Consider the following 72,089-nt stretch of genomic DNA (forward strand, 5'->3'; position numbering starts at 1 on the left):
CAGGGTCCTGTCCCAATGAATGACCATGAATGTGAACATATTGAAACAAGTAGGTATTTTAAAATAAATACTAACGGGTTGTTTCTATCTCCCAGCGCAATACCATCAGCACCAAAACAAGTTTGTGAACATACTCATAGTCCATGAGAAGACTCTCCATGTACACCCAGGCCAATAACCACAGAAGGAACTCTGTGTAACTGCAGGTTCCCAGAGGTTCTAGCTCAGGATATCTGGTGCAAGGATTCTGATGCACAGGCAGGCTGAGGAACTCCAGGGCTATGCGTCGTAGTCTTCATATCGAATTGGCTTCCGAACACCAGCTGTGATTCGTCTGAATGAAGCATCTTGAATTGCAGAGCTGTAGTTTCTATTATTTTTACTTCAGGTATTCTGTCACATCTGAGACTCTCATGAAAATTGTTAAAAAGAATCTCTCTTTGAATGTAAAATGGTGTCAATGTTGTGGAAAATAGTATGGCAGTCCTACAAAAAATTAAAAATAGAATTACCATATGATCCAGCAATTCCACATCTGAGTGTACATCCAAAAGAATTGAAGGCGGGGTCTCGAAGAGATATTTGTTCACCCATTTTCATAGCAGCACTATTCACAGTAGCCAAAAGATGAAAGCAACCCAAGTGTCCATTGATGCATGAATGGATAAATAAAGTGTGGCATATACATAAAACATTATTCAGCCTTAAAAAGGAAGGAATTCTGATACATGCTACAATATAGATGAACCTTGAGGACATCGTGCTAAGTGAAATTAGCCAGTCACAAAAAGACAAATACTGCATGATTCCATTTGTACGAGGTACCTAGAGTAGTCAAATTCATAGAGCCAGAAAGTAGTATGGCAGTTTCCAGAGCCTGAAGGAAGAGGGTCATAGGGAGTTATTGTCTAACGGGTATAGAGTTTCAGTTTTGCCAAAGAAAAGAGTTCTGGAGGCGATTGTTACACAACAATATGAAGTGCTTAATGCCACTGAACTGTACCCTTAAAATGGTTAAGAAGATCAATTTCATGTTATGTATATTTCATTGCAGTTAAAAAATTCTTTTAAAGATCCTCCTTGCCCAAAATTTTTAAAAAATAAGAGAGAAAGAAAAAAAGAATCCCAGTTTCTTGGGCTTTGGTTCCTAATTCCAAGATGCTATGTTGCTATATATACAGACTACAAAGTCAAAATAAACTTTGTAAGCCTAGAGACTGTATGTAGTGTTGTCAGATCTTGCTCAAATACTATGACATTCAATTGAGTAGCGACTATACTCAAGGCAGTGTATTAGGTACTTTTCAAGGGGAAGGGTGCTGGGTACCAGACTATATAGGACAGAATCTCAGGCATGGGAAAATTTAAAGTGTACTTGAAGGGATAAAATACATACACTAGTAACTATATGTGAGGTTGAATGTTATATGAGGGAGAAAATTACATGTCATGAGAGATCACAGAAGGAGGAGTTCACAGTCAATTGGGAGGATAAGAGATGGCTTCATGGAGAAGGTAACATCTGATTCGAGCCTTGAAGGCTGGGGAGGATTTGGCAGGCAGAGATGTGAGGTGGTCATTCCAAATAGAAGGAGAAGTAAATGCAAAAGCATGAGCAGCATTCCAAAAATAGGAAACTGTCGGTTTTGGCTGGAGCATGAGAAAGACATAACAGGCTTTTGGAGATAGGCAGACAAGGTGGGTTAGATCCGCTTTTGGCCTAATTTGAGACAATAGGAAACCTTCAAATGGCTTTGAATTCGAATAATCACACACACACAAAAACAGAGCTATTTTGAAGATTTTTAAGATGTAAGCTGTAGCGGTTATCTTAAAATGGATTTGAGAATGCAGGTGGAATATCAGCCAGGAAACTCTTACAAAGGCACCTGAAAATTAATGACCACCTGGAATACAAAAGTGGCTGTAGAAATCAAAATAAGAGAAGAGGATGAGCTATCATAAGACACATCAGAGAGAACGTGGAAGGGTGGAGAGAGCACTGGACTGGGAGTCAGGACTAAGGTTGTAATCTTGGTGTTACTAACCCCTTCTTTGTATAAGCTTGAAAGGTCATTTGACATCTCAGAGCTTTAGTATTTTCATCTGTAAAATTTAAGAGTTAGATAGGATAATTTTAATGGTTATTTCCAGCACCAAAATTCCAGGATTCTAAATTGAAGTTGTGATTTGGGGGAGTCATCTCAAGAGGAGTGGTGGTTACAGCCCAGATGTCAATAAAATCACCAAGGAGGAGAAAGTCAAGGGGAAGATATGAACCATTGTGAAAGACTCTTATCTCCCTCTCCTGCGTGGGGAAAGCAAGCCTACATCTTAGCACAATTGTGCTGACAAAGACAAATGACAGATGAAAATACAAGAAGGAAACAAACAGAGCAGGCATTTGGATTAGGGAGTTCCAAGTACCCCCATCTCTAACGCTCAGATTACACTTTTTCTCCCACAGGAAGTTAATGAAGCTGAGTCTGACCTGATCAGATTTATTTGTACCTCTCCAGAAGGTCTGTCTGTCTCTCGTGATGCTCTCTGTGTCTACATCACATTTGTGAGGAAAACTGGCCTGGCAGTTGGTCTGGCAGGAGAGCAGCACCAGTGAAAGTAGCAGCTGAGCTAGCAGGGGTGTGCATCTTTGTTTTATGGTCCTGTTCCTCCTGGCTTGAACCATGGCGCTACCATCACTCTGGCAGGCCCGGCAGCAGGTGCAGGACCATTGTTTGTGTTGCCCAGCTCTGCAACAGTAAGAGCTGGGCCAGGGAAATAGCAGCTGCTCCGCTGGGCAAGGCAATGGTGAGGGATTGTTTTGAGATAGCTTTGCAGTTGACACCAGACACAAATCATTATTGTTTATGAAGATGCTTCCTCCTGTCATTTAGCATTCTACTGTTGGACAAGAAGATTAAAGGACCAAATGAACATAGTTTTTGGTTTGGTGCTGTTCTTACTCATAGCCAGAATTTCAAGAAAGTGCAATCCCAAACCAGCTAATCTGTGTCATGCATTGTTGCTTTTAAGCTCCCCCATTAACGGACTGTACTCATCCAACTACTGAAGAAGGCCCAACTGTCCAAGACTTCCTTCTTTGATTCAACAAACTATCTATATACAGCCATTTCACCTCAATGGCAGTAACGCTCTATTTTATAATAGTTATTTTCTATTATTATTAAAATATTGATATGGACCCTATTCCTTCTCTCAATTGAATAAGAACTAGTACCTATTCCAGTGTATCAAAAAATGTCATTCTTATTAGAACGCAATAAACAGTTTGTTTATTTCTGCTATTCCTGACATTTCTTTTGGAATATTAGTCTTAGGACATTGTGGAATTTTGAGTTTGGGTTAAAGAGGATCTACTATACAACAAATTCCATAAGAGCAAGGAAATATTTTCTATTTTGTTCATTAACACCTAGAAGTGGGCCTGCTACATAGTATATGCCCAATAATTATTTGTTGGATGAATAGAATAGATGGATCATGATGGTAGCTAGGCCTTCACAGAAACCTCATTATAGGTCAAAACCTTTAGAAATTTGTTAATATCTCTAAACTAAATATTCTATTTAAGACATATTGTCTCTTAGAGAACCAAAGTTCTCTGTTAGCATCTACAGTAAAAACTTGTTTCAAAGGAAAGCACCTAATAGATTTCAATAGCTGTGTGTTGATGTTGACAACGATGTAGAAAAACCAAGGGGAACCTAGAGAGCTCATGATAATATTCACATCTAGGGACAAGTTTGCTGGTGGCCTTGCATAAACACAGTTGAGAATGGAGCCTGGCATACATTTGTATATTTCATGTCTAAAGATAACAATGTTTAGATACATTCGTCGATAAAATAATGAACACCAGAAGAGGTCTAATGTTCGTGTGTCCTAGTATTACTTAGCCACTTATATTCTAAACTAAGTTGCATAAGAGAAAAAACTATTGATGAGGTGATTCATTCTGCCAAAAATGGTTTTTATTGTATTGTTTTAACATTTACTTAATTTAATATTAGCTTATTGATTTAAGTGCTGTTTCTTACCACCATCTAGAAGTTCAGATCCAGAAGGAGTATTTTCATTAGTATGTATTTAGCAACTGATCAAAAATACTTTTTTCCAATTACACTGTTAGGTGGATTAATATTAAATGAATATAGCACCTTGAAGAAAAGCCTTAATCACATGTTAAATGGCATTTATACAATCCAGAAGATATTGCAGTGGATGAAATTTCTTCAATACAATAATTTTTACTGGGATATACAACCACCTGAAATCGTTAATAGAAGTACACAGATCTCCAGAAAAAAGATAACAGGTACATGGTACATTAGCATGCCAGTCTATGTATGCACAGACATTTCAGGCAGGATAAAGAGGATCATAGTCTTAGAGGCTAAAATATATGTTCTTTATTATTGTGGAGAATCAACGCATAAGCCTTGCAGATATACCATGACACAGTCAGCAAGGCAACCCAAGGAGGAAACCCATGGAATACTAGCATCATTGAAGATCACTGAGGAATCAAATTTGACTTAGAGGAAAGTATAAGGAGAACAAGCAGAGTCCTGTCAGTACAGCTGCTCCAGGAAGAGGAGGGACAATATGGAAATGAACAAAGCCAGAACACCTGGTGGAGTGTCCATGCATCTGAAAGCTAGATCTGAGGGAAAATGTGAGATGAATGCAAACATGTGGGGTAATCAAAGACAAAGAAACACTGAAGGGCTTCTTGTACCACAAATATCTTCTGTTCAGCTGGACAGCTCTTGATAAATCAGTGTGTGATTTCATCCATATAAAACTATGTAAATCTTAGGGAGGGAGAAAGAGGTGAAGATTATCTGGTAAATACTAAGATTTCCAAGAGTGAGGAGTAATTATTTTGCAACAGGCAATGGAAACCAAGCCTGGTATTTCTTAAGCAAGTTCTGGATCGTCAAGCTGTCCTTTGAAATTTTTCTTATTTCTCTGTGTGTGTGAAATTGCTGCATTTATATTTAAGTGGTACACTTGGCATATTGCTTTTCCATTTCCACTTAAAAATAGGGGAGGCCTTTATAAATATCAAGATAATGTACCCCAGCCTAAATGATTGACTACTAATTACATCAGAAAAAATGGAGATCCAGATAGATTGAAGAACAATATAAAAATAAATAAGTAAATAGAACACATAGGTGAATATTTTTGTCATCTTGAGATACAAAATTACTTCCTGTCCAAGGTTGATTAATGTCCCACAAAAATTCATGTCTACCTGGAACGTGTGAATGTGACACATCTGGGTCTTTGCAGATATAATCAAGTTAAGTCAAGGTCATACCAGATTAAGATGGGCCTTGAACTTGATATGACTGATGTCTTTATAAGAGGAGGAAAATTTGAACACACAGACACAGACATACAGGGGAGGAGATTATGTGAAGATGGAGGCAGAGATTAGAGTCATGCGTCTAGAAGCCCAAGAATGTCAAGACAACCACCAGAAGCTAGGAGAGAAGCATGGAAACAGATTAGATTTACCCTCAGAGACTTCAGAAGGAACCCACCCTACCAACACCTTGTCTCTGGACTTCTGGCCTCCAAATCTGTGAGCGGATAAATTTCTGTTATTATTATTATTATTATTTTGAGGAAGATTAGCCCTGAGCTAACATCTGCTGCCAATCCTCCTCTTTTTGCTGAGGAAGATAGGCCCTGAGCTAACATCTGTGCCCATCTTTCTCTATATGTGGGACGCCTGCCACACATGGCCTGATAAGTGGTGCATAGGTGCACGCCTGAGATCCAAACTGGCGAACCCTGGGCTGCTGAATCAGAGGATGTGAACTTAACCACTATGCCACTGGGCCAGCCCCAACATTTCTGTTATTTTTATGCCACCCACTTTGTGGCAATTTGTTATAGCAACCACAGGAAAATAATTTATTTCCTAAATATCAAAGAATAGGAAAAAACATGCATAAAAGATTGGTTATTTCACTTAATAAAATATTTAAACATCTGCATGTAAAGAAAGAAACATAAAACCAAATTAAAAAATCAAAAGCTGAGGGAAATATTTGAAACATTTATGTGAGATACAAGGTTAGTATCCTTATTGTAAAAGAGTACATAAAATAAATAAGAATAATCAAGCAACTATTAGAAAATGGTGCTAAAAATCCGAGTCGACAATTAATGAAAGAAGAAACAAAATTGTCCAAGAAATTTCTGAAAATGCATTCCATATTCCTAGTAGCTGAATACGAAAGAAAATGAGAAACTATTTTTACCTACCAATTTTGCAAATAATAATAATAGCAAAATGTGCAGGGCATTCTCTAGTACTTTACAGATTGCTACCTTATTTAATATTTACAGCAAGACTATAAGGTAATAGGGTTATTTTTAAGCAATATTATTGCCTTCATTTTATGAGTAAGGAAACTGAGATAATATATAAATATCATTAATATAAGGTAATATTGTTATCTTCATGTTATAAAGGAGGAAACTGAGCCACAAACATAGCAAAAATGTACTGAAATCTCCATTCACATAAACTACAGATTAGAGGGTAATTTGGCAAATTATGTTTTAAAGACAATCACCTCTTTCAATGCAAGAATTCCACTTTTGGGAACTTGTCCTTAAAAAAAATAAAACTGGAAAGGAACAAAGTGTCAACCAGGTATTATCTCTGTGAAATTAAGAGGCACGTTATACTTGATATTCTTTATATTTTTCTGTGTTTTCCAAATTTTTTATTTAGGCTGTGAATAGTATCCCCTAGTTTGGCCATGCACAACTTAACAGCTCTTATGATTTTTAAAGAGCAGATGAGAATTTCTGGCTGGCTGTAGATAATTGACAATTTTCCTTGTGTTACTGAGATATCAGACATGGCAGATGGGAAATTTGAGGGAGATGGGGCAGAGGTAAGCTTTATGATATAACATTTTGTCTTCCCTTTAAAAAGTCATAGCCATGTAAAAATTATTTGCTATTATTTCTGTCTATCCTAGGTAAGTATCTGATAAATTTTTTAATCAGTTTTTAGGTGGAAAAAATGAGGCATACATTATTTACCTTACCTAGTACTCAAACTTTGATCTTAGAGTCAAATCCATGGCCTGTTCCCAGAAAGCATGTCCACTAATGGAATGCATTATCATACATATCATACATATCTTTTTCCAACTTATTTCCCTATCTTTATTTTCTGTTTGATTTTTTCCCCTAATTTACTTCGAATTTATTTCTTCATTTTTTGTCACCGTATTGCATGCATCTTTTTAGACCATCTTAAATCTTTTCTTTGGGATAAGGCAGAGTATGAATAAAAATGTGTCATATGATTTTTTTTTAAAACTTCAATCCAGCACTCATTAGCAAAGCTATGGAGAAAAAAAAGAGAAGCCATTTCTTTTGAAACACCTAGAATTTAAAAATGAGGAATAAATAAAAATATAAATTAGTTGGGGCTGGCCCCGTGGCCGAGTGGTTAAGTTCACGCGCTCCGCTGCAGGCAGCCCAGTGTTTCGTTGGTTCGAATCCTGGCGTGGACAGGGCACTGCTCATCAGACCACGCTGGGGCAGCGTCCCACATGCCACAACTAGAAGGACTCACAACAAAGAATATACAACTATGTACCGGGGGGCTTTGGGGAGAAAAAGGGGAAAAAATAAAATCTTAATAAAAAATATATATATATATATATAAATTAGTTAATAAAATAAAATAAAACAAAAACTAGTATAAATGACTTTTGGATAAATGTAAAGTGCATGTTTTAAGTTAAGTGAACACCAAGTACCAATGAAGGGTGAATTGTGTCATATTTCGTGTGCCATTGTGTTGCAAGCTCTCTTAAAGTCTGCGTCCCTAGGGTTGCTCCTTTCTTTTAACGGCTACACTTTGAAGACAGGTGACGGTATGCTGAATCTCCATAGCTAACTGTTTGATTTATTATTGATTTGGGAATATCCTGTATGAAGTCAAAAAAGGAACAAACGAAACAATGATATTGGGAAAGCAAAAAATCTGAGGGTAAGAGTTCAGAAGAAATTAAATATGCCTTGACAGCTACTAAAAACAAATAAAAAATAAAAAGCACAAATGCACTTGGAAAAGTTCAAAAAGTAGAGTTTCATATGTCTGAAGAGGAAATAAATCATTTTATTCAATATGGCCTACATCAGGTGGCCCAGGGTATCATATATAATTTTATACTTACCAAAAGGAAACATCAATACCTTGGCTGGAATCCAAAAGCTCCCAAAGAGGGCAACCAAGACGATAAAAGGATAAGAGGATTGAGTCTGTGAGAAGAGATTAGAGAAAATTAATGTGTACAACAAAGAGAAAAAGAAGAAGGATTGGGAATTTTCCTTGAATACTTGAGAAAAATTGGAACCCCAAACAGGAGCAAGAAGCTAACAGGGACTGACTGATCCATTAGGCTCAGTAGGCATAGTGTCCAGCACCCAAGATACTTTTAGGGGCCCACAAAAGTGTTTTAATTTCTTTTAAAAATCAAAAGAAAAGTGTATATCACAATAATGAACGTATAAGAATGGATCAAGCCTGGATTGTATTCATCTTTACACCAACACATTCATAAAACATAATTTTTGATATGCTTTTAATGGAGGAAGGAGTCCACAAAAAGGAAAGTCCCCACGGGGCATGGAAGTCAGAATGTGGCGCTGGAGCTAACCCAGCAAATTTTAGAGGAAAATTAGATTAAACTAATCTCCAGAGACGGTTGTTAAGAATTAAGCGCAGAGGATTTGGGGGGACTGGCAGAGATACGCCCTGAATTGAGAGTAGGAGCAAAAAGAAGCTCACTTTCTTCAGCTATGAAAATCCAATGTCTTGATGTCTTTCCATGTAAAACTCTCAATTAACACTCACAATAATGTTCTGAGGCAGGATTTGCTAGCCCTCTTTTACAGATGAGAAGGTTGGAACTGAAAAGAAGATGTAAGTCACCCATGCTACACAGTTAGAGATGGAGCTTTAGCCAGATGGGAATCTGTGACTCCGAGCACAGATTTTTCTGTCCAAGTTAACATGGTGTCACAACACACAGCTAGGAAATCAAACAGGTCTCATTTCCACTCCACATACCACCCTTACCCCGACTCCTCATTACTCCACCAAGGCCTTTCTTAGGTTCACAACCCAATTCTCATTTAGTTTTGTCAGTTTCATCTTAAACATGCAGTTACACATGTAACACCAACATTTGCAAGTCCAAATTCTCTTTCCTGTGGTCTATTACCAGAAAAGAGACTCTTTGAATAAGTTACTTCACTGGATGAATCTGCTTCCTTAAAAGATTTGGATCCCATTGATGTGAACTTATGAGATATAGAATTTTCTGACGCTTTTCTTCTAAAAATGTATGTGTTCTTGGGGAGTAGAGTGGAGGAGTGATGATGGCTGATCAAAGGTCATTTTCAAACAGGATATCTATTTAAAACCAGGTCTTCTAGACAGACCAAAATATATGTGGCAATTTATAGTTTGAAATTAGAATTTCCTTGGATTTATTGTAGGAGAGAAATCTCCAGGGAGTTGATAGATATGTTTGTGGATTGTCACATTCTTTGACATTTCTTACTGTGTAGTTATAGGTTATAGGAATTGCTGAATCAGGGAAAGTGACTGTTTTATTAAAAGAAATGAAGAAATTTTTATTCTATAGAATTCCTCATAGGGAGAACATTGTATATTTTTTAAAAAAGAAAAAACATTTGAATGAACTTTTTAGTATGGAAGATGAGATCCTAATGGGTCAATAAATTGCCTTATAAAGCAACTGGGTCTCGTTACCTGGAGGGCCCTTTGCCTGAATGCCATGCTGTGTTTGAGTGTGCCATGTTTGGCATGAAAGATAGGTAGAGTTGAATGGCTCTGCACAAAAGATGGGGGAGTAATTTGAAATTTCCAGGGAAGATGTAGAAGGAGAGCATAAAATCTAGCCAGGATGGTTAAAAAAAGAGAAGGGTGGGGAACGTCTAGGAAGAGAGCTTAGAAGAAGATTTTACATTAACTTTTAAGTTGGTTGCTATGGAGTTGGCAAAGCAACCTTCCTTTATCTCCCCTCAAAGTCTTCCATAAAGTCTCGATATCTCAATACTGCTTTGGGGAGGGTGGGTTCTTTTCAAGGAACTCCAAAATGTGCCGAGTTATGAGTCAGGGTTGGCCTGAGGAAAACCCAGGGACCGCAGGCCTGGAGGCAGGAGCTGGAGTGCGAAGGGCAGAAACATCTGGGTCCCGTTTAAGTTTTACTCCAAAGTCGATACCACATACTGAGAAAAGCTAAAGCATCTCCATCCCTGCCCAGCACTGAATATAGAAGGCAATCAGTAATTCTGACTGGGAAATTGTTTAAAAGGTCAAGATATCTTTTTCTCTAAAATTCTAAGAAAGGAAATCCAAAATATACTGGAGAGATTCCTTTTCCATTAGTATGTTTATTTTTAATCATCAGTGTTATAATCATGTGAATCCTGTTGGTATCACTTCCTTTCTATATATCCAAAGATTTTAACTGCAGTAAGTTTAATTCAATGATTCAAATGACTGTTGTCAATGAATACTGATTTCCCCAGTGACCCTTATTGTCATTACTGTAACAATGAAGATGAGAAGTATCATTTTATTATCAATCTTTTGGGGGAACAACTACTCTCAATTAAATGTTGATATGACTGGCACAGGTGATACGACAATTCTCCTCTAAGTGACTAAGTTACGTTCCATGTTATGGTACACAGATGTTTTCCACACTTGCTTCTGCTATTTAGCAGTGTACTTTCTATACCAAGTGGTTCACAAAATTAAAGTTGTTTGTTTAGTCTTTTATATTTTCCTTAGGAACTCAGCAGACTGTGTAGGGAGCATTGGTAAGACCACTCTGCAGCAGGTTTATGCAGGCAGGGTAAACAATTCATAGGGACATAGAATCTTGGTAATCCATGTGTCCCCAGCCCCTTCTTCCTCCTCTTATAGCTGGTCTTTATGAGAATTACTTTAGGTTTTCACTTCCTTTATTTTACAAAGTGGCCGAGGAGATAGTTGTGTTTAGCATGTAATCCCTGGAGTTTTGTTGGCTTTCCTGCAATGACCTGGAACCACTTGGTCACATCTAATTAATATGTTGTTGGCAGAACACACTAAACAGAAGTTGAAACCAAGTGATTAGAGATTTAGACTCAGGGTTGAATTACATGTGCTACTTCCAAGAGTTACTGCAAGCGGAATAGAACTACTTCAAATCTACAAGGTCCAAGGATATTAAAAAACATGCACACACAAAACTCATTAGTGGATTTTTAAAGAATCACAGAATACGTTGGCAGCAAGTATTTTCAAATAGAATTTCTTTTAATCTTGCCAAGTAACAAATATCTGATGTTTCATAAATTTGATGCCTCTTCCCTTAAAAACCAATAGAGATGTGAGTTGAAATATTTTTCCCAATAATTTTGACCCAAAAGTTTTGATAAGAGAAGCAAACTTTAGGGCCAATATTCTTCAAATCGACTGTCGACATTATTGAAGCTCACTGTGTAAGCTGGGCTTTTTCACTTATCCAAGGTAAACATACTATAGCCCAATATCTTTGCAAATTTTACACTGTATTTGCCAACCGCAAAATCTCTGCAAACATTGGGCAGGCTCACCTCTTGCTACCTGGTAACAATGTTTATAAATGTATTTATTCAGAAAGATGGCCAAGCACACTTTTAAAAATATTTCTTGAAAGGGATTTCAGAAATGTTTTTTGCAACCTGAAATCTCCATTCTTTGTTCTGCATAGATGCTGCCAATGGCCAGGTTTATGTAAGAATAATGAAGAGAGGGTCTGAGTCACGGAGCCATATAATTTTTTATTGTCAAAGTTCATTTCTTCAGAATACTTCCATAAGACACAGCAATGTAACTGAGCCAGAAGTGTTTTTTAAAATATCATCAACCTGCTAAATTCATATATGATTTTCATAGTGTCAACTTGATCATTTTGTTTTAATCTTCCAGATTCTTCTCTGCCCACTACCTGAAGGACTTTAAATTCTTTCCATTTACTTAAGGCTCATTTGAAGCAATTTTGCTCTTGACTCTGTGGTGCTGGCTCCTTCTGACTCTAATCTCTTCATAGTGGAGCTGATTTGGACTCTGTTCTGAGACAATCCCATGTGATTTCACCGATGACTGAAGTTCAGTTCCTCCACTTGCCTTATCTTGGGTTAGCTATTTGGCCAATCCTCTGTGATTTCTGAGAACTGCTCCTCAACCACGTTCTTGTGAGCAACGCTTCAATGCAGGCCTCTTCCCAAGACAGTGTGGGTGCCCCCCTCTCCCGCCAACATGATGGGCCACACGACTGTGGAGCTCAGTCCTTGTTCCTCCTCCCTGAGGTGAGCCCTGGTGACTGATTGAGGAGGATCCAGTTTAATGTTCTGCTGTGAGCTAAGTATAGATGCTTCCTTCACTTTGGATAATAACCTTCCCTAATCCAGAATAGTCATTTGATTCATTCTTTATTTTTACTGGTGTTGGAACAAAAAACTCCTCTGGTATGCAGCTCAAAGCTTTATAAGTGGTGAAAAGGATATATTTGGCACATGGAATTCTGAAGTATTAAAAGAGAAGTACAGCCTGCAGAAAGCCAGGCGTGCCAGAGAGTAGAAGGTGCCAGATCATGCAGGATCTTCGAGGCCATGTTTTGTCTTCAGGCTAACCAACAAATGGGAAACCGTGAGGAGTTTTAGACAGGAGGGAAATGAGATTTTAATTCGTGTGTGTGTGTGTGTGTGTGTGTGTGTATGAGAGGAAGATTGGCCCTAAGCTAACATCTGTTGCCGATCTTCCTCTTTTTGCTTGAGGAAGACTGTCCCTGAGCTAACATCTGTGCCAATCTTCCTCTATTTTGTATGTGGGATGCCACGGCAGCATGGCATGATGAGCAATGTGTAGGTCCATGCCTGGGATCTGAACCAGTGAATCCAGGGCCGCCAAAACAGAGGGGACAAACTTAATCACTATACCATTGGGCCAGCCTTGAGACTTTAATTTTTAAAAGATTACTATGAACAGTAGATTGAGGAGACACTGGAGTATATGAGTGTGTATCAGTAAAAAGAGTATTACAGGAGTCCAGATGAGAGATAATGGCAAGGTGGGTTGGTGGAGCTAGCTGGAAGATGATGGAACTAAGAGATATTTAGAATGAAAATTGATAGAACTTGGTAATGAATCATATAAGGTCAGAGAGAGGGGTAGATAAGGTTGAAGAAGGATTCATACACTTATAGCTTCTGTCTTGTATGACTGGCGGGGTGGTGTGCCATTCACTGAGGTGGGAAACATTGGAAGAGGGCCAGATTTGAGAGGAAAGTTATGAGTGCAATTTTATAAGAAGAGTCATTGAAAAGTCCATGAGGAAATATCCAGCAGGAAGTTTGATCATGTGTGCCTGGAACTCAGAAGAGCGTTCTCAGGTAGTGATATAAATTTGTGAGTCTTCTGCATATAGATGGTAATTGAATCAATATGAAGGAGTCATCAAATGAAAAGAGGAAAGATGAGAGCACTGAACTTAGGGAAATTCAATAATTAATAGCCTCTGGAAGAGACTGCAAAGAAAGACAGAGGACGGAACAGCTAACAAGATAGGAGGAAAACCTAGAGGATATTGGGATTTCCAAGGGAAATCAGTGTTTCCATTAGGAGGGAGGGCTGGTGCTTGAATGCTGCTGAGAAGTTAAGAAAAGGAAGCATCCTTCTAGTTGATTCATGTAAACCCACTGCCAACTAAAATCCTTAAATGTTTTTTTCAGATGTAAACAAACAACGCCAAGATCTCAATGGCTGAATAGAATCAGGCTTTATTCTCGCTCGCATCCCATTCCGATGAGGTTTGAGTTGCTTACTTCAAAGAGGTGAGCAAGGAATCATGCTGCTTGCATCTTGTGACTCCACCATCTTGTCATTTCATGGCCTCCCTGGCATCGTCCTGCTAGCAGACAGGTAGAGGAGAATGTGGAGAAAGGCACACCTGCACTTTAACCAGCTCATCCCAGAAGTGACACGTGTTACTTCCACTCATGTCCCACTAAGAATCCGGCAATGCCAAACTTAACTACAAGGAGGCTGGGAAATAGAGCAAAGGCATTACAGTCTCCAGATATCCCTGCCCTGCCACCTGCAGATTTCTTTCAGAATTAAATTAGAAAGAAATACATAGAAGAATAAAATTGCTCTTCTGTAGTAGTAGTCTGTAAGTAAATATCTGAGGGATCCTGAGAAGTCCTTGAGAAAGCCTCTATAAAGAACATGCTATAGCCTAAACGTTGGTGTCTCCCCACCTAAATTCGTATGTTGAAATCTAATGCCCAGCCCGATGGCATTAGGAGGTGGGGCCTTTGGGAGGTGATTAGGTCTTAAGGACAGAGCCCTCATTAATGGGATTAGTGCCCATATAAAAGAGGCTCAAGAAAGCTCCCTTACCCCTTCTTCCACCATGTGAGGACACAGCAAAAGGTGCTGCCTATAAATCAGAAAGCAGAGCCCTCACAAGTAACCAAATTTGCCGGCGTCTTGATCTTGGACTTGCCAGCCTCCAGGACTGTGAGTAATAAAGTTCTGTTGTTTATAAGCTACACAAGTCTCTGGTATTTTGTTATGATAGCCCAAATAAACTAAGACAGAATGAATGCATTTATTGTCCAAATTTGTTACAAATACTAAGTTGGAAGAAAGAATGTGGCCACAGAAGGAGGAGACGTTCACGTGGAGGGGAAAAGAGTGGAAGAGCATAGAAATTTGTTGTGTGTGCCTCCAGCCTCAACCAGGAGACAGGAGCACTCAGTCCTCTAGGCAGTGTAGCTGGACGTAAATGGGTACAGCCTTGTGGCAGACAGCGGACGGACAAGAAGTAAGACCCAGGGGTTCCTAGGTCTTTGTAACTTTGGTGTATCAAGAAATTATGGTTTCCTGGGTACAGAGTTTCAGTTGAGGATATTGAAAAAGTTCTGGAGATGGACAGAGGCGATGGTTGTGAAAAAATCTGAAGGTACTTAATGCCACTAAACTGTACACTTAAAAGTGATTAAAATGCTAAATATTATATATATTTTACCAAAATAAAAAAAAAAGAAAAGAAAGAAATTATGACCCTGGAGCTCAGATGTTAAGTCCTCATGGGAAGGGTGACATGCTCCCTACCTGCTTCTCCCTTTCCCCAGCTCCAATCTACGTGGGGGCAGTGAACTAAAAGTTCTGGGTTCCTCCAATCTGGCAGCATCTTCATTCACTTCTTATAATCTTCTATGACCATAGGGTGCGCCTCTGTGAGGACCAGAGAAAAGCCAGGGAGCCACGTCCTACTTTTCCTTCCTGGATCCTTCATCTGACGTGTCCTTTGCACTACTTGCTAGTTGAAGTGATAACAGATAAACTAAAAGTAGTCTTGGCTAAGTCCAAGCTGTCATTCTTCCTGGTTCTCAGACCTCGACCCCCCTTTGTAGTCTGGCATAGCCCAGGGCTCTCCTAGCTTTAAGCCAAAGATAATTAATCTATTTACTCTCTTTGCTCTTATCATGTATATTTTGACTTTATATGACTCATATAAAGAATTTATATATCACCAAAATGAGAAGACTGCTCCACCTTTATAGTTCTCATTATAAATTAATAACTTGGCAATCTGATTTAAACATCATTCTGGTCGGTGAGAAACCTGAACTTTCAGTGGTGCCGGCCATCTGGCGTTTCTGGGCACAGAACTGGTGATCAGGATGAGGCCTTGGTGTGGTTAAGGGGCTGCCCTGCATCTGGCTGACCTCCCCAGAGGCCATCCTTGTTCTTTAACCACAATACTTTCCAGACACCATTTCTCTGTTTTGTCCCCCTGACACTGTTGTCAAAGGCTTGGTTGAAGTTTGGATATACTGTGTTTCCTAAATTTCTGCCAACACTTAGAGTAGCTCAACACTTCCTTGCAATCTTTTTATTCTTCTTTGGCTTCAACTGTCTTTCTCTAATCTATTTTCTACATGTTCACATTTCCCAACAGTCTTGCAGTTGGGTGAGGCCAAATGACTAGTTTCATCCAATGAAATGTAAACAGAAGTGACATATGAGACCTCTGTGCTGAGACATTTAAAAGCTGTTGTGCCACTGCCATGCCCTCTCTTTTGCTGCCAGAGAACATTGAGGTCTAGTCCCTAAATAACTGTGGGGGCAGAGCTTTCTTCTGACCTTCTTTGGACGTGTAATGCTATTGTGTTGTTTTGTTTCCACAACTTAGCCCAGACTACCCTGACTGATAATCCCATTGCTCAGGAAGTTTCTCTTCCAAGGCAACAGTTGTCACACACTGTACAACACACACACCTGGAAGAGTCTGCATTTTGTTTTATGAGTGGTAGTATACAATGTAAAGGTTTAGCCAAGCGTAGATTCTGGAGTCAGAATGATGGTATTTGAATCTGAGCAACACCATTTATTAGCTGTGTGATCTCGGGCAAGTTCATAACTTCTCTGAGCTTTGTAAAATGAGGAGGAGAATAGTAACCACCTCTGAAGGTAGTTGTGAGGATCAAATGAGTTAAAATCCTTAAAGTGGTGCCTGGCACATAGTAAGTATTCTGTAGGTGTTTGTTATAATCATTATATGTAATAGGACCCTCATGAATATGACTATGATTAAAGTGTGAAGCATTTTGATAATCTGATATATGTGAGTGGTGTTGTTGCAAATCAACCTATGTTTTAAAAATCTGATCATGAATGCTTAATTTTATTTACCCCACAGAAGAAAATATTAACCTTAATCATGAAGCAGCTTATAAATAATTTCAAAGGAGACAGACTCCCTGTTCTTTATGGATAAGGAGCAGCTGTGCCACATCTGTTGTCCTGTTTTGAAGTATATATGTATTTAGTAACTACACACAATAAACAGTTTTCTCTGGCTCTTGTCTTTGCTAGATAACGTTATGGGCAGTCTACTGAGCTTGTGCATGGACATACATTTCAAGTAAATATGATTCCAGTATGACTTTAAAAGTTGATTTGATTTATAATTAATTTATTTTTTCAAAAGATACATACCCAATAACCAGCATCTTATTAGTAAGAGTTTAATTTTTCAACTCCATATTTCCCTTATGAGAGGACTAATGAGGAAACATACAGCCTCATTATATTTTAATCTTTGGATGTTATATTCTATTTGAATCAAAGGTATGGTCCTAATTTTAGGTTTGTTCAGTTGCCTCTGCAGAAGTTATTTGCTGTACAAAAAGTATATATCAGAACCACAAATTAAAAGAAAATTTCTGCTTCTACAATGCTTACAGAATGTTACATTTCTTTCTTCCAAAATATCTTTTTGTTCACTAAATTACAGTCCGAATGTAATCATCATGATTATGGATACGTTTTTACTTCCGGGGTAAAGTGGGATGGTCATGACTGGTATGAGGGCTTAGATTTTAAGAACGGAAACAAATTCAGGAAAACTGTTTTTAAAATAAAAATGTACAATTAATTTCCCATGGAGAAAGGGCTAGGAATTCATGTAATTTAGCTCCAATAAAAGCCCCCCTAAAAAAGCCCCAGCTCAGTTTCTACCATTTAACACTAAAATGCTCTTTTTCATAAAGTAAACGTCCACCGAAAGTATTTCCCCAGATAGGATCCTCAGAGTGGGTCCTCTGTCCTTCTTTCCACCTGTGGCCTGGCCTGGGGAGAGCAGGGCTCCACGAGGAATCGACCTTCACATTTGACGTGGAAATCTTGTGGAGCATGAACGTGAAAAACCTCTCCCATGGGCCTAGTGACCAGTATTGTATGTTCTGCAAACAGAAAGCAGTGGGAGGAAAGGGAACAGGACAATCCAGATGCCGATGAGTGGCAGCAGAATTTCTGGTTGGTTTTCTCCCAAGATTAGTATTCATAAACTAGCTCATTTCTATATGTCTGTTGTGCTTGGAAATGTGAGGAGGATACTAGCTAGCTGCTGTCCACAAATCTTGGCGCTTGAACCTCAAAAAACTCTCCAACTTTGCTTTTGCAAACCCACTAAAAGCTAACTTACCATAAAAATCAACTTTTGCCCTCTCTGTGTCTTCTGTGCTCAAAATGTCTCCAAAAGCAGATCTCCAAAATTATGGGTATTTAAAAAATTCATCCTCTTTTTCTTTTTCTTTCCTTTTCTTAAAGTTTCAGAGCTCATCTTTAACAAGTATTTTGTGATTTGTTGTTGTTGTTTTTCTTGCTTGTTCCGAGATCTGAACATTGAAAGACAGCAACTCAACCAAAGGCTATACTCAAGAAATTTTCTGTATAGTCAAACCATTTGCAAAATTTAGTAAGCAAAGATGAGAAACTATGACATGGTGTATTACGTCCATGATTCTTTCATTTTGTATCTCTTTGATAGGACTCCAGAGTACATGTTGATGTCAGAGGTTGGTTTCTCTAGATAGGTCTTTAAATCAGAATTATCCACATCCCTAAATGTGTGTGTTGGGAGTTGGGAAAGACAAAATACATTCATTGAGTGCCTGCTATGTTCAGTCACTATGGGTTTATCCATATCATCTTATTTAATCCTCACTATTAATTACTCAGATAGATATTAATAGTCCCCTTTCCCAGATAAGGAATCTGACACTTGGAAACTTGAAGTAATTTTCTGGAATTTGGGCTCACTTTGGTGTGAATCAAAAGCCCAAGCACTTTTTCACTGAGCCGTGCTCTGAGCCTTTTACCTTTTCAAACACATCCATTTATTCTCTTTTTTAGAGACAGCAGCTACATGGAATTATCAGAATATTTATAATCCAAGTATAATACAACAAGCTAACTACTTTAATTGGAGTGGAGAGTACCAAAAAGTGCAAAGGAATCTTGTGGGGGAAGAAATGTCAAAACCCTGCAAAAGTGTTTTTTGGTCTTAGAGGGCATAGAGTGTAGTCTGGAAAGCAGGTTCTAGAGTCAGACAGCCCTGGGATAACACCCTTGCTCTGCCATTTACTTCTTAGCCTGCAAATTTGGGCAAAATACTTCATCCATTGGATCTTCAGTTATATCAGTGCAACAAGAGCAATAAAACAAAGTTACACGAAGTGACAAGGGTTGATGTTCAGAATATATAATGACTGGTATGGCACAGGGCACCCAATGATCAGAGCCAGCTGAAGTCACCAGTAGAGCCCTACAAGTGTGAATAGGGACCACTTTCTCACTTTGCCTTTCGTCCCCACTGGTGGCAGTGTGGACAGTCAGAGGTACAGTCAATGTTGAGGTAGATAACATTCCAGGACTGCGATGACTGCATCCTAGTGAGTTCAAGAGAAGACATGGTTGAAGATGTATCGTTCTACTTTTACACTATAAAATTCCAAATGGTAAGTTTAACATAGCCCTAAAATGAATTATCATTCGCATTTTCTTGTATACTCTGGGTAAGACTTGCATTTGACATGCTGCTTGGGGTGACTCTTACTCAGTTGGACGCAAGATGAAGAATCCTCACAGGCCCATGTGAGGTACGGTGATTTATCAATGAAGATTTAATAATGGTAGAGAAAAGGAGCATTCACATTTGTTTACTGCACAACCTGTGCACATCAAGACTCTTCATCCTGTGTCTGACTGAGTGAGAGTCGCTGCAAATTAACATGTCAGCCCCATTCTTCTGTTCTGATCTCATATGATTCTGTGAAAGAATGCTGCTCCAGACAGCTGCATCAGATCACCAAAGCAGCCCCCTGGAACCAGGCTGGCCACCAGGCCCTGGAATGATTCTCTGGTGAGTTGCAGAGCTCCGTAGGGCATTTGACCAACTTCACACAAGGGATAAAGGGTCATAGAGTGCCCTAAATGGGAGAAACAGGAGCCTGGGTTCACATGGGCTCTATTAGGGCTCACAGTAGCCCTCTTGGGTGGCATTATTATCCTTTGTTGGTCCCAAGCCCCAGAGGAGGCCTTAAAAATGATCAAAGAAGACTTTCTCAAAGTATGGGATCCCCTTGAGCTTGAGGCCTGATGAAGGAGCCTTGCATGCTTGAGTTTAAGGGCAGTAATGCCTGTAGAGTTGGTTTTCATGTCATCCCTGAAAATAAAAGGTGAAGAACTTAGCACACTGCCTACAAGCCAGTAAGAACTCAATACATGTTGCCTTTCATCATCATCATCATCACATCAGTATTATTGTATTTTCCATGGGAAATGTTAATAGGTATTCCAAGAATAAAAGAAGTGAGGTACCAAAACAAATGGCTTTAAAGAACAATTCATGTTTTAGGCTAAGAATGATGAATTGAATCTAAGCAGTTATCTCCATTTCTTCCCACTAAAACAAAAGTAAGACTATTTTTTTTAAAGCATAAACCAATCAGAAAAAGAGAATGGGTGAGAAGTCAACAAAAACAAAATTTTGGAAGCTATAAAGCAGATGGATGAGTGGTTAAAGACCTGGGAGACTTGAGAAAGCTGAACCCTAAATCAAGAGTAGGCAAATCTGAGAAGTAACCCAATTTCTACTATATTTAGAAGTTAGGGGCAACTACCTCTGAAACTAAAAGTGAAGATGGGACTGAAAACACAAAGATTGGTTGAAAATTATATTCCCAGACGTCCTCATCACTCCATGCAGTAAAGGACTGACTATTCAACAGCCCAACCGACACCCGCTCCCCCTCAACAGGAAGCTAGAAAACAATTTCTGGAGAGTTCGTCTTTGGACTAGAGAACATATGCCATGATAAAGTAAAAGTTTACACGCTAAATAGTGAGACCCAGTCCCCACTACCACCACTATCACTACCCCAGGTTTTCTGTTTAATTCTTAGAACTCTGGCAACTAGGCTTTACCTTTCTAGTGAGGGTTTTATAAGAATCTTTTCTAGAAGCTATGACCAGCCCAAGAGAAATACTCTAAAAATACTGACTGTGCCACAGTTTTCTCATTGTTTCCTAATAGCCATTCTTCCCATCTTCCACAGTAATATAATTTTTAATTAGATGTATAGCTATGTGTATATTATAAAAGATTACACATTTCCCAATCTTCGCCATGAGATGTGGCCATTATTTCTGTCCAATGAGATGTAAGCAGATATTATGTGTACAGTTTACAGAGATGGGATATATATCCTTTCTTCCTTCCTCCCCTTTTCTTATTGACTGGAATGTAAACATGGTGCGGAGCCTACTTGGACTGTGCAGCGCAATATCGTAGAGACAGTGGAGCAGCAAGATAGAGGGTGTGTAGGTCCTGGACACTCTGGAGTGTTACACTAAGCCCAGACTTGCATTAGATATAAATAAGCTTCTTCCTTGTTTAAGCTCCTCTTCTTTCAATTGTCTGTTACACACAGCTGAACATATATATTTAGCAATATAAGCATGGAAGATGTTTCCCTAATGATCCTACTATGAAGTGCACAGATGAAGAGCCCTGCCCAGGACATGGAGTTACCTAACAGCTTTTTAGTGCCTCACTGTTAAAGTTGAGAGGTCAACCAAGATCACCGCAAAGCTGAGGGATCCTTGAGCTAGCATGAAAGACAGAGACAGAAACCACAACCATAGGGATAACAATAAGAAAGAAACTTGGAGAAAACAGAAACCATGCTAGAAAAAATCCAGAAATTATCATTAACTCTTCAAATAGATAATACAGTAGTCCCCCCTTATCCATGGGGGATATGTTTCAAGACCCCCAGTGGATGCCTGAAACCATAGATAGTACCTAACCCTACATATACTGTTCTGTCCTATGCATACACACCTGTGATAAAGTTTAATATATAAATGAGGCATGGTGAGAGATGAACAATAATTAACAAAGTTGGCTTTGGGACCATTATTAAGTAAAATAAGCGTTACTTGAACACAAGCACTGTGGTACTGCAACAGTCGATCTGATAACTGAGCTGGCTGCTCTTCACTAAGAGATGGGCAGTGTATACAGCGTGGATACGCTGGACAAAGGGATGACTCGAGGCCCAGGCAGAACAGAGTGGGACCTTGAGAGATTTCATCATGCTGCTCAGAATGGCCTGCGATTTAAAACTTATGAATTATTTCTGGAATTTTCCAATTTAATATTTTCAGATTGCAGTTGACCCCAAGTAACTGAAACTGCAGAAAGAAAAACTGCAGATAAGAGCGGCGGGGGGGGGGGGGGGGGGGCCTACTGTGTAAATATATTGGGTCCATGAAACAAGAGATGGATGCCAATTAAAAACAGAAGAGACAATTACGACTTTTGAAATTAAAAATATGATTGCAGAAACAAAAAAATTCAGTGAAGAGTTGGAGGATAAATGGAAAAAATATTCCAGAAAGTAAAGCAAAAGGCAAAGAGATGATAAGAGACAAAGATCTTTTAAAAAATAATCAACCAAAGAATTCCAGCATCCAGATAATAGGGATTACAGAAAGAGAGAACAGAAAAACTAAGGGTGTAAAACCTTTTAAGAAATAATTCAAGAAAATTTCCCTAAACTGAAGTACGTAAGTTGCCAGAATCAAAGAGCCCACTGTGTACTCAACAGAATGAATAAAAGTAGACCCACATCACAGAGAAATTGCAGAATGCTAGGGAAGAGAACGGGTCCTCAGAGAATCCAATTAGGGAAAAAACCTAACAAAAGGGAGTTTCAGGAATCAGAAAATTACCAGACTTCTCAACAGCAACACTAGAAACTGGAAGCAACAGTGCCCTGCCTCTAAAATTGTGATGGAGAATAATTCCCAATATAAAATTCTATATCATCATATGTCTGACAAGTGGTTAATTTCCAAAATATGTAAAGAACTCATACAACTCAACAGCAAAAACATGAACCACCTGATCAAAAGATGGGCAGAAGATACGAACAGACATTTTTCCAAAGATATACACATGGCCAACAGGCACATGAAAAGATGTTCAACATCAATAATTACTAGGGAAACACAAATCAAAACTACAATGAGATATAACCTCACACCTGTCAGAATGGTTATAATTAACAAGTGGTATAGCAACTGATGGAGAGGATGTGGAGAAAAGGGAACCCTCATACACTGCTGGTGGGAATGCAAACTAGTGTAGCCACTATGAAAAACAGTATGGAAATTTCTCAAAGAACTAAAACTGCCATATGATCCAGCTATCTCACTACTGGGTATTTATCCAAAGAATATGAAAGCAACAATTCAAAAAGTTTTATGCACCCCTGTGTTCATTGCACCATTATTCACAATAGCCAAGACCTGGAAGCAACCCGAGTGCCCACTAGCAGACGAATGGATAAAGATGTGTGTGTGTGTGTGTGTGTGTATATATATATATATATATATATATATATATATATATATATAGGGATATTACTCAGACATTAAAAAAAGACAAAATTGTGCCATTTGTGACAACACAGATGGACCTTGAAGGTATTGTGCTAAGTGAAATAAGTCAGACAGAGAAAGACAAATACTGTATGATTTCACTCAAATGTGGAAGATAAACCAACAAACACATGGGTGAGGAGAATAGATTAGTGGTTACCAGAGGAGAAAGGGGGTAGGGGGAGGATGAAAGGGGTAAAGGAGCACATGCATATGGTGACAGATAAAACTAGACTATTAGTGGTGAACATGATGCAATCTATACAGAAACTGAAATATAATAATGTACGCCTGAAAAATACACTACGTTAAAAGGCAAAAAAAAAAAAAAAATGCTACACCAATTTATTGATTATGTATGAGAGTAGAATAAAATATCTTAAGTCATTCAAGAACTAAAAATTTATCTCCCATGCAGCCTTTCTCAGGAAATTACAAAAGGATGTCTTTTACCCAAGAAAATAAACTAAGAAGGAGGAAGACACAATTTCAGAAAATGAGCGAACCAACTCAAGAGGGATATGAAGGGAATCCCCAGGATGATGGTTGTCTTAGGTCAGGTTTTCTAGAAGCATAACCTGAGACAGGAGTTCATGTGCCTGTGATTTAATGAGGGAGAGTGCTCAGGAGAAAAGGAGAGAGGGAAGCAGGATAGCCCAGTGAAAGGAAGCAAGCAAGGATATGGACTCAGCTGGAGAACAGCTCAGCCTAAACCCAGGGGGAGCTCTGTAGCATAAATTGCACCACAGAGATGGTCCCACCTAATGGCAGAGAAACCAGACTTTTGTACTCTTGTGTCAATCCCAGAATTTACTTTGGAGAGGCCCTAGTGGTAGGGGTGTAACCTCTTGGGAGAAGTGGCTACCATGTGGCTTTAGATAATTCTCTGGAGAAGGGGCATCTGTGAGGCATTAGAATTCACGGCAACTCTGGGATGGGAGTCCCAGCCCTGGAAGGAGATCCAGGCAGGGTACCAACAGTGATCACTACAGTGGTACTAAGGTACAGGTGTGCACCAGGCATTGAGGGCAAGACATTCAGACTAGAGCAGATCTGAAGATTCTGGGAGAGATGTCTTGGAGAAGATAAAACCAAGGGAATGCTTAATGTGTTTGAAGATATTGAGAGGAAGTTCATACAACTGAGGGAGACATATTAGTGGATATGTACATAGAGAACTTTGCCATAAAATGTAAAACAATAAATAACTCCAGGGAAGACTAAAATTGTATAGGAGGAGAAATTAATTAATTAATCAAAGAGTATTATATGACTCAACCATGAAAAGCATTTCAAATGGTCCTAATTATGAACACACTGAATACTGTTCTAACCAAAGCATGTAATAACTACCAGGAGGATGGGGCAGTGGAGTAAGAGTCCTACAGGACTGTCCACTGGTGAACCCAGCAGTCCTCTCTGGTTATCTGGCAACGAGTCAACTGAGACCAATGCTGGCCTCCCCTCAGGGTCTATCAAGACTAATGTTGACTTCCCTAGGCAGCTGGAATGGAGATGCAAGGGGTTGATCTCCACTGGCAATACCACCCCCATCTATATAAAGCCCCATTGTCACATTCCCCCTCCCAAATCCCCCATACAAAGAAAACAACAAGGGCAATGGAGGTGACCCTCTCCGGAGCACATCCTTGATGTGTCTGGCCATACCTGGTCCAAGCACACCTCTCCTTGTGATGCCAAGAGCCTAGGATCTGCCTGTATCCTGCCAGAGTACTGTGAGTTCCAGGCTGCACTGTTTGATGCTTGTGACATTGCCTGAGCCCTTTTGTCAATGCTACCGTTGTCAGTCAATAGATAATACCTAAGACCAAAAGCTCAAAAAGTAGTAGTGCAAGTAGTTGTTCAGGACTATTTAGAGATATTGAAATAAATACCAAAAGAATCCATCAGTACCTCCAGGAAGCAGGAAATGGGAAACTGGGGTGAGGGACTGCTATTTTTCATAACAAACAGTGTAGACCTATGTGCATATATCACTTTCATAAAGATAAAACTATTTTTTTAAATGGTTAAGCAAGTTGCTTTACTGCTGTTACTTCCCAAATGCTTAGTAAGTGGAAAATTTCCAAGGGCAGAATAATGTAAGCAGCATTTCTCAAACTTATTTGGCCCTAGAACTTTTAAATTTACTTCTTTAAACAATCATTTATTAACATCTCCAAATGCAGGAAACTTGCCATTTGGTAAATACCATCTTACAGTAAAGTGCACGAATTTATAGAAAACAGAATATACCTGAGGTCTACTGGAAAGATATTCATCCGGCGTGTACTGAGTGCTTACTCTTGTCCTGGGCTTTGTGCTAGATGTCTTAGTGTGTGCTTGCTCATTTAATTGGATATGATCAGATCTGATGCTTTAATTTTGATTCAGTCTCACGGTTCGTTCATTCAAGAGAAATTCAGTGAGTGTCTACTATGTGACAGGTACTTTGGAGGGGAAAATGTACAAGATACACAAGGTCCCTGACCTCATTATGGAGATTCCACAACACTGAAGAGGAAAAGGAGAATGGATGTATTGGGACAATCCATTGCCAACAATCATTTTGTGTTTCATTTATGGGATCCATTTCTGTAAGTTCGAATGTGACTTCTACACTGGTTCTTTAGTTGCCACATGATTTGCTACAAGCCAGCTCAGCCCAAATAGTTTAGGACCAACCATTGGGTGGATGCGTTAGTCAGAGTTTTCTAGAGGAAGAGAAACAATAGGATAGACAGAGAGAGAGAGAGTTGTTCTAAGGAATTGGCTCATGTGATTATGGAGGCTAGCAAGTTTAGGATCCACCACTACTCTCTTAATTCAAGAGGTACACCCGTTCACATCCTACATCCAGGGTTGCAGGGGTGAGGGGACCTCTGCAACTTAAGCTACATTCTCCTGCTTTAGGTCTTTAGGTCTTTGAAGTCTAGAAATCACTGCTACACAGTAATGCAACTGAATTGATTCTACAGTGGAAGCTCACAAAAGTATCAGATCTGTTCAAGACATTTGAACTTTAGCTTTTTCTGGTAATGAGCCTGGGTCCTATTTTTCCATAGACTTAGGTAATAGACCATAGTCCCTCATCCCAAAACATCCAGCTTCGTGTATTTTCCTATAAGATATTTAAAAAGCTTTTCTCATATAGACCCTCATCTTCATTTCTAATAAATTAATAGAACAATGTCCTAGTGGGAAGCTGCTAGCGGGAAAATCTGCAGGTACACGCTGGGCTGCTTTTCCAGGCCCTGACTCACAGTGCACTTGATTTCTAGGGAGCAATGCATGCTCCTCATGCCTCATCACTGTGTTGTTCGAAGCTCTGGACCACTTTATTACTCTGAGCATCCTCCTTTTGGATGTAAGTACTGGAGAAAGAGAAATCGTTAAAGAAAGAGAAGATGTATTGCTAAAACACACAAAAGACATGGACTGCAGGCAGAGAGCCCACATGAGCGGTGCACTTTGTTGCATAGAGACCCACACGCACGCCCCCCCCACTCCCCCCAACCCCCCCCACTCCCCCCCAACCACCCCCCCCCCCCCCCGCCCCCGTCTCTCGCTAATGGAGTGCAGTGGCGTCAGCTGTCTGTCAGGTGGGGGAAGGGCAGGGAGCTATATAGATTCCTCAGCTAGGGGTCACTAGGCGCCCTTTATATGCTGCAGGAGAACATTCAATTCAGCAAGTGAAAACAGCTATGCTGAAAAACGTGCCTTTCGATATAGTTCTTTGGCTTTTCTCTTTTGTTTAATGCTCCTAGCATGCCTTTTATGGTATTGATTTGTCAGAATCTTATCATTCTTATTATTCAAAATACAGGTCAAGTGTGTTCACCACAATCTCTGCTTAATTTTTTTTCCTTGGCTAAAATCACTTGCCAGATTTTTTAAAAAATAAATAAGGGCAATGTTTTGAGTTACTTTTTTCACATTACACATTTAAAATCATTATAAATGTTTTTTGTCTTCTGTAAAATCATAAATAGCCATTTTTAAAAATCATAAATAGGGAATAAAAATACGACTCTGAGAACTGCTTTACCATTTAAAAAAAAATCAGCACTGGTTTTCTCTTGAGTACTTGCTGGACAATCATCCCTTCTTAGCTCTGGCTATAACATCACTGGACTAAGGCTTATCCCTCAGACTGGCTTCACTTTCTGTACTTCATATAAAGGTGGTAAGAAAACCAAGACTGAGAAGAACAAATGATTTTGGTTTGGTTACCATAGAGTTGGGAGGGGTACCTAGGAAGATCCCCTTTGGGGGACTATGCAGGGGGCCAACAACAAATGCCACTTTGTAATAAATTTATTTCTTTTGTCAGCAAACTATACCCTAAATTAGATGAAGCCTTCAGACCTTAAATATAATCCAGCTAATGCAAATGCATTGCAATGCAGCAGTTTGACTGCAGACATCAACACTATGCTTAAAGTGTAAGAGTGGCTTCCATCAATACCGTGTCAAAGGATTGTAGGATTCCTTTTGCCTCAGTGGCCCAGTTCCTGAACGTTTGGCCACTTCCCCTACATGAATTGGGCCCCATAAAAGAGAAGACCCACTGACCGTGCCTCCAGTGCACCTGAGACAATAGCACATACCCTGGGCCCTTGCCTCTACTGTTGCACGTACTAAGATTTGCGGGCAGAAGTACTGTTCTTCCACAGACCTGACGAGGCAGCACCTTCCACAGGGACCCGGGGGTTGCTGGAACAATGCCTACAACCCCTTCCACCAAGAGTGGCCTGAGAGTCTTTCCTAAGAGTTGCCAGATAAAATACAGGACATCAGAATATTTCACGGGACATATTTATACTAAAAAATAAATATATTCTTTATCTGAAATGCAAATTTAACTGGATGTCCTATATTTTTCTTTACTAAATCTGACAACCTTATTCCTGTAGTAAGGAGAAATTACTTCCCACTTTGGATATCAATCCTCCATTTTCTTCTTCACTGGGCTTAGGGAAGACAGGAAGGGACATAAAAATTTTGCTTGTGAATCTGTGATCCTTGCTTGAAGGCTCACTCGTTTAGAGAAAAAATCCAGAAAGTTAGTGTTTAGTCAGACTAGTCCAGAAGTCTAAGAACTCAAGATAATTGCTTTAATCTGAAGTCCAAGAATTATACATTCCCAGCATCTACTCCCATCGTGGTACTATTACTAAATAAATCCGTATAATGGCTCATGCAAATGAGAATCAGGAAGGTGCCATCTTTGCTTTGATACAGTTTTAGGAAATAACTATACAGCTGTTTTCTAAAGCAGCTTCCCCATGCTTTAACTTCATCACCAGGGGTTTTAATGGGGGAAGGCCTACCATACTGGATAGTAGTCTAAGATAGAGTTGGTTTTGTTTCTAAAATATGACCATGGTTGAGTATCTCAAAGATAGGTAAAGTAAATATGTAATATTATTCATATTTTCAACGTTCTTCCAAAAATTTTTTTAACCTTTTTTAGGACCAGGCATTTTCACAAATGGAAAAGTTAGTTGTTTACATTATCTAAATTGATGAATGCTTGGAAATCCCTTTATGTTAAATTATTTCTCTCTCTAGATGCTGCAAAACTTAAAAGATCAGTATGCAATGTTCTTTTTAGCCAGTCTCTTTTTAAGTCTCCAGAAAGGGATGATTAAGCACTAACACTTTAAAATAGATGGCCTTACAGTGAGACTGGACTTCAGACAGAGTAAACATGAGTCTCAATTCAAGTCACTGGATAGAGCCGGAAAAGGATGTGGAGGTAGCAGTAGGAAGTGAGGAAGAAAAATGTCATTTGCCGCATAGATGTGCCTAAGGTTGGTCCTGACTTATGATCTTACTCTACTCCCAAGTGTGTCTTGTCTTTGGTTGAAGAGAGGGTTAATTTTATTTAACCAAATCTCCTTCCCTCCTGCTCTCTGAGTGGGATCCCTTCACCCCTGGCACCATTGTAGTCTAGGGTAGGCTGCCAAACAAGCCCAACTGAGATAGCACATTTGGGTGCAAAAGAGCTTTCCTTGTTTACCACTAACTTGCTGTGTTACCTTAAGCAAATCACTTAACTTATCTGGACCTTGGTCTTATGATTATAAAATGCCAGAGTGGCACTGGATGGTCTGTCAGTCATATAAAGAAAGGATGGAGAAAAACTTACATTATCAAGGCCTTAAAATTTATTCAGCAAAGAACATGCATGTGTCATCTATCATTGCTCTACAGCCTACTAGCCATATGTTCTTGGACAATTTACCTCATCTCTGTTTGCTTCTGTTTCTTATCTATAAACAGGGAAAAGTAATACCTACTAAATTATGAGGTTACGATAATAAAATGAGGTAGCCCACGTAAAGCATTTAGAACAGTCTTGGCACATAATGCTTGGTAAATTTTAGCTATTATCATAGTTAATAACAGCCATTACTCCCTCCAAGAATCATTTTATTTTAAAGAAAATGTTAGGCTATATAAAAATGCTCAAAATACTGCAAGCTCTAAAGTAAGTTATCGTTATAATTGGCACCTTCATGAAGATATATTTATTTTTGCTTCCTATCAATAATGTTCAACACAAACTTTTAAAAAGAAAAAATGCCTATTATCATCACCAATTGCTCAGAACTCAGAGTGAATAAAGACAGCCTTTTCACATATATTGTATTCAACAAACCAGGAAAAAAAACTTAATTCTCCCTCCCAGATGATCCTATATTTTGTTACCCAGCCATAAAGCAGTCCTTAAGAGATTGAACAAAATGCAAATGAAATCACACATCTCCAAAGAAATAACTTTCAAATTAAATTTTTGAAATACCAAATGAAAAATTTTCCCTCTCTGAAGTAACTTTTAATAAAAACACATATTATTTAATAGAGTAGATTGTAGAGATCTGTGGCATCAAGAAGGATTTCAACCAAACTTTCTTCCTTAAACTTCTTTACGAAACCTTCTGTCTGCTGAGGATACTTTTTCCTGTCCTGTTCCCACTCATCTCTATCACCGCATTCCTGGTGCTGTTCCTGAGCTTATCAGTTACATATTAAAACATTTTAGTATTGTTCTTAGTAGGAAATGATTAAATCAATTTTGATACTAACCCTCTCCTGTGTTGTCATGGTTTTTCATTTGTCTTCTATATATCTACCTTGATTGTTGCATTTGCATCATTTCATGTTATATCTTTTTTATTTTCCTTTTGGAATGTAGAAAATGTTAGCTCTGGAAGCAGTTAATGTGATGAAAAACACATTATTAAAAAAGAAATTCCACCTCAATCCAAAGTGATGGCATGAAGTGGAATCCAGTGTATCGTGGAACATCTAATGCACACAAGATGTGGAGCTGGTCCCTTGGTCAGAACTTTTAAATACTAAGTAGCAATGAATGGGAGAAATAAATCAAATGGGAGGAGAGCTGGAATAACAAACAGCGAAGATGCTTCATACTCACACCCCAGCAAAGCAATAGAAAAACGTGACCCAGGCTGTCATGAGCTATTACTGAGTGAGGAACTTCCTTTTACCCCTTCTAACTTTGAAAAAAGAAGGTAGAAAAAATACTGGAGGAAAATAGCCTTGTTTCCTTGAGACCCTCAGATTAGTTGTCAGTAAAACAAACTGCTGTGTATCATCTGTTTAGCGACAGAAAAAATATATATTGAGATCAAAGATAATCAAGGTACACCTGGTTATTATTTGTAAAGACTTAACAGTAAGTTTTTAATGATTAATTCATCGGCCACATAACGCCTTAATAGATCATGTGGAACATCAAGGGAAGAATGTGGTACTGCATTTCTAAAGCCTTTTTCTATGTCTCTGAATGATAATAGGCATGGAAGCCATCATTAGTCTTGTTAGACGATGGTTCCTTTAGGAATCTCCTATGTGTTACCTTTTAGAGAGAAGGTCAACGAAGCCACCCCCTGGGACTCCCCTGCAGGATACAACTAACACAAGCATAAACTGTATGGAAATGGCTAAATTATCTTTACTGAGACCTTGGTCTTTCACATCAATCAAGTCCTTCTGAACTAGTAAAACAGATAAGCACCCTGCTGGCAAAAGTGTTACTATCCTTATGCTTGTCATGACTGGCACTACAAATTTAACAATAAACAGGAGGTTATTTGTCTTACTTCTCTAAAAAACAAAATAAGGGTGCTGAAAGACATACAGTTGCGAGGACAATTCATTTTAATGGGGAGCAGAAGGAAGAAAAGAATTGTGAAGTGGATTCTGTGTCACTTTCTCTCAGTCCCTCCTCCAAAGACCCTCTATCCTTGAATCCGTTTGTAGCTGCTACCAGAGCCCATGGAGAAGGTAATGCGCATCTGACAAGCCAAAATAAAGCAAACCAGGACCCCTTGGCTGCCACGTGGGAGGGGGCAGCAGATTTATCCACCCTCACGTCTCAGCTTCCTGAGAGTGGAGCCCGTGTCAATGCCTCATCCTGACACCTAAGTCATGGGGGAATTATAAGTCATCAATACCAATGACTGTAAAACACTTTGTAAATAAAAATGGCTTAGAAGTTCCAATTAACAACAGAAAGTAACCCTCTGGGATGTACCAGAGAGAAATAACTACAGCCATAAATAAGCAATGGCGAGTTTAGGTTCACTTTCTATTTCATTGCCACTAAAAATGGGCCTCCTTCCCATCTCCAGTCTGAAGACCTAGCTATGATTTCTTTTCTTATCTACGTCTCAAAATGTCACAGTTTATGAGAGGAAGAGTTGAGGAAACACAGGACTGAGCATTCCCTACTGTTTTAATATGAGTCCTCACACACATGCACACATATTACAATCTCTCTTCATTTGAAGCAACCACCTGAGGTAACTTAAACTAACGAAACTTAACCAAAATAGGCAACAGTGTGACCACCACAGATGGGCAGTAAAGAGGACTCAGAAGCAAGAGGTCCAAGAAGTAGCTGGAGGTCACGCCTACAGTGTGCATACTTTCATACTTGCCCCATCTAGAACTCTCACGGGCACACACAAAGGATTATAAGTATGGCCAGGAAGTGTCCACAGACCCTGATAGCATGTTCCAGGCACTGTGCTGATCACTTCTGATATGTCTCACTTGTCCCTGTGAAGAAGCAGAGATTTGGGGAGCAATTTGATACGACAAAAGTAAAATTAAATTAATAGCTGCATGATACTTGATCTATGCCAGGCGTTATTCTAAGTGGGTTATAAATGTCAGTTCTTTATTACTCAGAATAACCATTTGAGGCTGGTACGATTAGCATCCACATTCTAAGAGGAAGAAATCCAAGCACAGAGAGGTTGAATAACCTATTCAAGGTCACAGCAAACTGAGACTTAAAGCTTGGCAGTTGGACTCTGGAGTCCTTGCTCTTAACCACTTTGCAAAGCTGGAGCAAGAACCAAGCTCCCTCCTGCACAGCTAGTGTCTCCGGTCTCTGCTTGATTATAAAAATTAAAAAAATAAGATAAGACGGGGTGGCATATCCCTCAGGCGCTCACGTGCTTGGGCAATGACAAACACCGTAGGGTGACAGGAATCTTAGGAATGTCCAAATAGTTGGGAAATGTAAATATGGGAGCGTTTAATTCAGACTGGGGTCTTCAGAGAAGTCTTTAGAAAAATACTGAGTTTTGGTTTCCATTTCTTTAGAAAATCTAGTTGTATGTGCCCCTGTTTTATTGCAAACATTCTTGTAGCCTTTGCATAAGGATGCACAGCACGTCCACGAGGAATAATATCAAATATCAAATCAAATCAAGTTAGCACAATCCTTAGCTCCTGTTAAGGCTACTGCAAGATCAGGGCTCAAAGCAGCCAAACAAAGACTTCCAAAGCTTGACCAGAAGCCAGGGACCAATCTGAGGGATTCAGTGGCCCTTCTTACATTGCACTAACCATTAGGCAGTTCTAGAGTGGCCTTAGTTGGCTGCTGGATTTGGCTGGTGTTCTGATCGCTGACCACTCCAGAGGTCCAGAGAGGCTTAGACACTGTCTATCCTGCCCTGGGGACTGTGAGGGGACAGCAGTGCTTTCCTCCCTGCAGGGATCATCTCAAGGGCAAACATCACCTCCCACCATTGAGAAAGGCCCACTCACAGGGAGAGTGATGCCAGGGGAGAAGGTGACTGGGGAAGATGAGTTGAGGAGAGGAGCAAGGGAGCGCTGTAGACCCAGGCAGCATCCGGATCGCCACGAGCCCCCCTGCCCCTGAAGCACAGCAGTGATGTCTGTACAGGCCCTGCTCCACTAAATACCTAACAAGGACACACAGAAGCCCTTAAACACACGGCTCTTCACTCACCGTACGTCTTGTGCCTTTTAAAATGTATGCCACATGCATACAATGAAAAACAATGACATTAGAGATGAATGGCGTGAAAGTGTCTTCACTATGTATCACTGAGTGAAAAAAAATTGGTTATGAAACAGTAGGTGCCAAATCCAATTTCATAGTTATATTCATATAAAGAGACAGGAGAAATATACATCAAGATATTGACAGTGAGGGGATTGTGGGTAATTTTTTCTTCCTTGTGCTTACCTGTATTCTCTATTTTAAAAATGTATTATTTATTTATTTGTTCTTAAGAACTATCTTATGTTTTCCTCAGGAAGTGGGAGATTATGGAATAGGTGGTACTGATAGTGGTTGTTTTTAAAGTACGGATTAGGTTGAAATATTTCAGGTTGAGGAACAAGCTTTTCATGTCACAGAGAGAAGTAAGTTCGTGAGCTGGATTGCTGGCCCTCGCCTGATGGCCAAAAACAAATGTGAAATGGCCATTGTCATTCAGCATATCCCCCGAATTTAGATTTTATAACTTCCCTGTTACTCACCAAATCAAAATCAGAATGTCCCAAAGTAGATCCAAAGGGACAATGATAAATTTTAGAAGAAAAACAAAAAAATTGGGTGGCCAAACTAACTTGAGAAATGTTGAGCTAAATAACATTGACTAGGCTTCTTGATGGCAGGACTCCTCAGAGCCTTCATTATGTTGATGTGCACTGTAAATTTCCCCCAAAATGGTGGAGTCTATGAACCATTTCCAAACTTCGTATTAATCCATGGGATCCTCTTTTGCTAGAGCATCATATTTGGCCAATGACCAGTAGAGCACACTTAGGACAATGCTATTCTGAAGAAGTATTCTAGAAACGCCAATAAACACATGTACTGTTCCCCTCAGGAGATGTAAAAAATGATTTGGTAAATATAAATCTATTATTTTTACCATCAACACTCTAATTTCAAAAACTGTGACTCTGGTGAGGACATTAAATCAATTCCATCAAGTTGCCTCACCAGAAGCACCGAAGAGTTTCATACCAGTGAATAAATGTCTGAACTTCAAACAAAATCTGTGAAATCACTTTCAAGTAGATGAGACCAGTCTGTAAACAAAATAAAATGCACACCTGTCACTGACATTCATTTCAATAATCACAGTTGATAAACTTATACACCACAAAAAGCTTTATTCATGTACATATGGTGTGAAAATTGCAAGAAAAATTTCAAATTAATTATCTTTTTTTAAATACAGCAATTGAATTTTATCATAGACAGAAAGGGCATTTATTCACATGCCATAAAACTTCTGGAAGTATAGCCATGAAACATGGGTTAGGAAAAGCGTCTCGTGCTCTAACATATCCTCAAGATGTCGAAGCAAATTAACTGGCCATAACCGCAACCTGGAGTCTTCTGGCTTTGGAACAGGTCTTGCTCTCCAGCTCAGCCTTGGAGGACCTCAAAGGTAGACTTGACCCAACGATATGATCCTTTTTTCCAGGTTTACTCAGAAATTTCCCCCAGGATCTACATAATCTGGTGACTTTTAGAACAAGAAGTGGAGCAGTGAAGACAGTCCATCACTAGTTTCTCCTCAACTTCAGGAGTAGACACCGGTTGAAACACATCTCAGAATCCACTTAGGTAGGGGTGGGAGGGACTCCCAGGACTGAGTGGGTTTTTTCCTCTTGGAAGTATCTTATTTTGCACTGAAGTAAGCTGATTACTATGTAGAAAAGCAACAGTCCCTTGATTTCTGCAAATATGTTCTGATATTTGATTCGGGGCTTCACTTCCCTCCTGCATACATTCAACTGCAGCCTACTCCACCACCGGGACATTTGCTGGGTCGAGGGGTTTGGGGGGTGTACTTCTTCTTGGAATCTTGCTTACATTTGCATGTGAAAAAAAAGAAATGCTTTTAAGTAATTAGTCATCTGAAATTCTGCACCATGAGGAAAAAATTTGCTTTTGGATATTTATGGGGAGAAAAATCCATATGGACAATGAATACAGTATTGATGTGTTGGGGGGGAGGGATGGGGCCTAGTGCGTTGTGTTGAATTTCATCCGAACAATGGTAAAAGTAATATTTCCGCTTTCTCATAAATAATAGCTACTATGGAAAATAGCACAAAGCTGTTTTTTTCCACAACTTGAATTTCTTATATTAATTCTATGATTTAAAAACGCCCTTTCTTTTTGACCCGGTATTTTCATGCCATATTGAAGAAACTCATGATCAATATGTATTGATTTGATCACTAATTACATTAATTTTGCTTTAGAAATTAGAAAGGCTCTAATGAGAATGTGAAGTCACTTCAAGATAGTACATTACGGGCAGGCTAATTTAGCTGGACTCTGTGCATCAGATTATTTCATTATGAACCATCAATTACCATACAAACGAATGAGATAAATAGCTTTTATCTGAGCAGATTTACATTTTTGAATTCGTCTATAAATTTCAAGAGCTTAAGTTAATTTATATCCCACGACTGTATTTAATATACAAATAGTTCAATCCTGAATGCATTATCTGCATAAACCCTTACTCCAGCCTTTCAGATTATGCTTTGAACAACATTGGAAACATTTTCAAAAATATATTTGCTCCTACTGCATTTAATCTCTTAAAGAAAAATACGAAATGAATGTTTTTGTTAAAATCTTCCATACCATCACTTAGCAACTGGTCCAATAAAACTAACAGAGCAAGATGCATCATGTTGTTCAAGATTTATAAAATCAAAAGAATATGAAATAGTCAGGTTGATTCCGAAATTGAGTGCAGATGCTAAAATAACGTCCCAAGAAACAAGAGACCTTAGAGGCTTTTAAATTCTATAAGTGTATCTCTGCTGTTTTTAGAAAACTACATGTTCAATTGAATTAAATAAAAAGACTCCAGAAGGAGAGTTTCTCTTCAATAAAATTCTATCTTATTTGGTCTTTGGGAACTTGAGTGGGGTGGTATTGTGGTAGAGGGGAGAAATGTGTCCAGAGGCAAAGGTGGAGAAAAATTTAAGATGTCTAGAATTCTGGGGTATCTAGAAGAAAATCAATGCGTCAAAATAAAATCCATGAAACATTTAGCAAATAGATATATGAAATCTCATTCTTTTCTCAGAATGAGTATTTATTCATGCTAAGGAAAATGAAATATCTCTATCACCAGTGGGCACTTTTTTGCAGCCCTATGAAGTTCTGAAGTGGTAATGAAAATGAAGATGCTATCTACTGTTTTGCTATTTAGTATTTAGTGATAAAATCATGGGCACACAGCCTTGGCACCTAATTCCTACAGTAATTATTATTGTATATTTATGAGTTTTAAAACTTTAGAAAATAGTCCAAAGGTTGAACTTAGTCCTTCATTCATTATCTTGTTCATTGGCATTATAAGACCCTATGACATGATATCCAAAAGAATCAGTGAATTGTGATCTTATGACATAATCCATAACAAAGTGTATTTCACAAGTAAAGACCTTATGAGAGAACGTTTTGTTGATGGGCTCGCTAGAGATCAGCTAGCTCCTTGACTCTCAATATGTGGTTTGGATCAGCACCTGGGAGCTAACGTGGACTCTCCCTCCCCACTGTAGACCTACTAAATCCAAATCTGAATTTAATATGATGCCCAGGAGACTCACGTGCACATTAAAGTTTGAGAACACTGGTCTAGTATTTCATCATCTTTTTACAAACATGGCAACTAAGGGAAAGAAAGCTGAAGAATTGTTCAAGTTTGCAAAAATTAACTTTCACACATCTCTAAGTCTGAAAGCTATGGTGGTTAAAGCATGATGCTACATAGATCCCAGTAATGGATTAGGTCTACAAGGGTCACAGTTAACTTTATTGCTGGCTGGATGCTGGCTGAACTACCAGCCAGCTTTGGGAACCACTGGTCATGGTTATAAAGAGCATGCTTGAGAGTATGCTGATGCATGAGTACTAGTGTAGCACCAGTCCAAGCACAATCCTTCTGAATTTCTACTCCTCAGAATCAATTTTTCAGTCCAGTCCATCAGCAACTGCCAGTATCCCCCCTACTGCAAGATACTTTCCATACAGAAAACTCAAAACAAGGAAAAATTGTACCCTCAATTTACCTATTCACAGAACAAAGTGTGAAAGTCAAATGTGACGTATTTGTCAATATTTCACCACATGGAAATGAAAACAGCGAGGGAGGTAATAAGTAGAGGAATTTTTAGTGTGGCCACCCACAGCTGAGTATGTGTAAGGCAAGTAAACAGCGGCCCCATATAGACACAGCTGAGGGCACTTAATTAGTGACAATTACAACCTTGTTCTAAGCTGCCTGCGACCTTGCTCTTTCTCTCCAGATAAACTCTTTTAAGTAAATACAATGTCAAGAAAATGGACAAGCCGTTTAACTTGCAAAAGAACCATGAAAGTGGTGTATTCTTCTATCAATTGAAATGTGCTTTTTTTAACTGGACTTATTAAGGGGAATTAGACCTAACATTTACTAAAAATTCATACAGCCTATAATCCATACATTATTTTATTAGTTATTTAGTGTTAAATGTACAGCAAATAATCTGTCTTAAAAAATTTATACTAATAATAATCACATACCAAATCTTATGGTTGGAACCATTCAGAGAATAAATAGCTATAAATACGTTTTGAGAAATACATCTTTATTTATACTAACATTTATACCAACTCACTGATGTTTAATCATTTATATAGGAGAAAACAATTGGGATGCTTTGCTAATTACCATTTTAAGTGAGAATGATGTCCAGGAAATGTTTTTACTAGAGCCTTGTGAAATCGATGTACATCACCCTAATGCATGCGGAACTAAGGTCTGGCTCACGTGGATAAGATCTCGTGTAGAGATTATAACAGGTTATACATGAATTTACATTTAAGACAGCGTTCGTGTCTGACATGAGAAAAGGTATGTTAAAAAAATAATATTAACAGGCAATTAAAGTTGTGGGCAGGAAAGGGTGTCTAAATAATTTGGAGAGAGGGCAGTCAAATTTCACAGGCTTTCCAAAGAAACTTCGAACAAAGGAGATATATATATATATATATATATATTTGTATATATATAACAGCTGTTAGCATAACTTTTAATAGAAAAGAATGATAAATATGTAATTTTAATTAAATTTGACAGAGAAAGGGAACGTCAAAATCGTAAGTAATTCTCTTTAAAAACTACTTTTAAAAACAGTACTTTTTCCATTCAGCCAACTCTGAAACTTTAAATCAATGTAAAGGCTGTTCTCAAGAAACTGAGAAAGAGGTCGTAGCAATTTTTTTTCTAACTTTGCAATTTGCATCTACTGCTTCACAATAGCCAAAAATAAATGCTAAAAAATTGCAATTCCATGATTTCCCAGTGACATTCTGGTTATTCTGTCTTTCAAAGACAAAGACACATTGTGGTTGCTGTTCCCATACTGGGTTTGGCGTCAGGATTGGGATGGGGGATTCACTTGCTCTGACCTGTTCACCCACTCTCACCCAGTTCTTTTGAGACCAGTGGCACAAGAAAGGCTTTATCTCTTACTCATCCGTCAGCGAGGTGTTCTAGCCAACTCCTCTAACCAGTCTCAACCAATCCACCAAGAGTCATCAGTTCCCTATTTTGCTTTTAGCTACACATTTTATGTTAAGTTCTAAGGATTTTTCAATGAAAAATGCCTGGATATCTGTAAAAGTGCCTAGAAATTGCATTCACTAAGGTTGGTTAGCAGTGTGAACTGAAGGACTGAGAAATTCAGGGGAGCCCACTTTCATACTATGACACAAACTACCTCTTCCCCAAGCTGTCCCTCTGTCACTGAGCCTCTGCTCCCCACTTCCTTCTCCGTTGCCCTTTGAGACCCCTCTCAATATCATCCTCCTTGACTGGTTGCAGGCACAGTTTGGAGCCGCCTGTTCTAAACTGCCGTGGTGCTCTTTACACACTCCTAATCCAGCCCTCAGCACACTGGATTTTAATGCTTTAATCATTAGACTTGAGATGTCTCAACCATCACTGTGTTTGCAGCAAGATATTTTTATTAAATGAATGAAAATGTTGTAAAAGGCCCTTAAAGGCATTCCAGATATTTGGATCCCTATAAACCTAAATATATTCATACTCATATTGCAGATATGGTCCTTGATTGTTCTGTTTTGGAAAGGGGGCTTAAAATACAATCTCAGGTTAGCTTCATTTTCCAGATCCCACTGCCCTACGTGGCCAAGTCATTCAATAAGACAATAATCAAAGATAATGTAAATGCTTTGGGGCACAGTACTTAGATGGGCAATTTCAAGCAAGCAATTTAATCTCTTCAAGCCTCATTTTTCTCATTTGTGAAACAGAGATAAATAATTGTGACCTAGTTCATCAAATTATATGAAATAAATGAGAAAGTATTTGTAACGCTGAGTGCAGTCCATGACATATTATAAATGCTTAACAAATATAGCCATTATTGTTATTAATAATAATATTGTTGACTAAAGGCAATCCAAATCTTCTGGCATGCTTTGGAAAAGTCTCAAATGAATACCTTTATTAATTCTTTCTTTCAACAAACATTTATTCAGAACCTAGTATATAACTCTTCAGTTATTCAACAAACCTCTTTTGGGAAACTAGTACATACTAGGTGCTTTAAAGAATAAGATATTGTCTCAGACCTCAGGGAGCTTATAATCAAGAATGTCCATAAGAAAGGTACACAAATAACTGTCATGCAAGGAAGAAGGCAAAATACACCATGTGACTGACTTACAAGACCAACTTTATCAGTCCTGCAGCCAGAGTGCTCACAAGAGATGAGGGCCAGGCGTTTTCTTCTCTACCACCTGTAGCAACACAACTCCTGTGTCACCTGCAGGAGAGAGGATGGAGGTGGCAGCCTCTCCAGCTGTCTGCCTCCTGCAAAGATGAGCAGAGCCAACACTGCGCAAACACCCTAACCAATGCGCGTCTTATATTTGTTGGCTTTTCCAGAAAACGTGGTGTACGTAAAATAGATCTGCTTTTATTTTTGGTGTCAGTCACTAAATGGGAGTAGGAAACGTTTGACCTGTTAAGACAATAAGTATACAAGTTAATTTCTTCCCAAACTATTTCTAAGCTTCTTTCATTTAACTGGGCACAGGAACCCAGGTCATGCCAGGCGCACACAAGAACTTGAAAATAAATGCTTTGCTGGTGTTGATGACTCCTTCGTGGTCTCACAGAACAAGAGCACTGTAACCTGAGAAAGGTTTTAGGACTCAAGGTTTATTTTTACGGAACTAGATTTTTAAATGTAATGGGTAGTTATTTAATGAGTTCAGAGAATAACTGAACTGACTTTAAGCTGGAATTTTACTGCCCTACTGTCATATGAAGAGATGAACTTTTCTGCCTTTGAAGGACTGGAAATAAGCTCCCTCCGACCAGTTATTAGCTTGAGATTACAGTAAGCTCACAAGAAAGGGGAGTTCCAAATAAAGCTACGTTAACTCTTCGTTAACAACACAATCTCACCATCCACGAAGTTTTCATACTTAAGACAAGCACCAAGAGTGCTTCTCCAAGCCCTAATTCTACCCTAAGTTACCTGTGGACCTGGGAGCTGAGAAGGTCCTGAGTTTCTAGAATTCAGCCTCCTCATCTGTGCGCCATGGGGCCAAAGTTCGTGATTCCACAGCTCCATCACGGGCAGGGCAGAGAATGAAACTTTCCCTTCAGGTCGTCTGCTTCGTGCCCATCACATGCTTGACTTTCTTCCTCCTCTGGCTTAAACCATGGTGAAACATCTGGCAGGTTGCTCTTGAAGGCTCCTAGCAGGGCAATGTAAGAATTGTGGTTTTTCACATTCCTCACAACCAGCAGAGGGAGCAAAAGTGCACAGCAAGTCAACTTTGACAATATATAGAATATCTTTTAAATTCTATTTCATCAAAGTAAAATCTGCAGGGTGTGTCCGGGTGAAGAAACGTGACATGTGTAGTATATTTGCCCGCTGTCTGTTACTGTTTGTGTGTGGGAGGTCAAAACTAAAAAGCCACAAGAGGAAAGAGATAAAGTGCACCTGCCCACAATATTGTGAAGGAGGAGCCCCAGGGTCCTGTGGTTGCAGGGCGGGAGAGGAGCAGATCCCGCGGGCTGGGACTGAACTCAGGTCTCCCAGCTGGACCCCTAGTTTATGATGTCACTCATCCCAGTGAAAGCAGGTTTAGGGATACCAAAAAGCTTTCCAGCAAAAAAACCCCAGATTAACCATCCATGTTCTCTGCTGCCCCCCACACCAATTCTTCCCTCTAGCTAATTTGAGCCCCCTGCAACACCCAGCTGATACTTTCCATGAAGAGAACATGTCCTCCATCTCAGGGTGAAAGCTGAAGCCTTTCAAATGGCCACTACCACATAGCCTACCCACCTGTCTGACCTCCTCTATTCTGAGCCTCCCACTTCTCTCTTACTCTACTCCAGCTCCACTGGCCTCCTTGCCATTCCTCAAACGTATCAAGTTTTTTCTGGCGTCAGGTTCGTTATACTTGTTCTTCCCTCTCCTAGAATATTAGTCCCTGAGATACCTGCACAGCACACTCCCTCATTTTCCATTTATCTCACAAATGTCAAGCTCCTTGACTCTCTTATTACTATTTTTTTGGTGAGGAAGATTGGCCTTAAGCTAACATCTGTTGCCAATGTTCCTCTTTTCACTTCAGGAAGATTGTCATGAGCTAACACCCGTGGCAATCTTCCTCTATTTTGTGTGTGGGATGCTGCCACAGCATAGCTTGACGAGCAGCGTGTAAGTCTGCGCCCAGGACTTGAACTGGCAAACTCCGGGCCGCCAAAGCAGAGCAATCAAACCTAACCACTACAACACCCACCGGGCTGGCCCCTTGACTGCCTTATTTTAATTGCAAATCATCCCTTTTCCATTTACCCTCCTACCTTATTTTGCCCCATATAACATACTATACTAAACGTCTTACTCTCTATTTGCTTTGTCCTCATAAATACACAGATTTCTGTCATTTTGTTCACTACTGTTGAATAAATGAATAAATGAGTGAAAGAATAAGTGAACAAAAGAGTGGGTGAGTTTTAAAATTAATTGTATAGGCAGCATTCAAAAGAAAGAAAAGCAAGTTTCCTCTAATGAAAGTGACATTATGTGCACGTCCTGGTTCTTTTCAGGCTTACCTAAAAATAATTTGCTTCAGTCTGTAGCTTCAAGGTTGCTATATTGATTGAAGTTCTAATTATTTGGCTCTGAAAGCAAGAGTGTTCATAACTTTATCATATTGTCACAAATATCAGTTCTTTGGTATGATAATGCTCCAGTCACCTCCTTCTACCATAATGTCTAATTACCTCTCTTGGGGTCTCACATTCTTTTGTGAAAAGCTAACATTAGCTGATATATAACCCTCATTCATAGTCTTTGCATGTTTGGTATGTGTGACCAAATGCCCTTTAATATGTTCCATACTAATATTATGTGAATATTAGTAAATAGTCTTGTATAAATTTCTGTGGGGCCTCTTAAGTAAATATGTATTTAGTTGCTTATGTTTTATGCATATTTAGAATTTATTTGCATTATCTAACTTCACATGTATAATTTACTTGGTGGGAATATTTAGTTTTCTGCCACTCTACTTTATCCTATGGATAAATTCACATATGTTTTAAAATATGCATAACGTTTTCACTAAATCATCCTGATGTCTGGTACATTTATCATTTTTTATGAGGTGCTTATCTACAGCTAGGCATTTACTTAATCACTCATTTTTTTGGTTGTTTGCTCTTTACCTTTCTTCACTTAAGACAAATATATTTAAAACAAAAAAAAAAAAAGGTGGTCTGAGAATCCCCGGAAAGCAAGCAAGCTCTACAAAGAAACTCGTAGCAGACTTTTCCTGAAGAAAAACTTACTACGTCAAAAATAAGCAAAGCATAATTAATTTTTTCAAAGTTTTCTTTGTTTCCTTCCCCAGTTCATAAAAAGAAACCTCTTTTGTATAGTGGTCAAGGTGAAAACTAACTGCATAATCTTCATTATTTTATTCTCAAATTTAATTGAAGCAATTAAAATGGTTGTGTTTAATTGCTTGCTATTTCCACATTTTAAAAATCTGGTCATTTATTTTAAAAAGTTAAGTCTGAAGAACTAAAATTGGGAATAATTTAGAAGCTAACGGGGGGGTGGATGAATAATTTGGCTACATTTTCCTGTTCAATTAGCATCTCACGGGAATTTAGAAATAATTCTATTTATTTGTCTTTCTTATGAGAGGCTAACATGGTTGACCTACTGCAGGCCATTATATGCAACTAGTTTGCTGGATTGTTTGCAGACTGTTTGATTATGTCCTTAATTTTTTTCATTAAAATCTTTATGAAGGCTAAGTGGCAATTTCATGTTGGAGAAATAAAGCAGTGAAAATCACTATCATACATCCATCGTGTAAACAGAGTACTCAGGATGCTACGCTCCAGTACCAGAGCCCAGTGTGCCAATGCTTCCAGCTAGGGTGCAAATCTCTTTTTTTAAAAATTTTATTTATTATTTATTATTTATTTGTTTGTAAGGAAGAGTCATCCTGAGCTAACATCTGTTGCCAATCCTCCTCTTTTTTCGCTTGAGGAAGATTTTCCCTGAGCTAACATCTGTGCCCATCTTCCTACACTTTGTATGAGGGACACCTCCATAGCATGGCTGATGAGTGGAGTAGGTCCACACCCGGGATCTGAACCCGTGAACCTAGGGCCACGGAAGTGGAGTATGTGGAACTTTAACCCCTCCGCCACAGGGCTGGCACCTAAAAATCTTTTAATGGGCACTTTGGAGAGGAGTTTCTCTACTATGTTTAACCTACAGGAACACATGTGATTGCTGTTAAAATTGCAGAAAATTTTTTTATCTGTTTGGAATCCAAAGAAATTTATTTTTATAGATTCTCTGTTTTAGAAGACAGATATTTAGAATGTTTGTATTTTATTTTGAAATATCTATAGCTCACAAGAAGTTGCTAAAATAGAGAGGTCTTGTGTACCCCTTACCCAGCTTCTCCTGTGGAAAATCTTATATGATTATAGCACTTTAATAGACTTTTAAGGGGAAGAGACTTTTGATAGGCCTGTGCCTTCTGAAGCAGGACAGTTATAAAGACACAAAATCAAGCCCACTGATGGTCTCTAAGAACCAGAAACAAAGTGCCCTGATTCCTTAGGCAGCCTTAAGATTTCAGCTTCAATTCTCTGTATTTCCATCTGGTTTACTTAAATGAGTCCAACCCATAATTTGATATAATAATAAAAAAAGAAAAACAGAAAGGAACAAACAGAGGTGATTTTTCCCCCTTTGTATCTCTTCCCCTTCCCAAAACAGTACTCCTGGAGAGAGGTTTAGGAGATCTCTGATCTCTGAGGCTTATCCAGAACATTAATTTGTGAGTTTCTGGGTTCCTGTTCTCACTGTCCTCTAGAAGGGGCACCTCAGGAGCGTGAGGACCAAGTCTGTCATAGATCTGTCTATCCCCTCACTATTGTTTTGAATTTTATAGTCAAGTACTATGTAGCCATTTCTCTATGAAAGACTGCAGATTTTTTTAAAAATCTACTCTTCTTTTTCTTGGCTAGAATAGAGAAAGTTATTCTATCTGAGAAGATGGATTTTACCTTGCCTGATAAACTGCAGGGGAAAAATTGTACTTGTTTCAAAAGTAACCTTGCTGCCCTCTTTGATTTTTTCTCTTTGTTTCTGAGTCCAAGAACCTTTAACCTTTCTATTCTCTTGGAATGAATTTGGTCTTTAGTCTCATTCTGTATTTAATCCCACAGGTAGCTCACTCCTGGCTTCAGCAGCAGACATGATATTAAAACCTTGGGACTGGAGCATTTAAAAACAAGGTACCCTCAAGGAAATAGAAATTAAACCATATTCAATGTGTATCCACCAGAATGGCTAAAATGAAAACGACAGAAAATGCCAAATATTGGCGAGAAGCTAGAGCATCTGGAACTCTCATACATTGCTGGTGTGAGTATAAATGTATACAACCACTCCAGAAACTGGCTTATCTACTAAATCTGAACATACGCACACTGCGTGACCACGAAGTTCCACTCCTAGCTCCACAGCCAACAGGAAGGTGTCTGTGTGTGTGTATATTCTGTCATCAAAAGAGATGCACTAGAATGTTCATAACAGAGCATTCAGGATAGCTGCCCACCTCCACAAAAGGAAACTATTCAATTGCCCATCAACAGCAGAATAAATAGATTGGGTTGTATTCATCAATGGAACACCACACAGCAGCAAGAATGAGCAAACACAATATATGATAAATGTGGATGACTCTCATAAACATGAGAGAAAGTAAAAGAAGGTAGATGCAAAACAATACATTGTGTATAATTCCTTTTATGTCAAGTATAAGAACAAGCAAAACAGGAGAGTGGGTAACCTCAGCGAGGAGCAGTAGTGACAGGAAGGCGCCACAAGGAGAGCTTCTGGGGCGCTGATCGTGTTCTGCTTCCTGATGTGGGCACCAGTACACAGTGCTGCTCAGTTTGTAAAACTTCATCGTGTTTTACACTTAGGGTTTGTGCACTTTTTCTGAGAATATTACCCTTAAATAAAAAGTTAAAAGACAAAAACGAAGTATAGCCCCCTGCCTGTTTTCTCAGATTTCTAGCCGTCCTTCAGCGGCACCCCAGCCTTCTCTGCTTCCCTTATGCTTGGAGCAGGCGCAGCTCTGCACTCGTTCTCTCTTCCCAGTTGGTACTGCCCTGCTCACTGTGACCATCTGCCAGCCCAAGAAGAGGGCAGGGCCATTGCGAAAGCAGCAAGGGAGGGAGAACAGTGACCTTCCCCGCCCCAGTGTGAAGGTGTCCCCAGCCCTCCAAACAGTTATTCAGGCTTGACAAAGAAAGAAAGGTCCTCCTGCCATAGGATTTAAAATGTGATTTGTGAGAATCTGCCTCAAAATGAAATCTCCCCCGGGGGAAAGTCAGTTATCTTAGTTCAAAGGATAAAAATAAGCTTTACTAAAAAATCATTTAAAGTTGCTTTAAAACACATCTCTTAACTCTTTAACTACTTCAGCGCTATCATCTCCTTTGTCCTTCATTTTGTTGTTCTCTCTTTATTTTCTTCTCGTTCATTTTCCTCTAAAAGCAGTGACTACAGATAGGACAGTGGAAAAGCTTTTGTCATTGTGATACAAAATAGTGTGGCTTATAAAGAATTTTCCAGTAGCATTTACCTAGGAGATGACCCCTCCCCTCCAATTTTGTATCAGCTCTGTATCTTTTCTCTGTGGCCTTGGTAGCAATGGCAATTTAGAACACATATACATTCAATCCATCTTTATTGAGTACCTCCTTGGTGCCAGGTACCATTGTAGGCACTGAGTGCATAGTGGTGACAAAACATAATTAAGGGGAGCTTACACTGTAGTCAAAATAAATAACTGAGCAATAAGTAAGACATTATCAGGAAGAAATTGGGATCATGAAGAAAATGAATCAGAATGACACCAAAGAGCATGTGGGAGCAGGGGACCAGAGACTCCTTTAGATGGGTGCAGGAGGGTCTCCTTCAGCATGTAAGGTCTGAGCTGAGTCCTAGGTGACAAGAAAAAGCAGCCATGAGAAGATTGCATCTCAGAGAGCATGAGACATAGGCTCCAAGAACATCAAGTTCCTGCTCCTCCAGACCAGCCATTTCCCCACAAAGAGAGGTGTTGGAGCGTATTGTCCTGTTGACTATTTTCCAAACAGAGAATTTTGCAATTTTATGTCTATGCCTATTTCTATCTCTATCTAATTTATATAAATTTATATAAATATAAGTATATACGCAAATCAGTGAAAATACCTCTGAGAGACCAATACTTAAAATGGTAAGTTAAATTTAAGAAAACTTATTTGATCAATACTCTGTTCTTATCTTAAATGAAGACAAATGTTTCCATTTATAATTATTAGGTATATATAATATCTATAAAGTTATAAGCTATCATAGTTCTATTAACTAAGCAGAACTCTTGAGGCCTGTATTTGGATAACAATACAAATTCATGAATTGGTAATTTTTATAATTCTCCATTATAAGCAATAACTGAGCTGATCTACATGGGGCCTCTGGTAATCAAGTGAAATATTCCCATCTCTAGATGCAAGACACAATTAATTGGTTAATTGCCTTAAAAGTTTAGGCCTATGATAAAAATCACTAAGGAATGGATAGATGATGAAAAAAAGAATGAAGTTTCCAAAAAATTTTTCATTTTTCTTAAAAATATTTCCATTATCACTACTTTTAGCAAATTTGATTTAAAAAATCGCTCATTTTTCTCTAAGGTTTGAGTTAGGGAAAATAAAATACTATAGAATCTAGGGGAAGTTTGCTACTGTCAAGAGAACTTTGAAGCAATGAACTAGGATAAGAAAGGAAGTGAGGGGGGAGGGAAGGTCTCAAGCCAAATGGAACAGAAGAAAGAACCCAACTAGTTGTGACAAACAGAGGGAGGGCAGCTGCTGACCAGCTTGGTGACCTTATTTATTACATGGGCAGGAGAGCAAGCCAGTGACCGAAAGGAGGAAAACCATATCCTCCCTTGGGGACAAGGTATAAAGATCAAGGGATCTGTGAAGTCTTGCATGGCCTTCAATGATGATGACAGTGATAATGACCACAGCAGTCCCTAGAGTGTGACACCAAAGTGAAGGGGAGGAAAAACATGCTCACACGGAAATGAGGAAGGTTTTACAGCAGAAGGAAAGGCTTCATTTGATTTCAAGCTCTTTTGACGGGAAATCCACGCCTCTCCCGAATTAGAATTATCTCCCTTCTCATCACATTCCTTGGGTAGAACAAAATTTAGGGAATGCCCACAGGGTTTTCTTTAAGGTTCTTGTATTGGGGATGGGGGGCACCCATGCGTTGGCAGCTCTTCCCTTCCCCCTGTGAAAATATACCCTATCCCTCTCTTAATAAAGAAAAAGCAGGAGAGAGGAGAAGAGGGTTTAAGCAGAGGTTATTACCATAATGCAAAAATTATTCTGGGTAAAAAGAAAGACCATTCTAGAAGGACACTGCCTCTCAATTCTACAAAGTTTCAGAGGAAACAGATATTCTGGCTGTTATTCCATCTTATACTTTCATGCTATTTCCCGTCATCTTCTCCATCACTTATCAATCACAAATTAATTACAGCATTGACCACAGTTTACTGTGTTTTGAACTCATTTTCATGGACCTGTCTATCCACTTGAATAAATATTCTCTGATAAGTATCATCTCACAAAGAAAAGACTTTCTAAAAATGTAAAACCTTAAGCACAAGATGAGGAAAGTCATGCAGAGAATTTGGGCTCCAGGACTAATGCTATTACGGTGTATTCTTCCGAAAGAAGCTGAGGCATGCACATTACAAGATGGATTTGCGTTTCATTCTTTTTGATTATTGCAAAAATTTAATCTTGAAACTGGGTAAAAATTTTTCTATTATTTTGGCAGCAATACTACTCAGAAAGCATGCTAAGTGTGGGTGACAGAAGGCCACCATGCAATGATATATAACACGAAATGAGGACCCCACAATAGGGTAGAAACTCTGTTCGCTGAAACACCATCTCATATGTAAAAGCATAAATGACGGCTGTTGAAAAACTCTCTGGTCTGTAAGGTTTTTAGGACCCAAGATTCTATTGAGATGAAGCGTTTAAGAAAGGCAGTCACAGCCAGTGTTAGATTGTGCGTAGCAGCTGCCACTGTGTCTCTGCCTGTGGAAGGTGTGAAAGAAAAGCTCACACGTTGGTTCCCACAGCCGTAGCCTCCCTGAAGGGCAGCAACTGGCAGCAAGAATCATCTGTGCTAATGAAGTGACTCACACTGAACAGAAACAGCCCGCTAGGGCAGGGAGCCTATGACTCCTCATCAGTACCTCTCAGGTGCCCTGATCTTCTTCCCCCTCCCAAGGTAAACCATTTGGAAAACTCTGGATGTATTCACAGTATGAAATAAGCTCACAAAAGTAGAAATTTTACTTATGTTTCTCTTACTATCATTCCACTTGCTCTTATAGACTGTTATTTTTGGATGCTACATTGATGAATCAACTAAGTCCCAAAATAGAGAATGCCTTTGGAAATAAGATAAATTCATTTCAATACTAGTCAAATTTTGCTGTGCTATCTGCAATATCATCGGATTTGAGAAGTCAGAAAACAAAGATTTTATTTTAGGATCTTATATTAGACATGTGACCTTGATCAAGTCATTTAACTCAAGTCTGTTTCCCTATTTATAAGATAGAAGTAATCATGTTTTCCCTGATTACCTAACAGGATTGTTGTGGGTACCATATTGAAAAATGTGTGGGAAGGCGCTTGCCGTTAGTAAAATTCTATTTAAATCTCAGGCCCTATTCTTAAAATAAGTTCTCAGCCCACACCTCACTGTCTTGCAAATCCTTCTTGGACCTCTTCTTTCACCCAGGCTGGCAGAGGCTCATTCCTCCTTTAGTACCGTCATCCTGAGTGGAGCTGAGCATGTAGCCGCTCAGCTGAAGACTACATCTCTCTGCCTCACTAGTGTGCCTGTGTACCCAAGTTCAGACCGATTGTATGTGAGCATAGTGCTATGTGCCACTTTCATGCTGTTTAAAGGATGGCTCATGTCTTCCCCTTCTCCTCCTCCCCTCTAGCTGGCTGGATTGTAGTCCTCATAGAGGAAGCTGGAATAGTCATCTCAGATCACAAAAATAGAAGCAACATGTGAGAATGGGAAAGCAATAGGATAGAAGGAGCCTGGGTCATCAACACTGTGGAGCTGTCATAGCAGCCCCAGGTTGTTGATGCTCAGACTAAATGAGTAAGAGAGAATAAACTTATATTCGTTAAGCTACTGCTATTTTGGCCTTTGTTATAGCAATATCCTAATGGATACATTCTAATTAATTTTATACTTATCTCTACTGTGGCATTTATCACAGCATATTAGTTTACTAGTATCTTCTTAGCTTACTTGTCAGGTCTTTAAAGCTTGACATCCTGGAGAGCAGGGACCATCCATCCCTGTGTGCCCAGCATCAAAACAATACCTGGCTCAGAGTAGACTCTAAAATATTTGAATGACTTAAAAGTCATTTTTCAAAAATCAAGAATGAATAAGTAAGTCCTTTTAAAGAAAACTGACAAATTTGCATTGACAGTAATTATAATTTACTGGGACACTAATATTATTTAATTCCTGCCATTTAACTTTCACAACAATGCTACAATTTGGTGCTTCATGAAGCCTAGCCAAGTTAACCGTCTCATGTTGTATTTCCCTATTTCCAATTTCCTATAAAATTTACTAATTATCAATATTCTTAAGAATAATGTTTCTAGGAGGAAAATAGAAACTCTGTTTTCAATGGAGGAGATAGACAAGAAAGCTAGTATATTATAGTAACATAGTATACTGTGATAAAGGCTGCAGTAGATAGAGGTTATCAATTAAGATGCTACTATAAAAAAAGGCCACAAGAAAAATATCTTGGGCAAATAGAACTTGAAACTGCAGTAGTATGAATACTAGTATTAAACAACAATCATGTTGTTATATACCCATCTGTTACAGTGTTTAGGGAAAGCACTAGGCAGGGTAGTAAGTGTTCATTTTCTACTTATAATGAGAGATATTCACACTAGAATTACATATAATAGTGAAATAAATAAAGAAGGGAGAGAGAGAGGGAGAGATGGAGGGAGAAGGAGGGAGAGAGAGGGGAAGGAAAGCTCATTTAACTATAGAGAAAGGATGGTGTGTCTAACCAACGGAGTATTTTCCTATCACTTAAATCTAACAGTCAAGGAGCTGTTCTACCCTCTAAAGCCAGTCCCTCTATTGTGCTTTGGATTTCATCTTTTCTAAACTCTCGAAAACCTTACCTTACCATATACCCTCTTGTAAATTTAACCACTTGCTCTCAGATGGATCCTTTCCTTGGCATTTAAACACCTCAAGTCCTAGCATCTTAAAAATAGCCTCTCTCTGCCCCACAACCTCCTCCTGCTAGCCCCTACCTCAGGCCCCCTTCCCAACCAACCTCACTGAAGTTACACCACACTCGTCTCCATTTTACCTTCACCATTTCTTTACAGAAATGTAGTGACTTGAAGACAGATATTAAATTATTTTTTAATCCTTTCTAGACTAAAAAAATAAAAAGCCAATTTCGCCATTGTCATCTAGAAAGTTATTTCTTCCTTTCTGCTAAAAAAGCTTTTTTCCCCCTCTGTATTTGCTTCAGTGCCTTCACCTTCTTTTTATGCCCCTTAGAATAGAAAGCTAGATCTAATGTGCCAAAGCAGGTCTAAAACTGATTGCATGAGGAATCCACCTCATTGTCTACACATATTCCTTCTATTTAAAAGGTAACGATGAACTTTATATCTTACAAATGAACTTAACCTGTCAGTTCACATGTAACTTTTAGTCCTACTCTGATTATTAGATCCTCTTCTAATTGTAAGTTCAACTAATTATTTTTTTAAAAAATTGAAAGTGCAAACAATATTATTTTTGCTACCCAATCCACAGCAATGTTTTCCCGCTAGTACCTTCGTATCACCTGCATAGAAAATTGTAGGTAATTCACATCTCATTGCAGCAAACTCTAAGTTACTGTCCAAAGTCTTTCTGCAGAAATATGACGGAAAATATTATTTGAAACAAGCATACCATTGTCTGGAACTCAAAAATCTATTTTGAAACAATAGATTTTGATGCAAAACAATTTGATATCCTTATGGGTTTAAAGTCATAGTTAAATACACTTAACATACCATACATCTCAGAATTAGGCAATGTGTATACACCATGAATATGCTATTGTTTAAAATTGCATAACACAACTTGCAGAGCTGTGAAGGTGGCGTAAAGGAAAGCCTCTTCTCTCGGCCCTGGTCATGCTGTTGTTTAGCTTGTCCATTGAACCTAGAAAAGTCTCCGATTAATGATAGGGATCCTAGAGCTTAAGGAGGATTTGCAGCTGTGACTATGCTCAGTTCTGGCAGTGCCAGGCTTGTGCTCTATTGGAGCTGCTGCTGCCTGTGCTGTCTGCTCTAGCATTTTGGAGATGAAAAGGAGAAGGAGGGGAGAAGAAAAGAAGGTGACCAAGGAGAGGATGCTTGGCTCAAATGTTAGCTCTTGCCTTAATCATTGCAGGTTAGGGATCTTCTCTAGCTGCTTTCTTGAATTTATGCATTTCCATGACCACTGCTCCCCGACTGGCACCCGTTGACCCTAATATTTCTCTTTCACTCTCTTTTACGTGGCCCTCCAATTCACAAAACAAAACATTTAGAACAATGCCACAATTTCCTACTTTCATCAAACTTTCCACTACATGCAATGCTACCCATTAGAATACCCTAAACCAAAGAGACAAAGTCATCATTTGGAATACTCAGAACAGCATCTTGATTTTTCTCATTTGCTTTTATTCTGGAATTGGATTCTTCCCTGATCTGACATTGGACTGAAACTTCCTGCCCATCAAATAAGGTCAGATTCAATGACCAAATTTTGCTATATAGCCATAAAAATGAGCACCTTTTCTTTTCATAGGCAGGTTCCCAAATATCCAAATTTTTTTTTTTAAAGAAAACGTGGTGTGGTGTTTTTGTTGTTGTTGTTGTTGTTGTTGTTTTGAGCAGGGAATGATTCGCCCTGAGCTAACATCTGTTTCCAATCTTCCTCTTTTTTTTTTTTCCTCCCCAAAGCCCAGTACATGACTGCATATCCTAGTCGTAAGTCCCTCTAATTCTTCTTTGTGAGCCACTGCCACAGCATGGCAACTGACAGACGGGCAGTGTGGTTCCACCATCAGGAAATGAGCCCAGGCCACCAAAGTGGTGAGAGCACCAAATGTTAACCACTAGACCCTCAGGGCTGGCTCTCAAATGCCCAAATCTTAATTTGGCTAAATTGTATTTCTTTAATAAACGTTTGTTGATTTGAACTGAATGAGGAAATGTAAATTGTCTTTTACTTATTGTTGCCATCTGTAAACTATTTGATCTATAACCAAGGTAAAGATAAAAAGAGAAAACCTTCCTTTAGCATTCTTTTGCTATTATTTGAAGTACAAGAACTTCATTAGTTTATTATTACCTTTACTATTCCCAAATAGAAAGACTTGAGTCATATCATACAAATACATTTAATTTTTCAAATAGAAATTAGTAGGGACAAAAGAAAACTTTGTAATCCCTAGTCTCTGAAAATCTTCTAATTATATGTTCAGAGAATAATTTTTCTAAAAATTAGAAGCATGAGCAATATTATTTTTCCTGCCCAGCTATAATTCTTTTAGGGACACAAAAGGAGGAGCAGTCACATCCATAAAAAGGGTCAATTTATTTTTGAAATGTTTTAAAATGATCAGAGAGAGGAGAATATATCATAACAGAGGGGTACTGAATTCAAACGTATTGAAGTGTAACTGTAGCAATCCAAGGGACGTTTGTGCTTCAAAGAGGCGTGGGGGAAGTTTTCTTCTGAAAATATGAAAAGGAGTTTGCCAAAATACGCCAACCTGGGAAATAAAATTAAGAGGTGGTATAATAATAATAATGACTTTTAAAAATTGTAACAATTCCCATACATGCAAGCCTCATGAGCGAAATCAGTAAAGATTCAGACCTCCGGTTCCTCCCTTTCTTGTGAGTAGCTTCCATGATGACGATCACCATGATCCACTTTCCATTCCTTAGATGCTCCAGGAACTCACAGTGTGGCTTTCCCAGTCATCACCCCTTCAGCAGCATCCTGTTCATCCTGTGACATAGCCCTTTGGTCTCTGATATTAATCCATCTCTCCAGGAATGGTCCTAGAGACCCTTTCTCTCCCGTGGGCACTATGCTGAGATGAGGACAAGGGTCTTTCCTTAACCAGGGATGAAATTCTCTTGACCAGAGAACATGGAATAGCTAAGGGCTTTCAGTCTCCCATAGAGACCCCAGCATTAAAGACCTTTTGCTTGATTTATTCTTTCCATTTGTTACAGCAAACCATTTCCCTAGGAAATTTATACAGTTTTCTGCAAGGGTTATATCAGAGGATCATTCATTGATTATACATTTATTTAGAACCAACCACATGCCAAGCCCTTGCCTATGTCATTGTGCAAGACACACATGGCCTGTCCTTGTAAGCTGATTTTCTAATGAGGAGAGTGAGGTAGGAAACAAATACATTAAACTAATTCCAGTAGTAAAATATGCAATGTAGGAAACAAATCTAAGTATGGATGGAGAACAATGAGGGAGTAGGGTGCATGGGAAGGCATCTCTGAGCCCCATTCGGGCTGTGATCTGGTAAAGGGCAAGTGGCAATGCACTTTTGCATTTGAGAAACAGAAGGTAGGTTGGAGAATAGTGGCTGCAGAATAGTGAGGCAGAGAGGGGTGCAAAATGAGGTCAGAGCCGTGGGTCCACGCTAGATCATGTAGGGCCTAAGTGATCACAGCAGGGAGTCTGGCTCTTGGCTCTTCTCTCACACTGTTGTAAAAGAAGAGAAAATACATCCACTAAAATCTATACATTTATATCACTAATGCACTTGCAAAGAAAGTTTACTAACAGGTTTACATACGAACACATAGACAGAGCCAATGCCACACAGAGAAATTGTCAGTCTTAGCAATGTCCACATAACAGCAACTTTTAGAAAATGTATAAAGAGCTAATTCCAGGCACAAGTCAGCTGATGTTCCTACAGAAAAACAGCAAGGGAAAGAATAGAAATAAAATTGTATCATTTCTTAATGCTTTGTTAGGGCAAAAAGGTAACACACTTTAGTTTTTCAGGAGCAAATTTACATGCATCAGTCTATGAATTGATATATAAAAGTGTGATTTGGACAAAACATGTCATATAAAGTGAGAGTTTCAATTTAATTAAGCAATGCATGTCAATGTTACTGAAAAGAGTATAGCCACAGGTAATGCCAGAATGCACTCTAATCAAGAATACCATGGGTTAAATTATCTTCTCAAAGGAGTAAGTCGTGATTTCAACTACTCTAACAGAAAGCGCATTTTTAAATAAAGCATGTCATTGAGGAAATTTGGTCCCATCTACTACTTATGCCTATGTATGAACTCTTCTTCAAAAAATTTGAGATAATCGGGGAAAGGGACCTAAATTTTGAATTAGTATTTCCTCCATGAGTTCATTGCTATTTGGAAAGTCAATAAGTACCAACAAGTACACTGAGGCACCCTAAGAGCTTTCCTAGAATATCAAACCAGTGGGTATTTAGGAGGAGAAATTTAATCCACATGTTCTGATTGACGATTAACTAATCATTGGTAAGAGCCATTCGATGTCCAAAATGTCTTGTAAGATTTTGTAAGCTTTGTTTCTTTGAAGCAAAGATATCTATCATTGTATAGAGTCAATAAAACTTAAAGGCACGTCTACTTTAACAAAAAAAAACCCTAAAAAATCAAAGCAACAAAGGCAAAATCATTCAACACATGATGAAAATGTTTCACTATTAAACTCTCTCAGATTGTGCACAGCACTCCACAAGGAAACAACATACCTATCTGAGAATGGTGCCCATTGGCAATTCTCTAAGTTTTGACCCAGGTAGGGCTTGCTGGCCAATCATATCTCATCCACTCATTTGTGATTTGATGGGTAAGACACGGAACAGAAACAATTGCTAAATGCAGACAGCTGCTATGGCTGACCCTCCCCCGCCCCGAACAGCTACAGAACTCCTACTCTTAGGACTCATTGTGATCTGAGACCATAGCAATAAGACTAAGAAATTTCCAACAAAGAGATAAATTTAAAATTTCCCAAACAGATACGCAGTAAAAATAGAGTTCATCTTCTCTTTAAGCTATGTGAAACCAGGTAAGAAGTAACGTCACTAAGCATGGGCCTTCAAAGTAGATGGTCTTAACCAGCCCCCAAAAGTAATAAACTTCTGTGACCAGTTTACAAATGGGAAGAACATTTTGTAGTTTGGCCCGTAAGTAAACCTGGGCAAAAAACCAAGTATAGAGATATAAAATATACAAGTCAATTGAATCTTTTTCAAATATAAAGAATATGACTGCCAAATATTTCATGACTCAACATTAGAATTTAATCATTGTATGTATTTTTGGTAAAGGAGAAATGTGAAACCGAGCACTAAATGTCCCTATATTTTTAAAATACGGTATCTAAAGGGGTGTTTTTAGGACCAAAACTTGTACTGTATATGCTGAAAGTGTTTGCAATCTATTGGAAATCTAAAAATACTACTTCCAAAAATTATTATAGAACAAATTCTTATTCACTGTAGAAAAATTAGAAGAAAGGACAACTAGAATATACAACCACGTACTGGGGGGCTTTGAGGAGAAAGAGAAAAAAAAAAAGATTGGCAACAGATGTTCGCTCAGGTACCAAACTTTAAAAGAATAATTAGAAGACAAATAAATTTAAAGAAATAAATTCAGATCACCTGCATTTCTACCTCCCATAATAATCACTATTAACATATATGTATATGTATACACAAACATACATGTCTAGACTTTTTCCATGCATATTTATAAATGTAGCATTTCTTACAAGAATAAACGCAGTTGTAATTTTTTTCACTCATTCTATAGTCTTTCAACAATATTAACGAGTGCTGGCTACTCCAAGCAGCATGCAGGCACTAGGTTGGAGAATCAGGTAGATAAGAGTAAATAAAATAGACCTAATGCCTGTCCAGTTGTTGCTTAGAGAATCACACACACACTCACACAGGGAAAAATTAATGTGATGATTACAAACTGGACTAACTGGTATTAAAGACCCAACAAGGAACTCAGGTGGGAAATGCAGGGGTGGGTGGAAATGATGAAGAGATCCATTTTTAAAGAAGGTGATCAGGGCAATAGGTTCCTTCCTGTGGGTGATGCCCATATTGTGAACATATTTCCAGATCAATAAATATAAGTCTACAATACATTCTTAATGTTGCCCAGTAATTCATAAAACTGTACAACATTTCATCTAGTATTAAGATGTCTCCGACTTGTTCATCATTGTAGACATATTTTGTGTGCTTGGCTGATCCTTTTCTCGGGGCAAATTATTTATGCTTCAGGGTCAAATTTGTTTTACTACAACTCAGGTATGTAAAAAATACAGTAACTTTCTTATTTCTTACTCTTAATGTTAACTTTCTTATTTTTACTTAAGTTTCTTGGAAATGATATGATCTTGCTGAGGAATCTATTCCCACTCACTAGTTGAAGAAACTTAAATTAGCTAATTAAAGATAATAACCTAGTCATGTGCTTAACTCACTCATTTTCAAGCATATGCTTCAATTCAAACTTCAATTCACTTATCCAGGCAATTTTCAAGCTTCAATTCAAACTTCAAATCACTTATCCAGGCAATTTCTCTTCTCTTGAGGTTTTCAAACTTTTCCCCCTCCCTCCCAAGATGGTGTGTGGGTACAGGGGTAGCTTATGTCGGTGATATCTCCATGGGGAAGGGTCCTCATTGCTGGTCTCTGGGCACCAGCGTGCAGTATGCAGCTAATAAAACTCTTGTTCTATTCTCTGGCATGAGCCCTTCCCAGGGACAGGTCTGAGAAGTTGTCCACACCCACCATCAGCACACCTTCTGTGCTCATCTTCTGAGTCCACCTTTGGGCTGCCCCTCTGCTTGTTACCACTTTGACTCCTTGGAAGTTGCATGATTTTAATTCTCAGTTGTGCCAAATTATGTCCTGGGCCTATGACAACCTCTGGCTCATTGCCAGATATGTACAGCCCATGGAGACCTGACCTCTTTCTGTTTTAAGCTAGCCATGTTGCCATTTCTACTGTCCTGTCAGCACAGGGCACTCCGCAATTTTCCTAAAAGGATAGCAAATGGAAAACAGCACGTGCATTTGACTTCTCATTCAAAACACCTCCTTTCTGTGATGTTCAAGCCTGAAGGATGGAAACAAGGACGTTGGCATTTGACTCCTTGCCTTCTCTCCCTTTTTCTCTGGCTGCTCCTCTCTACCCCCAAGAAAGGCTTACATAATGTTCTGTATTTTTCCCTGCTTTATCATCTATTCTGTGGTCAGTCCTTTAAGCTCGGACTCACTGAAATGTACAAACTTTTTTCATTTCTCATTAAAGTCCAGCTTTTGAAAGGGCTGTTAATTCACTATGGATTTGATATCCTCTGTTTTGAAGCTTAAAGTCAAGCAATGATTCCCCCGTTCTTGACACCCCCCACCCCACTTCCACATGGCAATTAATTCCACTCATCTATTGGGTGAGGCAGCTGCCAAACAACTCTAAAAAAGGGATTGTCACATAACGCATTGGTTTGTTGCCTCAAAAATACATCTCTGATACCACTAGAAGTGGACATGTTGAGTCAAAGGAAATGTACGTTTTATCTATTCCTTGTAAATTTGGAGGGGTTTTAGCTCTAGTCACTTTCATCTTAATCTTAGCCATTATTCCCTAAAGACTTTTAACACGTTACTAAATTATCCTTCAGTAGCAGATGATGAGTATCTTTTTAAAACCCTAAAAAATGCAAACATAAAAAATGGGTACTAACATATTTTAACATTTGTTAAATTGATAAATAATAAATAGTACCTCATTGCTAAAATCTATGAACAGATTTGATAGACAATTTGAAAGTTACATTCATTCATTCATTCATTTGATAAACATGTGTATGGTTCCATGTGTATGTCAGGCAATGGAAAAAATTCACAAGGCATAATTCTGTGACTTATATTCAAGAGGATCATAGCCTAATGAGAGACAGCTTGTAAATAAATAATTACCTCTGGGAATCAAAATGAATAAAGACAGGAATGGGGAATAACACATTAAATGCTTTTTAAAAGTTCATGAGTCTAAATTGATACTCACAAAGCTTTTTTTTTCGTTTTAGAGTGGAGGAGAACACAAAAATCTCTATTTAAAAAAATCCAACTAACAAATTCATAAGGAATGATAGAAACAGAAAGTCATCATTTTACTAACACTATAAAAATAATTTGTTCAGTTAACATCATCCTTGGATACTAGAATTATTACGTGAAAGCTTATTGGGAGCAGAATATGAAGAAATAGAGTTGAGAGACACTATCTTACTAAATTATCAAACTTAGCATCAAATAATAGGAAGAAAACTGATACCATGTGCCTTTGATATGATTCAATAAGAAGTATACAACATCGTCTGTGTAATATTCTTGCCAAAAATGTTTAACTTAAATTAATCATAAAGAAACAGTCAAGTCAGACAAATTCAAAAGGAGGGATATTAAGAAAAAAACAGTCCAGGATTCTAAAAAAATGTCAACAACACAAAAGTTCCCTCTCTATTCACCCCTTCCCCCCAAAAAAGACTAAGAAAATACCCTAGATTAAAGAAGACAAAAGAGATATAACTAAGTACAAGTGACTCAACAGTCATTCCCCTATTGCCCATTAATTTGGCAGGATTGAATACTGAATCCAAAAAACAAAAAAAGCTATAAAAGAAATTATTGGGCATTGGGGGAATATTTGAACAGGGGCAAGAACATTAGATAATGGTATTATGTCAATATTAAATTTTCTAATTGTGGTTGTGAAGGAAAATGTCTTTATCATTAGGATGCATGTTGAAGTATCTAGGGGTGACATATTGATGTTTACAAATCTCAAATGGTAGAGAGACAGATGAGAGTGGAGGGAGAGAGAAAGCAAATATGGCAAAGTGCTAACAACCCATGAATCTAGAGAAAGGGTATATGGCGATCCACTGTACCATTTGGCAACCTTTTCGTAGGTTTGAATTATTTTGAAATAAAAACATGGGAAATTTTTTAAGTGACAGTGAAAAGAAAAATAAATAATTGCCATACATCATGAAAATGCCACAAGAAAGGCAGTGGTAATGAACAGTGGTGGCACAAAGAACAAGGTGGCACAAACTCTTCTTTTTTTCCTCCATACACTCTCTGTCTCTGGATGACAGTACCCCATCCTGTGGCCTAAATACCATCTGATGCTAATGACTTCCAAATTTATATTTCTAGTTCTACCCTCTCCCCTGAGCTTTTCCCTACTGAGTCCCCATTGCCTGGCACCTAGTAGGTCCTCAATAAATGTTTGAGAATGAATGAATACATTCTGCTGGGAGGAGAGAGGGGCAGTGTTGTAGAGTAGGAGATTCTTGATCTACGTCTTCAAAAATGAGTAGATATATGATATTAGATATAAATGGGAACTTGGCCTGGTGCAACCTTGCCCCACTGTTTACCCACTGCCTTTTGGTCTAGAAAGTAAACTGGATAATCAACACAAGCTGGGGCAGAGAGGAAGGGCAGGCGGTGAAGTGGAGCGTGCCCACCCCATGCCATAGCAAAGCAGGCCTTCAGCTGATTGTTATCTGTGGTTAGCAGAGTAACTATTGCCAACTCTGTTTTTCCGATGAAGAAACTAGAAATCCACAACTGTCTGTGAAATTTCCTAATTTTTAAAACAGTCTTCAAGACCAGATATAACATGTCTGCTGGCTCAATTACTCAGTTTGAGGTCCCAGACCTAGAACATGATATCGTAGTAAGAGATGAGAATTGGGGCCATAGGAAAGAGCTAGATCTGGAGACTCTTGTGCAAGATATGCAAAGAGATAGAATCAGATTTTTAGTGGAAAATTAAATGTGTTTAATGAGAGAGAAAGAAGAAATGACCACTGGTTAAATCAGAATAAGAGAGACAAGTCCTAAGTAAGAGATTAAGAAAAAATAACTTCGGGGCTGCCCCATGGCCAAGTGGTTTAAGTACCATGTGCTCCACTTCAGTGGCCCAGGTTCACAGGTTCAGATGCCAGGCAAGGACCTACTCTACTCATCAGCCATGCTGTGGAGGCAACCCACATACAAAATAGAGGAAGACTGGCAATGGATGTTAGCTCAGGACGAATCTTCCTCACCAAAAAAATTAAAAAATAACTTCAACAAGGACACACATACACACACACACATGAGATAGTTTCCCCTTTAAAACTGAGCACAGGGGCTGGCCCGGTGGTGTAGTGGTTAAGTTCACACGTTCTGCTTTGGTGGCCTCGGGATTCGCATGTTTGATCCCAGGCACAGACCTACACACTGCTCATCAAGCCATGCTGTGGTGGCATCTGACATACAAAATAGAAGAAGATTGCCACAGATGTTAGCTCAGGGCCAATCTTCCTCACACACACAATAAATAAATAATAATAAAACTCAGCACAGTGCATTTTTAACTTTCTAGAGCCCCTCTGAACTGGCTGTGCCTGGAGATGTGTGTTACATGACAGAAATCCTGACCTCGGGGAACTCAAATCTTTTATAATGAGTGTAAGTATGCCTGCCCTTTGCCCCAGAAGAAGGCATGATCTTTGTCTTCCAAGGGTGTTCACCATATAAACATCTTTGGAAAGATAATTCAGAACAAAGGCAATCAGTGCCTCTGCTTGCAGGACATGCAGAAACCTCAGAGACCCACAGAGAATCTTCTTCCAATAACCTCTAGTCCAAGCTAGCACAAAGTGCCTGTGTTACAGGGTTTAATACCACTCCTCTCCCCTGCATTGCTTTCAAATCATTCCCTACATGTGCCGCAAATTCTCAAGAGATTGTTAGCCTTGTGAGAAGACTGTGCCTTATAGGATTTCTATGTTTCCTTGCACTGAACCGAATGCCATGTCCAAAACTGGTTCTTGCAGGAAATCATTCAGATGATGATAATCACTCAAGTATGGTGTCAAGAAATATCAGGCTTGGCACCTTCTCCTGAAATGTATTACCAGAGAAATCCAAAGCCTCTGTCGATGAAATAAGCAAAGCCTATCAACCAAGAAAATTAATTTTAAAAAATATGATCTTTGCATTCAAATTCATTACACCTTAAATACTTGGGAGAAAGTCTGTATTTTCTTAGTCACATCAGCCAACAGCGTGGTCTTATGTTTTCTAGTTCATTTGGCTCTCTCTCTGATTCTTACTTGAGCTACCAGTTGCTATTCTGTGATTTCAAAAGCATGAAATGGCTTATATCAGTTGGTACCATGCTCAGTGATGTACTGCACCCTGGACAACCAAGCTGTGATTGTCAGGGACTGGACAATTCTGACCCCAGTGCAGGTAACTGTGTGGAATATTTACATCATAGGACAAAAATTATCACCTGGAAATGTAACGAGATTAATTATACATAAATAAATCATATATAAGTCAACGTATGATTTTTTGAGGAAAAAAAGGAGTATATTTGGAAAAAATCTAAAGGATGAGAAGACTGCAGTGTGTTAGTCTTAGACAACACCAGTGTAAATCTTCACTCTTGTATTCATTATTTTCACAATAATTTATTAATCACCAGTTCGATCCCGAGTGTGGACCTGGCACTGCTTGGCAAGCCATGCTGTATAGGTGTCCCACATATAGAAAAAGTAGAGGAAGATGGTCATGGATGTTAGCTCAGAGCTAGTCTTCCTCAGCAAAAAGAGGAGGATTGGCAGCAGATGTTAGCTCAGGGCTAATCTCCCTAAAAAAAAAAAAAACAAATCATACCTTGACTGGTCCACAGAAATTGTGAAATATGCCATGGTGGTGAGATCACCAAATCTTAACCATTAGACTACTAGAGCTGGCTACACACACAAACACACACACACATATACACATATATATATTTGTGCATGTTAAATAAACTTTTTGTAAAGTCAATCAAAATTATTTGATCAACTATGCAAAAGATAGATTGACAAAGTGACATTGACAAATTTGAAGACATTGAAAATCAAAACTAGAAGATGTTAGTCTTTACTATTGTGACAAACCAATAGGTAGGTATAAGGTTTCCCCCTTTTTTCAAAATAGTCATTAATAATACATGTATACATATATAAATGTATATAAAGTCAAAACATATAGGAAAATTATTAATCCATCACTTCTTTCCTCTTTTGTATTAAAATATCTATTTTATTTTTAATTTTTATTTTTAAAAATTTTACTAAAGTGTACATTAGAAATTTAATGAAAGAAAATTTTCATTGTCTGTGTTTATTTTATGGCTATTACTTATTATTTATTTCATAATTATTGCTTAAAATAAATTTTGTTGTATAAAGGAAGGAGTGTTTAATAAACGGTCCCCTCTAGATGTCAAGAATGCTGAGCATTACTATCTACTTGCAAACTTTGTACTCAATGGTGAAAAGCTGAAGGCTTTTCCTCTACAATTGGGAACACAACAAGGACGCCCAGTCTCACCACTTTTATTCAACATAGTACTGGAAATCCTAACCAGAGCAATTAGGCAAAAAAAAAATAAATAAAAGGCAACTAAATTGGAAAGGAAGAAGAAAATCTGTCTCTATTTGCAGATGACGGGATATTACATGCAGAAAACCTTAAAGACTCCACCAAAAAACTGTTAGAACCAATGAGTGAATTCAGTAAAGTTTCAGGATACAAAATCAATATACAAAAATAAGTTGTATTTCTATACACTAACAACAAACTATAAGAAAGAGAAATTAAGAAGAAAAATCTGTTTACAATAGCATAGAAAAGAATAAAATACTTAGGAATAAACTTAACCAAGGAAGTATAAGATCTGTACACTGCAAACTGTAAAACACTGATGCAAGACATTGAAGAAGACACAAATCAATGAATAGGTATTCCATGCCCATGGATTGAAAGAATTAATATGGCTAAAATGTCCATACTACCTAAAGCAATCTACAGATTCAGTACAATCACTATCAACATTCCAATGTCAATTTTCACAGAAATAGAAAAATCAACCCTAAAATTTGTATGGAACCACAAAAATCCCTGAATAGCCAAAGAAATCTTGAGAAAGAAGAACAAAGCTGGAGGCATCACACCTATATTTCAAACTATATTAAATAACTATAGTAATCTAAACAGAATGATTTTACATAAAAACAGACATAGATCAATGAAACAGAATAAAAAACCCAGACATAGACCTATGCCTTTATGTTCCATTAATTTATGACAAAGAAGCCAAGACTATACAACAGAAAAAGAACAGTCTTTTCAATAAATGGTGTTGGAAAAACTAAACAGCCAGGTGCAAAAGAATGAAAGTAGACCCTTATCTTACACCATATACAAAAATCAACTCTAAATGGATTAAAGAGTTGAACGTAAGACCTGAAACCATAAAACTCCTTGATATCAGTCTTGGTGATTTTTTGGATTTGACACCGAATTCAAGTTAACAAAAACAAAAATAATCAAGTGTAATACATCAAACTAAAAAGGGGCAGAGGAGCTGGACAGATGTTTTTCCAAGGAAGACATACAAGTGGCCAAGAGATATATGAAAAAGTGCTCAACACCACTAATCATTAGAGAAATGCAAATCAAAACCACAGTGAGACATCACCTCATATCTCTTAGAATGTCTATAATCAAAAAGACAAGAGATACGTGTTGGCAAGGATGTAGAGAAAGGGAACTCTTGTGCATTGCTGGTGAGAATGTACATTGGTGCAGCCAGAATAGAAAATAGGATGGAGGTTCTTCAAAAAACTAAAAATAGAACTACCAGATGATCCAGCAATCCTCACTTCTGGGTATACATCCAAAGGAAATGAAAACAGGCTATCAAAAAAAAAAGATATCTACAATTCCATGTTTATTGCTGCATTATTCACGATAGCCAAGATACGGGGACAACCTAAGTGTCCATCAATGGATGAATGGATAAGAAGATATGAGCATATGTGTATAATATGTGTGTGTGTTTGTATATTTATGTGATGGAACATTAGCCATGAGAAAGAAGGAAATCCTACCACTGCAACAACGTAGATAAAACTTGAGGGCATTATGCTAAGTATAATAAGCCAGACAGAGAAAGACAAATACTTCATGGTATCACTTATATATGGAAGTTTTAAAAATCAAACTCATAGTAACGGAGTTGAAAAGTTGTTGCCAGAGGCTAGCGGGTGGGGGAAATGGTGAGAGGTTGGTAAAAGGGTACAAACTTTGAGCTATGAGATGAATAAGATCTGAGGGTCTAAGGTAAAAGACAGGGACTATAGTTGATAACACTGTATCATATAATCAAAATTGCTAAGAGTGTAGAGCTTAAATGTTCTCATACACACAAAAAAGATAAATATGTGAGGTGATGGATGTGTTAATTAACTAGAGAGTGTGAATCATTTCATAATATATATGTGTATCAAATCACGATGTACACTTCAAATACCTTACAATTTTATTTATCAATTATACCTCAATATAGCTGGTGGGGGGGCGGGTAATAATGCAAGACACATTACTCCCTACTCACAAACTTCTCTAGTAAGGCGCTGAAGCATTTGTACACAAGGAAGTGTGGGTCAAAGAAGCGAAATTCAGCACCTGCCCAAATTGAGGTGTTTCCTGACAAATTCTTGGTTTCATAGAACTCACAGACTCAAAAGTAATAGTGATTTGGTGAGCTCATAAAAATACACAGAGTTTTAGTGGAAATGAAGTATTAAAATTTTCCAAACACCCGAAACTTCCTTTGTAAAATTCTCACATGTAGACATTTCATAAATAAAAATGTTAAGGATACTCCCTTGAATAACTCAAGTTGTTATGATAATAAGTTATTTTTCATGCTGATTTTAGGGGCTTTTTAATCATAGAAAGGAATTCAGAAATCTTTTACGTAAGTGAGAATTCTTGAGTGAGTCACTCATGTGAATTAACATGTCACAGCAGAGAAACAGACCCTTAATATAACAGATCGAAGGGACAAGTAGGAGGGACAAAATCCTGGATGGCCAGGGTTTTTGTATCCTCATAAAAGGAATCTAGAAAAAATTCTGGAAAGTTCTGTGCGGGACTTAAAACTTTCATGAGCATGTACTTGAGTTATCTATGTCTAGCCACTCTGCACAGCCATGAGGATTTTTAGTCACCCCAAAATGCATCTGAATTTATAGTTAACATTTCCAAGATGTACTTTCAAAATTCACCTTTCTAAAGGAGAGATGAAACACGACCAAATAACAATCATATACGGCACTAGTTAAGAGATGGTTACAGTCAGTCTTAATTTGACATCTTAATTTTGTCAGTGGATGCTATGACTTAGATACCCACATTCTACTTGAGGAAATATAGTTAAATATTGGCAACCAAGCGAATTTGATTTTTCCATCACCATAAACTTCTAGACCACCTCCAGTGCAAGCGTCCTATGTTGCTGCTGCTCCTACTCCTAATACTAAGAATAGCTATAATGTATGCCACAATTTTAAATAATTTTTAAAGTACTTTTGTAAATAACCCCCTCTCCTAAATTCTCCAAAATAGAACTGACGTGTGAGATAACCAAATCTGGAGAAATATATATTTAACGTTCATGTTGCCACTTCTCTTCCCACACCAAAGGCAGGCATTACTAATCATTCTTTCCCACTAAGCATGGATAACCCTTAGAGTCTTTCTCAATTTTCAGTGGATGTGCAGGCAGCCACTACCAATCTATCTTAGCTGGCATTACAAGAAAAATTATGTTTGCCATCCCTGATATAGTACAGCCCATCCTTTTACAGATAAAGAAATATTCCTAAAATGATTGCACAGCAAATTAGCCACAGAGTTGGGACAATGGCTCATCTCTTTACACTCAGCCCAGTGCTTTTTCTCCTGCCCCATGTGTGGTTCGCGAGAATATACCCCCAAATGACTAATCACATCCTGGTTTCAAAATTTAAAAGCTCACAATGACTTTTAAATTTCATTATTGAGAAAGCTGTTCTAATAAAGAGACTTTGGCCCAATATATTTACTACCTCATCTGGCCACCATTCTTTACACAGCAAGTATAATCAGTTATCTCTGGGGGGCAGAGGGTGTTTCAGCAGTTGCTGAAATACATGCATTCATAAAGACTGCTAACATGTTCACATCCTACAAAAATGCGCACAATCAGTCCCAAAACATCACCAGCCCTTCAAATAGAAGGATTCTACTACATGTGAGGGGTAGCTGATCAAAGTCAGCTAAGACTAATAAACATGAAAAAGAAGAGCCGAAGAGAAAGACAGATGCGATGAGTACTTCCTACCATTTAAGACAACTTATAATTCTAACCATTCTGCTGAAAACAGACAACGGACTGATTGCTATTGTTTTACTGATTAACTATTCTCTCTGCTTTTTCCCAAAAGGCACCCTAGCAAACTTTGCTTAGTAAATATTGACACCTGTAAACCGAGCTGGCTAATGCCGTTGGCTCTCTAGCTATCTTCCCATCTGTTGCCTGAGAATTTTAAGCAACGTATTTTGGGACTCTTGCTCTCCTTCCATTGTAAACCGTAAAAAATGCTACCCAGAAGCTAATCCAAAAGCCACATGGCCCTGGAGGGGCCTGTGGTAAGTAAAGGAAAATGTAGTCTAATATGTAAAATGCGTATCCCACTGGCCTCCTCGGCCACCCCGTCTTTAGTTAACAGCATGCCGGGGTAATCTGCTTAGTTACCAAGTGGGGCTTTTTTCCCTCTTCCCCATGAGATCACCCAGACCACGATCAAAGCCCAAACACACTCTCTGCCAGCTCTATTGTTCCCCAGAGTGGGATTAATGACTAATTATGTCAGGTCACTCATCCAGATGGCCTCTCAGATGTTCCTTTGTCATTGTCTGACCTTCCATATGCCCCTTTGACCTTGAGGTTTATTTCCATGGAAACATGAAGCCTCAGTTTCCTTGCTGAGATTGCCAAGAGTGGGCCAAAGGGAGGGATACAGGATAATCTACCCACACTTCGTATTCTGCTTCTATCTCATGCCTTGTTAAATCCAATGAATAGATAAAAAATGCTATCTGGTCCCAGCTGAGTGATGACCATGGTCATGATTCTATGTTACATGCTATGTTTTTTAAATTAGCAGACAGCTTTTTACATGGAAACGTGCATTCAATTTAAAGAACATCAATCGCCATAATGTGATCTTTTTATCTCATTAATGTTAAGCAAGGGTAATAGAATGGAATTACAAAATATCACTGTGAAAGGAATACAATTCAGAGAATTATAGATATCCCCCACTGAAGCCCTAGAGATGTTTGGATAAGTCAACTTGCAGTTTCATAAATTAAAGATTCTTTACTTACTACCTTTGCTCGGGTTTAAATTCTAACCTCAGATGTTGATCTTAATCTGAAGAAGGATTTTAAAGTGGTTAGTAAAATGGAGAAATTTCCTCAAAACTACCAAATAAGTAAATAAAAATAGGAGACTGACTCGTGAACTCAAATAAAAAAAGGTTGAATATGTATTTTTATGGGAAGAAATGTATTTCCCTTTATAGTTTAAAGAAGACTAAAGCATAATTAAAATGTCTAAAATGTGGGGCCTAATTCACCTCTCCCGAGTCCATCCAAGAATGAAATCTCTCTCTGTTCCATATGTGAATTCACACAAGCCCAGAGGGCTCACGGGTAATGCAGGCAGAAGAGGAAGTATTCACGTGTGCCCAGGTTTCCCTGGCAGGGTGGCAATTTATTAATCTCCCCTCCCCAGTGGTCACGAAGCTACAGATTCCAGCTGAGAGCTATCGGTTTATTTAAGAAAAAAATTAGAGAGCTGGGTGACAGAAAGGCTGTTGTTCCTAGTAATGTTCTTAATGGACCATTTTGCCTTCTGAATTCAGAAACAAAGAATTGGGTCAAAAGAAAGAACTTTCTCTGGTTAATGGCAGCCAATCCCCTCCACGTCCCCCTCCCAGGGCTCTAAGGCCCTTTGGAAGCAGCATGGTGCCTTGCTCACTGCTCACAACAGTAACTTACAGTATCTCCAGGGCCCAGCACAGTGCCTGGCATAGCCCAGTTTTCTAAAATCTTGCTGAATGAATGACTGTAAATGAATGTTAGTGGCAGCCCATGTGTACCAGAAAGCTGGACCTTTCTCTTCTTTTGTTTTCTCCCAATAGTACGGGCAGGAATTGTTTATTTAAAAAAGCATTCTGGAGTCAGCCCTGATGGCCTAGTGGTTAAAGTTCAGCATGCTCTGGTTTGGTGGCATGGTTTTGGTTCCCAGGCATGGAACCACACCACTCCTCTGTCAGTAGCCATGCTGTGCTGGTGGCTTCATAGAAGAACTAGAAGGACTTACAATATGGACTTACATAGAATATATAACTATGTATTCAGGCTTTGGGGAGGGGGAAAAAAAAAGAGGAAGATTGGCAACAGATGTTAGCTCAGGACAAATCTTTCCCAGCAACAAAGAATGTGGTCATCTACTCAATCTAAAAATAAAAAGGATTCTGTGTATGCAAATTCAGTCTCGGAATACAAATTCAACATACAACAGAGAAATCTTTTCCTTTTACTAAAAGAGAAACCATTTTGGGGCCAGCCCAGTGGCACAACAGTTAAGTTCATATGTTCTGCTTGACGGCCCAAGGTTCACCAGTTCAGATCCTGGGTGCAGACCTATGCACTACTTGTCAAGCCATGCTGTGGCAGGCATCCAACATAAAACAGAGGAAGTTGGGCATGGCTGTTAACTCAGGGCCAGTCTTCCTCAGCAAAAAGAGGAGGATTGGAGGTGGATGTTAGCTCAGGACAAATCTTCCTCAAAAAATAAAAGAAAAGAAAAAGAAAAAAGAAATGAGAGACCATTTTATTTAAACGATGGTACCTACACAGTAGATTTCCACAAATTGTAAAAGATCAGCATGTTCCTAATCATTTGAGAATGTAACCAGAAAGCCACATTTCAGACAGTGTTCTAGGCCTTGTTATAATGGCTCCATTCCACATGAGATACTCATTACATCTTCGGGGTTTGCCATCACCACTCCCAGAGAAAGATCCTCTCCTTTCTCAGAATGGTATTGCTAGAGGCCTCCCAAACTGATAGCCCACACTGTGGTCATGAAGGGGTGGCAGGTGACCTGTCAACAGGGTAGCTATAAATCTGTTACCTTCCAGGTTATGCAATAATGTAAGTTAGTGGGTTTTATTATTTCCACTTGTAAAAGACAGAGGGTTTTTTTCCCTAGGAATATATCTACTTAAATAATTTTTAAATGTCTAAGAAATGATTTGTCATTCATAAGACTTATAGACATGGAATCATCTTAATTAGCAACATACCCCAAATGTTGACATTCTATCTCAGTAGAAATATGACTGAACATAAATTCAAATCTTCCATTACCTGAGGCTCATCATAACAGCATCTGACACTCGTCTGGGTTCCATTTTCCTCATCTGCAAATCACACTAATGTACCTTGTAAGTCCTTGCAATAGCTATGAGTTGAAATAATTCTCCCAGCAGGAGGAACTCAGAATTCTCACATACTGGAACTAAAATTCTCATGGTTGCCTAAAAGATTCACAAGAGTCAGCTCGTACATTAGAATATTGCATCAAGGGGGAAATTACTGTGTCAAGAAACAGGGAACTGGAGATCAGTGTCGTCCAAGTACTGCTTGTTTGATTTTTATGGTCCTTGTAAACTGCCTTGTAAGTAGCTTCATATCAATGAAAAAATATTTGTTAAAGGTCTATGATGTGCTAGGCTCTGGCTTAGTTTCTGCTGATACAATGACGATGGCCTCAAATTACTCTTAGCCAGGGAAGGAGACTGAGGAGCGAATCCAGAGTGACTGGGGAAGACGTAGGACAACTTCCTGGAGGAGAGATCTAAATTGAGCTCTAAATAAGGGCAGATGCAGAAAACGGAAAGAACTAGGAAAAGTATTCAGACAGCGGCAGCAATTTATGCCAAGTCCTATGGGGAAAAGTAGACGGGCCAAATCCAGAGACTGACAAGCAGTTCAGTATGACTGAGGTTTGGGGTATGAGGGGGAGGCTGGAGGGGTGAGCAGGAGCCCCATCATCAAAGGCTTCATGCTCCATGTTAGGGAATCTGCAGCACCAAAGAATCCAAGCAGGCAACGCCGAGAGATCCACGGTTAACTCTGTCGGCAGGCGGCAGTGCCTCAGACTTCCAGCTGGAGGTCAAGGGAAGGATGCCAGTTCAGAGAAAGGGATGACCAGGGCCAGCCAGGGCCCCAATTCCAGAAGGACTAGGATGCTAGACAATCCAGGCAGAACTTGGGGAACTTGGCAGAACTTCTCCTTCCCGGTGGAACAAGAAGGTGAAAATTATCGTGTGAGGACTGGCTTTAGGGGCAAGAAAGAGACTCAGAACTCTTGTTTCTCCCAGACAAGTGCTGGAGGTGACCTGGAGCCGAGTTTCACAGCACTATGCTGGAGTTTCCTGTC

General features: G+C 38.7%; 1 long non-coding RNA gene across 1 annotated transcript; it reads left to right on the forward strand.

The window, feature by feature from the left end:
- The first annotated feature begins 14,488 nt into the window (after nucleotides 1-14,488).
- LOC139073357 (uncharacterized) lies at nucleotides 14,489-46,396 on the forward strand. Its single transcript, XR_011522006.1, has 2 exons — nucleotides 14,489-14,650; nucleotides 45,574-46,396. It is a non-coding gene; the product is annotated as an uncharacterized lncRNA (long non-coding RNA).
- The last annotated feature ends 25,693 nt before the right edge of the window (nucleotides 46,397-72,089 follow it).

Source organism: Equus przewalskii, chromosome 9 (genome assembly GCF_037783145.1).
Source record: "Equus przewalskii isolate Varuska chromosome 9, EquPr2, whole genome shotgun sequence".
Lineage (NCBI taxonomy): Eukaryota > Metazoa > Chordata > Mammalia > Perissodactyla > Equidae > Equus > Equus przewalskii.